We start from the raw sequence: 72,089 nt of genomic DNA on the forward strand, positions 1-72,089 counted from the left end.
TCAATGGAACATAATACTGACCCCAGCAAGGCTTACATAAGTATGGCCAACTCAAGCTTGGCAAAGGCATAAAAGCAATAAAGGCATAAAAGCAACTAAGACAGTACTTGCAAAAAATGGTGCTGGAACAATTGGACATCCATAGGTAAAAAAATGGAAGCTCAACCTAAATTTCATCTTTTACAAAAATTATCTCGGGAATAAAGAAAATCTTTAAGACAGACTACATAAACAGTTACTAGCCATGACACCAAAAAACAATCCACAAAAGAAAAAAACAATCATTAGACGTCAATAAAACCAAAAACTTACTTTGCAAAGACACTGTTAAAAGGATGGAGATAAGCTGCCAAATGAGGAGAAAAATATTTACAAACACATATTTAATAGAGGACTCCATTCAGATTACATGAAGAATTCTCATAATAGAAACAAAAGTCAGAAAATTGATAGAGATATGAATGGACATCTCACCAGATGGCAAATAAGTGCACGAAAATATATTCAACATCATTAGCCACTGGGGAAATGAAAATGAAAATCATGGTATCACCACAGAAATATGAGTTAAAATTTAGAAAATTTAAAGTGACAATGTCAAATGCTGACAGGAATGTGGAGCAACTGTCCTTTATATGTTGCTGCTGTGAATATAAAACAATACATCCACTGTTCTAGAACTTCTAACACAATGCCACATACTGGGTGGCTTAAAACTGGAAATTTCTCAGTTCTGGAGGATGGAAGTCCAAGATCAAGGAGTTGGCAGTTTTCGTTTCCTGAGGTTCCTCACCCTGGCCTGCAATTGGCCACCCTCTTGCTCTCTTGACAAGGTCATCTTTATGCTTCTGTGCTACCAATGTTTCTTCTTCTAAAGACACCAATCATATTGGATTAGGTCCCACCCTAATGACCTCATTTTAACTTGATTACATTCTCGAAGAATGTAATCTTATTTCCATATATAGTTACAACCTGAGGTATTGGGTGTCAGGACTCCAAAATTTTGTGGGATACAACTTAGTCCATAAAAGCTGCTCTGGAAAATTTTAGGAATTTCTCAGTGATACACACACATGAATTATTCCTAATGTTTCTGTTGCTCAAGAAATCTTGCTTTTGGAGGATGGGGGAGAAGTGCGGGGGAGTGATATTGGTCAAATTATATTTTTATATTGTGTGCATGTATGAATATGTAACAACAAATCCCATCATTAGGTACAACTAGGTACCAGTAAAAATTGAAGAGGAAAAAAAAAATGCTAATCTTAACTGATGGGGGACTTTTTACAGGGGTGCCTAGTCTAGGAGTCAGCACAAAAGTTGCCAGGAACCCTGTATGTGTTGGGACTTCATGAATTAAAAGATCAATGCATGAAAGGATGACACTACGGTAATAAAAGTGGTGGCGTCTAGTCTTTTATATCACATGCTTTCACTCAACATCCTTTTAAATAGGATCTCTCCTTTAGAGGGTTAGGGGGCAATGTGCTAACTAAGCTCCCTGTGTCATGGGACCAGCATGGATCTCAGTTCCATTATAGCCTCCAATCTCTATTCTGGAAATCTGGATGGTTCTGGAACTAGCTTATCAGAGAAAATAAAATGCTTTCACCAAGCATTTTAGGGAAATCACAAAGCTGATCATCATTGTTACTAACAAGATCATCTAATTTTCAGATTTGTAGCAGCACTTGTTTCTAGAGTTTACTAAACATGTATGCTATAGTACACATATTTCTCTGAAGGCAAGAGATTTTTATTTTCCCTTTCAACTGAAACCAGCTGCTAGTTCTCTGAAGCTTCGATGTCAGCTATTTGTTCAAAATTGCAAGCAGAGTATTAGCCTTTATTTATCCTAAAGTCCACTAAGAGCAAAAGAACTTTCAATAATGGCTTCTTTGAAATAAACGTAACAACTCCTATAAAACCATTATGACTGAGATCCTTGTGGCATAAAAGCAACCAGCATCATTCTTAGCACATGGTGCGTTCTCAAATAGTTTGGCAGGTGTTGTGACAAGCAAGCCTAACTTGCTGGCTTCAAAATGCCGACTACAGCTGAGGTATGACAGGCTCTAGTTCATGTCTGGCTATGCTGCCACACAGGTAGTCTGTATTTATTGATAAAGCAATTCGAATCCCTGGTTCACTACTCTAACTTACTGTAGGCCCAGGTTTACATCACCTTGTTTGTGTTTAAGAACTATACTGGTATTCAGTTCATTGTCAAAGTTTAGATTCTTTTCCCCAAACTTATCACATTCATTGTTTCATTTTCTCTAGAAACAGAATAGCTCTGACACTGAAATGGATGGAAAAGTGAGGATATTGAATTATGAAAAGTTTGCATTTGCAATTTTAAAACCTTCAATACTCAATAGATTAGCACAATTATTAAGAGCTGTATAAAGGAATATTATATAGCAAATACAAGTGATGAGAGGACTGTACACCTGCTAACAATAAAAAAAGATGTTTGGTGAGAAAACAAACACACCCCTAGTGCCAGGAAGTTGTATGGTACATTTATATTTTAAATATTCTATACTAAAATTGCTTTAAAATGAGCAGAAACAGAAATTTAGTAAGCTAGTTGGACCACACACAATTATTGTACAGAATGTTAAAAACAGATATCTAATGATTGTTTTTAGTCAGGGTAAGTACAATTTAAATGCATTCTGTCTTCCAAAACTTGTACTAGTTTGCAAACAGACACACAAAGACTCACGCACGTGAAATAGCTATGTTAAGTTGAAAAACATATTAGCTGGTTGCCTTGAGGGAACTGGAACTCAGAGGGTATACTTCTCTCACAGAATACATTTCTGTACCTTTGTGTTTTTTGCCTTGTGTGTACTACCAATTTTCAAGGAATACATCTTTTTAAACTTGGACAATAATACATGGTTCTTAAACAATATACTTCACCAGCTGCCATTTCTTAAACATGCCATTTCTGAAGCATGCTCACTCTGTCTAGAAAGTTCTTTACTCCAGACAATACAAAAAAGGCAAATTTACCAATTTAGCCCTCGGCTCAGAAGTCCATTTATAAATTGTATCATATATAGAGATCATCCCTCACTAAAATAAACATATCCTGTTATTAAGCCACTCTATTCCCCTTATCATTTTATTTTTCTTACTAGTACATATTGCCAGCTTTCCTTATTTTCTCAAAGTACTGGTCATCTTAGGCTTAACATGTACCTAAGGAGAAAAGAACCTGAAGGTATGGCAGGTCTGAGAAGTAACCACACAGCCCAACACACACTGTAGTGTTTCTCAACCTGTGGGCATTATCCCTAGGGGTCAGAAATTTGTAGTGCAGTTGAAAAGGGCTCCTACTATCTCTTCTTTGAAAGATATATACACATTGGCCCTCTATCATCAGGTTCTGTATCTGTAGTTTCAACCAACCACAGATCAAAAGTAATTTTTTTGTCATCATCTAAACAGTGTAACAGCTATTTACATACCACCCACAATGTCTTAGGTATTATAAGCAATCTACACAGGACTTAAAGAATATAGGTATCCTGGAATCAATTCTCAGTATATACCTAGAGATGACTATATACACATAGAACATAGCAGTTTGATGTTATAAGCCTCAGACTGGAAATTTAAGATGTTAAAAACATTTACTACATCATTCATCTAAAAGAAATTAACAGTGTGTCTGAAGCTGTTAACCTAAAGGCCATCAAACTGCCTCAATGAAGATTACACATGTGATTCAGAGCCAGGCATGGCACACCTGTAACTGCAGCAATTGGGAGGCTGAGGCAGGAGGCTCAAAGTTCGTGGTCAGTCTCAGCAATTTAGTGAGACCCTGTCTCAAAATAAAAAATAAAAAGGAATAGGGATATGGCTCAGTGGTTACATGCCCCTGGGTTCAATCCCTAGTACCAAAAAAAAAAAAAAAAAAAAAAGATATACAGATATATAGCACTAGATGATTCATGCCTACTACCCACACTGAACACGAACTTGCTAATTTCCAGCTGTGTATTTCAAAAGAAATCTAATTTTCTATGATCTCAAACTCATAACTAAAATTTATTAAATGGCATTAATTCACCTTATAACTGGCTTTGAATTTGCTAATATTAACCAAGTTAGATGAATGAAGTGGGGGGAGAGACAAAACATAAGCTAACATAGGAAAATATACTCAGTTACACATCTTTTCCTTTGAAGGGTAAAAATTTTATTTTTGAGGAATTAATACTGCACATTTTCAAAGAGAGTCACATAAGAAAGCAAAAATGTTATCCTCCCCTCATCCTAGAAATAAATAAGAAGGGCATAAAATTTCTTTTTAAATCATGACACTTGGAAGTTTAGCACCAGCATCCAAAATGAACAAAAAAGGGAAAAAAAGCATTTACTATATATTTCAGATTTCTTTGGTTGGGGTTCTCCCCATGTGGTATTAATATTTCTTCTTTCAATTCATATTACCAAAACAGTAAAAACCAGGAAAAAAATATAAACCTAGTGGTTGCTGAAACTGGGGAGGTTGCTCTCTCGTACTCTGTGCAGGCATTCCCGGAATGGCAGCTTGCTGGAAAAATATGCTGACATTTTCATTTTGCAGTTGTTAGTTTCTCAAAGAATAACAGTAAACATTCTAATGTCCAAATCTTGGTTAGTCTTCCACTTTATTGCTTAGATGTTTCTTTGGTGTTGGTAAGGTCGTGGGTGTGCTTTTTGCTTTACTTTTGAATGGTCATTAATTCTTTAGGTCACCTGGAAAACATTAAAAAACTTATAAAATTATAAGTGACAAAAACAACCAAGAGTTAAAGAATCAAAAGGCAAAAATGATCTACTTTTTCATGATTCTAAAAATATTTCAAAGGTTCTAAACAAGGTCTGTACACCTTATAGTTTATTAATTTGATATAAACTTACTTTTAATAAAATACTTTCCTAATAAATCAAAAAAGTTAATAGAATAGTAAAACTTTTATGGACTCACCACCATAAGGCCTTACCAAATAAATATTTTAATATCCATAACTCTTCATATCATAATATTTTAGTGGTTGCAACATACCTAGTACAGCTCTATCACCATCAATTAGCTTTTTCCCCAATGTCAAACAAATTGTATGTAAGTAGAAAGTGTTTCTGCCACATTTTGGATTATTTCTTTAGGAAAAACGCCTACAACTAATACTATTTAGTGGAAGACTATAGCCATTTAAAAAGTCAATATATAATGCTAAGTCAGTTAATTCAAGTTTGGACAGGAAATGTATGTCTATAGTAAAATTGTCCATTCTACCCAGAGAGAAAATACAAAGTTGGTAGCATAGCAAATATCCACCTAATGAAAGGCTAATGATTTAGGTCTTGTAACACTGCATGTAAAAGCAGGTGACTTTAAAAAGTAGAAATTTATAATAACCCCAGAACCATATTAATAAAATCTTAATAATGTTTTTTTAAAATAGCATGTTTTATAATCTCCCCTTTAACTAAAAACTAATGAAAAGAGCAATAAGCAAGAAATACATAAACTCCAGAGGTGATAGGTGAAAAACTCAATGAAACCTACTGTGGCATCCAAACTCTTAAGTCTAACTGTACTGTAAAGAGACTGATCTCTCTAGTTATTATTTCTACCTGTGTGAATAAAATTCCCAAGATCTTGAACAAGACTGAAAACAGTAAGAAGCAAGGACAATGGTGAAGATAAGCTGACCTACAGATGTCATTCATACCACCTTCATTCTGAGCACTTGATGGATGTTATTTCACTTAATATTGTTAAATTACTAGTCAATACAGTTAGCTCTCCACTTTACCAGCAGCAGACATCACTAAAGCAGAGGATCCATAAGTCACTCAAAGTTCAAGATCTCCTAGCAAATGAGGGCTACAAAACAGCCTATGCTAAATATGTAAACCCTTTGGATATTACACAATACACTGCACTACCTCAAAATAAATAATGGTTATCAAAGGAAAAAAGAAAAAACAGCAGTTAATTCTACAGGTAAGTCTCCAGTTACTAAAACCAGGTCCTCGTCAGGGACTTGAAAATTATCAAATTGGCCCCTAGGTGCGATGGAGTCACTTTTCTTAAGAGGTATTAATAGTTAAGAGCTGTCTGCCTAGAAAAAAAGAAGTTGCCTATCAACTCTGTCTCCATGTTTATATCCCAAAACTTATCCAAATAAGGTCAATCCCAGAGATACTGAACCACCAAAACAATTTTTCCCCAGAAGCCCCAATGGAGACAAGGGGTTGACACAGATGAACCGCAGAACTAATTTAAACTAATTTCTGCTACTACTGAGAAATCAGTGATATTTAAAAGAAAACACCAACTCAAGATTGGGCCACCCACGCTCTTACCCTGCTGGTGGTGAAGGTGCCTGGGGAGCCGGGTGTCACTCAGCACTGCTCTGCTCGGTGGCTGGAGCAGGGTTCTCAGTTGGTGCTTCACCTGCCTTGGTCTACAACACAAAACAAACAATGAACTAGAATAAATCCACACTGATGCTGTGGGAAGTTTACGACTAAAGGGCCTCAAAAGTGAATTTTCCTGCATGTATAATAAAATAACCATGCAAAACTTATTCATATATTTGTGAGTCAAAAGATTAGCACCTGGAACCCCGAGGAATGGAGCCGACCTTCTATGGACTAAGACCTCTGAAACCATGAGCCCTCAAATAAACCTTTCCTCCTCTATAATTGTGTTGGTCAGATCACTCAGTCACAACAACAAAATAGCTGACTAAAACAAGAGCCCTGAATCCATTTGGATAAATCTTTCAGATATTAATTAGCAAATTCAAATATTTGGAAAGTTATGTGCAGGGTATACCCTGTATCTATGGATCTTAAGCAAAATATTATATTTGTTAAGTGTCAGCTTACTATGTAATAAAATCTTTCTTAGAATGCTAAAGTTCGACAGAATTAATGACGTGGCAATATCACTCCGATGGGCTGGCTTTTACCTCTTTGCCATCTTGTGAAGGAGCATTTGGAGGACGGGGGCGACGCCGATAGTTATAGGGGCGCCGGTATCCACGGCGAGCAGATGGCTGGTTTGGACCACTGGCTGCTTGTTGATTCTCTTTATCTTCAGCCTCTCCAACAGCTGGGGCAGGTCGTGGGCGAGGAGGTCCCCTAGAGCAGGGAACACAAAGCAAAAGGAACAAGTGCCACAAGACAGGGATTCTCAAGAACATGGGGCTGATTGTTAAAAGGCATAAAGTCAAGTGATTAGTACTTACTGCTAGAATCATTCACAGGCCAATATTGCAAATGGAACAAAGTTGTAGTTAGGAAAAAATAAACTTATTTCTCCATCATTTTCCTCTTTCATTTGAATATATGTTTGTAGTGACAAACATATGCCGAGTATCTACTATGATCCTATCAGGTACTTTGATAGGCACTAAGGACAGGAAAATGGAAAAAGAAAAGTGATCTGATTGGTCCTGCATGCATAGTCTAATGGGAACTAAGGAGATCAAACACAGGCAGAAAACTAACATTGCTGTATGCCAAAGCCTGTGCTAGTATATTTTCATATTAAATATTTAATTTCATTGTTAATTCCGTGAGCTAGATTTATAGTGAGAAAACCAACAGGTGAAGAGATAAGTATTTGCTTGAACAATTTGGAAGTGCTGTTGCTTTTATTATAGACCAAAAAAGGCCAAACATGACTTTCCCAAGATCAGGCAGGTAGGGACATGTAGCTGGGACTCTATGAAGAGACTCTTTCAAACTCGTTAGTAATTATGATTATGCCTAAAACTGGAATTTTGTGGGGAAATAGAACATAACCTGATATAAATTCATTCTTTCCCAATACAATATACTTACTCTTCTTTCTTTGGTGGGGGGTGGGTAATGAACTCAAGGGTGCTTAACCACTGAGCCATATCCCAGCACTTTTTTTGAGTCAGGGTCTTATTATGTTGCTTATAGCCTTGCTAAGTCACTGAGGGTGGCTTCTAACCTACAGCCCTCCTCCTACCTCTCAGTCTCCAGAGTTGCTGTGATTACAAATGTAAACCAGTGTAAACCCAACACCCGACACTTACTCTTCTTTCAGTAAGTAAATCCTTATCAATAAATTTCAAGGTACAGGTTGAGCACCCCTAACCCAAAAAACAAAACTCAAACTTACCAAGTGCTGAAACAATACTCAAAACATTCACACTTTGGAGCATTTCAGATTTCAGATTAGGGATGCTCAACCTCAAGTTTCCAAATACTTCAAAATCTAAAAAAACTGTGAAATTGGAAATACTTCTAGTGCCAAGAATTCTGGATAAGGGATACTCAACCTGCAGTGTAAATGTCATTCAGGAAGTTCTATTTACCTTAGTAAAAGAATAGGCAAGTTTATAACAGAAAAAGATTCAAAAGGAAAAAAAAAAAAAAAAAAAAAGGTTCAAAAGGATCTATGAGTACAACCCAATTCACGGTCTTTAAAAGAGATAAAATATGAATAAAATAAAATACTCCTTCACTAATATTGATACTAGTAGTAATAATATCTAATATTTGTTCAGGGTACCATACTAATGATCACAGATAAAATGGTATATTTAATCTTACTGGCCACTATAAAAATTTCTTAATATGAAAATTATAGATCTGGTAGCCACAAATTAAGAGTTCAGAAACTTGCCCAAGAAAATATAACTACTAAATTGAACAATGGATGGGGGCTGGAGTCGTGGCTCAGTGGTAGGTTGCTTGCCTAGCACGTGTGAGGCACTGGATTCAATTCGCAGCACCACATATAAATAAATAACTGACAACTAAAAAAATATTTTAAAAAAACTGAATAATGGCATTTAAATTCAGGCAATATGATCCATAGCCCTAATTAATCCCACCAGGTCACCTGAGTTATTAAAGATACTCTGACAATTCTTTTTCCATTCGGAACACTACCACTGACTCGATCAGCAATTAATTATTAATTCATATCACATGATAGTTGCAGAATACAAATAATGTTTGGTACAGTGATAACTAAACATTCTAGGTTTTCAGAAGAAGAAAATGTCGTATCACCATTTGAAAACACCTACTGAAAAGTCAAAGAACTCAGGCATGTATTCAAAGCAGCCACATCTTCCAAATACGTAATTAATCCACAGAAGAAATCATAGTGCCCTCATTCATTCTACCATCACTCACAAGTGTTCCAACTGATCATCATTACTCTGTGGAAAATGTTACATACCTACGGTACCTTGGGCGATAAGTTGGATTTCTATGAACCGGTCCCGGAAGCTGTGCTCCCTCAGGGACTCCATCCTTCATCTCTCCAATCTCACCAGCCTAGAGAGGGCAATGAGAGCTGCAAATGAGTGTCATGAACAGTGAGTGTCATGCACAGAGTGTAAGAACAGAGCACACATTTGTGTATGTAAATATTTTTCGAAAGTGAAAAACAAAGTGCTTAATTGCAAAGCTGGGCACTCTTAGTGAACTATTTTTATTAGACTTTGTGAGTGATAGTTAAGGAAGATCAGTCCTACAAGAGCCTTTTGCCTTATACCAGAGCACCTAACTTTATTTTACAACACTTAACATTTTAAAATCCAGTACATTCAACTCTTGAATAAAATCTAATTTTATTAAAGGACCCTACTTGAGCAGTAAGACTTTTTTTTTCAATTGTTTCAAATGCAGATCTATGAACTCCACAAGCTGGTTTTCCCTCAATACCAGTAAGGGTTTCTATAAAGGTTCATCCAATCTTATCTATGGGCTGTAGTTATATTTCAGTGTTAGAGAGGCTGTGTAGCATGTGTAAGGCCCTGCGTTCCATGTCCCACACTACGAAACCAAACCAAATCTTAAAACCATGCTTTCCCCTCCGATTTTATTCAGTTGTTTCAATTTGTATTGTGTAGTGTAACAACTAAAAAGAAAAATACCTTTTTGTAAATTTGTTTTAATCTGGAGGAATAAAATTAACATACTATATAGCTTCTAGGAGGAAGAAAGAACTAAAAACTAACAACAAACAAAAACCCACTGACAAGCACTGAATTTTTTGGGGGGTGGGGGTGGGGGAGTGGTCCTGGAGATTGAACCCAGGGCTGCTTTATCACTGAGCCACATTCCCAGCCTTTTTGATTTTTGGAGACTGGATGTTCCTAAATTGCACAGCTGGCCTCAAACTTGTGATCCTCCGTCACAGCCTCCTGAGCCACTGGGATTACAGGCATGTACCAACATGCGCAGCAGCTCTGAGATTCTTTACAATACAGGCATACATAGAAACCTTATCCCAAAAATTACATCCTTTTTCCACCTCAGAGGCAAATACTAACCTTCGTATTTCACTAGGGAAAGAAATAATTAGAAGAAAATTTCTGCATTTTTCACTATCAAACCTACCAAACCACCTGCATGTGTATTAATTTTCTTCTTTCCTATTACATAGGATAAATGGTTCAGGCTTGTATCTAAACCCAAACCCCCTCTCTTCTCACCAGGTAGGGTATGCTAATTCTATTTATTCCCTCCTCTCTGTTCACTATATATATTTTTCCCTTCTCTACCACGTTCCCTGAAGGTATACAATGCACTGAAATACCAACCTTTTTCACTTCTTAAATTTGAAATAATCACATACAGAAAAATTGAAGTATATAATCTAATCCTCAGATTCAAGTTCTAACTACCATTTGTCCCAAATAATCTTTTTTAGAAACAAACAAACAAACAAACAAAACATTTAGAATCATGTTGAATTTATCAGTGTCTTTTTGTCTGGGACATTTTGCCAATCTTTACTTGGCTTTTATGACCTTGACATGTTTAAATATTACAGGTCAGTTATGTAAAAGATCCCACAATTTGGATTGTATGGTGTTTCATAATGATTATTTAGTTCATGCATCCAAATAGGAAGTCACAGAAGTGATACACCATTCTTCTCATTGCATCCCATTAGGTGGCACATGGCTTCAATTTGTATCATTATGACAATGTTCCTTTTGTTAAGTGGTGAAGGTGGCATCTGCCAGGATCCTGCTAAAAGTTGACACTGAAAGTTTTCCTCCCCCACGTTTTCTTTTGGACACTACGGATCGAAACCAGGGGTGCTTTACCACTGAGCCATAACCCCAGCTCTTTTTATTTTTTTATTTTGAAACAGGGTCTCACTAAGTTGTTTATTGCCTTGGTAAGTTGCTGAGGCTGACTTTGAACTGGTGATCCTGCCTGCATCTCCGAGTTACTGGGATTTTAGGTGTATACCACTTCATGGAGCCTGTTCCTTTTTGTAAGTATTTTAAAAGTATTTTTACTTTATAAAATCTTGTTACTCAAATTTTTCAATATGTTCATTTATTTATTTATATCTGTGTGGACTCAATTTTCAATTTTATTCAATGAGTTATACTCTGTTACTATCATTACTGACCAATGGGAATACCTTCAGCCTGGCTCATGTCCTCTTGACCTGTCTCCAACATTCTTTGAGGAACTTCCTAGCTTTCTGGCACAAGGTGTTCCAGGCTTGTATTTACTTTCTCTGTCCCAGTTCTGAAATCAGTCTTTGGTGATAATTAGGGGGGTGGGGGGGGGGACTTGGGGGCCAGGTATGCTCAATGCTATGAGGGTGGAAGGAAGGAAGGAAGGAATGTATACACAGTTACCTGTGTACATGTGTATGTATGTGTATATAGGTGTGTGTATAGGTGTGTGTGTGTGTGTAAAATAGGTACATCTACCTTTATCAGCCCCACTTAATGGCTTTAGAACAAAGCTACTGGTGAGGTATATGGGGTAACAGATCAGGGGAAACTTAACCATTGTAAAATATGAAATTGTAAAAAACAAAATTCTTGTCCTGATCTCATGTCCTCCTGGAGTCACTAACTCATTTATTTGAGCTCTTTTACAGATAAATATATTAAAGAGGGCTGGGGATATAGCTCAGTTGGTAGAGTGCTTGCTTTGCAAGCACAAGGCACTGGGTTCAATCCCCAGCACTGCAAAAAAAAAAAAAAAAAAAAAAATATATATATATTAAAGAAAAAAATCACCCCCCATTACTACCACTACCACCACCACAGAAACCTCTCCCAAGGAGCATATATTTTTCTTTCCATTTACTATCTCATTCCAATACAAACTTTGCTCTCACCATACCACTGACCTCCAAATTACCAAGCTTATTAATTCTCTCTAGCGATCAACAGCATCTAACACATACCCTTCCTAAAATACATGCTCCCCAAGTGCTCCTTCCAATGTCTTTTGTCAGACAAGCCCTCATCTTTAATTGTTACTATGTCCCAGAACTATATGATCATTTTCTCACCTACATTCACTGTTAATCTCATCCTGCTCTATGGCTTCAAGCATCACATTTTATGACTCCAAATTATGCCTGCAGTCCCATGTCTGCTCTTCAGGCTGCCTCTAGCTTGGCACATGCCACCTTCCTTGGTACCTGGAAGACAACCTCAAGGTTCACTTAGGTCTCTTCTCCAACATCACTTAAAGAGTTCCAAAGACTTTGTCAACCTCAATACCTAAAACTACACCTTTCTTTTCTCTAGCTACTTTCTACCCGTGACTCTGCTTTATTTGCTGCCAATGTGACATGTCTACTTGAAGGTAAATTTTAACAATAGGGAAAGATCTCCAAAAATTTTTCCCCTTTCCCCCCAAATCCAATCTTTCTTCAGCCTCCTTACGTTTGTTCATGTAAAAAACACAAAGGTATCATGTGTTTCTTATACCTCACACATTTATGCCATTTATGCCACTACATGCCGTCACAAATTAAGTTCAAAACATGTCCCAGGGCTGGGACTGTAGCTCAGTGGTAGAGCACTTGCCTAGCATGTGTGAGGCACTGGGTTCGAGCCTCAGCATCACATAAAAATAAATAAAAGCATTGTGTTTATTTACAACTAAAAAAATTTAAAAAACAAAACATGTTCCAATCCTTACCATTTACTTCCACCTTCTACTGCCAGTCTCTAACCCAACCCACTACCAACTGTGCACTGGGAAATCACAGTGGCAGGCTACTGCTGTTGTCTCCTATGGTCTAGTCTCCATACAATAGTCTGTCTGATAACTACCTGAGCATGTTTCTTTTATGTTCGGATCAATCTTCTGGCTTCTCATTACATTTAGAGTAGGACAAAAGTTCTTTACTGTGCTCTACCAAGATCTCATGTCCACCACCCACACCACCAACCTCAAGTCTGCCTTTAGTTTCCTGAAGGAGTCAAACTGCTTCTTCAAAAACTTTGACAAAGACATCTATGTGCAAAGAATGAGAATCTAGTGGAATGAGAGAAGAGGAAAGCATGGACAATTTAAATCAAACTCTACCATCTTTTGACAACACACCTTGGATAAACTTGCCTATTTAAAATAAAAAATTCAAATCTTTTCATTCCTAAGAAAACTATAAAAATGTGCAAACCACTGCCAATTTCATAAGGCTAGATGTCAATTTTCATAAGTTAGAGAAGACAGAACAAGAACCGATTCTACAAAAATGTCACTCCCTTTCCTTCAAATAATTATTTTCTTAGATAGATAATAATAGTTGGTATTAAATGAGTCTCCTTAACTTTCAAACATGTAGTTATCGTCTTTGAAATTGAAATCATTTAGTTACTGATAGATTGTACTGTTTTTTGTTCTGAATAACATAATTGCTACTGACCTGAATAGCACTGTTTCCCCTCATTGCGCCCAATAAATTTCTTAGTATTGTATACAGAAGGAAATGTTGTCTAAACTTTTCTGTTTATCTCAATAGCTTTTACCATCCTGGAGATCCACCTATACTTTTAAGATATTATACTGACAACCTTGAAATAGCAATTATATGGAACTGAGGAATTTTCATTTGTTGCTCTTGATTTGGCTTTAAAAAACTGGTAAGTCACTGAATACCCAAACCTGGTAGAAATGTAGCAGAGAGGTAAAAAGGGAAAATTGTTGAATACATCAAAAATGGCTTTTACTTCCAACATGGCATGGATAAAAAGGTCAGTCTGCATTACAAACAACCACATGCAGCTAGGTTATTGAGAACAAGCACACATGTTCAACTAGCATCTGTAAATAATGTTCTACATAGCACTAAGGAATCACTTTGCTCAAACCTTCGATTCCTAAGATTAAATATACTCTTTTTACAATGCATGGAAAATACCATGCTCTCAGAAAAATAGGGTGTGTGTGTGTGTGTGTGTGTGTGTGTGTGTATGATGGCAAACAATAATGATTGTAACACACAAAAATGGATGTTTATTATAGTCTCACAATCTCAATTTTTCCTGTCCTAATTTCCTAGAAGCCCAGAGTGCTGCCCTAAAGAAACCTACTATGTCTCATGTACCCAAGGTCTCCATATATGTAAGTCTGCTTGTTATTTTTAGCACATTTGTCAGGGGCAGCTGTTGAAGAGTAGACAGGAAAAAAACAAGAAGCAATGTAGAAAGAACACAGTCATGCATGATGGAATAGCAGTGCAAAGAACAGACAGAACATAATGTTCAGTGAAAACATTTTTGAAAGCCGAGGAGAACCCAAGGACACTAAGAAGGAAAAAGTAACTAGTGATTAAAATAAATGACGAACTACCCATGGTTGTCCTAGTTCCTGGAAAATGCAAAGCTGGTTTAAGGCTTGTTAACAATGAATTCATAACACCTTTACTAATAATATTTTATAGTTAAAGAAAAAAAAAAGAAAAATCCATCAATTTCCATTTTGTTAGTTTTCTTAAAATCAGCACCATCTCATCTGAATTTGGTATTTTGTAAATGTTTTCTGTGCTGCAGGCATGTTACACACACTTTATATTTAATAGTCATGAACCTTTGTGAAGGCAATGAATGCCTCCACTTAATAACCACCAAATCTCTGTATGACTTGGTCTCTAAAACTTAGTTTTCTTGCAACCTCACAGATCAGCAGTGGCAAGATTCAAATCCAGGTCTTGTGTACCTTTGGTGTTTGAGCTTGTACACCTACCACCTGTCTCACTACTCTTATTCTTCTATAAACTAGAAATATTACTCTACCTTCCAGAGTTCCCTCTTATAGGCATAGCTCATGTAGTTGTGCTTTTAGAGATGTTTCTAGAATCAATGCTCTAAAAAAGCCCACTAAAGGGCTTGCCTCAGCTTTTGTAGCATCAGGAAGCCACAAGCAAGGTATTATTTCCGGCAGTTGGTGTTGGAGGAGGAGGAGGAGGAAGAGGCAAAGAAGGATGGAAGGGTGAGGATTGCTGAGAAGTTCCAGGTGCAATTTTACCTGCATTCTGTTGGGATGGGGAAAGACCCGTGAGCGACGGTCAAAGGTCTGTCCCACGTGGTAAGGCGGGAACCGCCGCTGCCGGTACTGAGGGCGATACTGGGGGCGGCGCAGCTGACTCCGGGCCCCAGAGAACTGCCCGTCAGTGGCAGGGGGGTCAAATCCTTCACTGCTGCCGCTCCCTTCCTCCTCCTCCTCCCCAGCGTACTAGCGAAGCAAAGAAACAGAGATTCAGAAGAAGTTTCAGCAAGGGAAGGACCAAAGAACACCACACTTAGGATGATTAACACCAAAAGCAGAAGGGAAAAAAAATCCCCAAAGCAATACAATAACCCCTTTCAATATACAGATAAAATGCATTTAGCCCAAGTTATCATGGGATTCCTGGGATAAATAACATTAAGGTTAAAGTAGATCTATGCAGATGAAACACAAGAAGCAGAAAAGCAAGAGCAATCAATCTATAACAAATTTCATAGTTCTCCAATTAGAATGGTTGACCAGCTGATCAACCACCCAAAGGACATCTACACAATTTATAATATTTAGCTCCTTTAAATGTGTCTCTTATAACATTTACCATCCATTGGGACAAAGTCAGGGTAATACCAAGAAAACTACATTTTATAATGAGAATACTTCTTTTTTTCAGTACTGGGTATTGAATACAGGGGAATTCTTAATACTTGGCTACATTCCCAGGGCACCCCCCAAAACTTTTTAAGCTTGAGACAGGGTTTCCTTAGATCACTAAGGGTGGACCTAAACTTGCAATCCTGCCTCAATATCCCAAGTTACAGGGATTACAGGCATGTGCACTGCTCCCAGCATGAGCCTGTTTCACCTAAGAGGTATATATTCCTATGGTGCTTCTCAAACTGTGGTGGAATCTCTGAAATCTTCTAGAGTCAGCAAAGTCAAAATATTCTTATACTACTACTACGATGCTATTTGTCTTTTTCCACTCTTCTTTCCTAAGTGGCTGGGTTTCACAGGTTACAATGACATGAAGTCTACAGGCAGACAAATACAGAAACAGATGAAAATTCACCCATCTTTTAAACCATACATCAAAGAAATATATGTGTAAAGCAAAACCACTCTTCTCACCCAACTTAGTTTTTTTTTTTGTTTTGTTTTTACAAAAATGTTATTTATATTAACATGTAATGAGTTATTTTTAATTTAATTTCTAAAACATTTTTTGGGGGATTACTGGGGATTGAACCCAGGGGTGCTTTACTATTAGCTATATACATCCCCGGCCCTTTTTATTTTTCATTTTGAGAAAGGGTCTTATTAAGTTGCTTAGGGCCTAAGTTGCTGAAGCTGATCTTGAACTTGCAATCCTCTTGCCTCAGCCTCCCAAGTTGCTGCCACTGCAGGCCATGCACCACCCCACCCCACTACAAGTATTAATAGATATAAACACCCATAAACTCTAGGATCCTCAAAAATATCTAAGCATATAAACAGATCCAAAAAAAAATATATATATATATATAAGAACCAAGACCTCTTTGTGGTTTAGAAATAAAGTCTTAATTGTATTTTAACAAATGGTTAAGTCCTATTACTAACCATTTCTAAATAAAGACCCTATTAAGAAAGGGAACCTTTGACTCATTTTACTTTTTTTGTTTATATTTTAAATTACTATATCACATGACCATAAAAAAAAAAAAAAAAAAAAAAAAAGAACTTTACAATAATGAAACCACAAGTGCTGACCACACTCTGGAAAGACAATGAACAAGTTGTCAGTATTTAGATATTACAACAGAAAACTTCCATTTATATATACTTGAAGAGTTTTGAAAATTTTATTTTTAAGTATTTTTCCTAGCTCATGGGAGAAAAAGTCTTCAAAGAGAATTTTTCATTTGACAATTTTTCTAGCACTTTTACTTTTGAATCGACTTAAGAGTCAAATTAATCACAACTAGAGTTCTATGAATGGAACAAGATGCAATATAAATTGCTACCACAGCTCAATCCTACCACCACCCCTCATGGTTAATTATTAAAAACCAAATACAGTTAGCAAAACAAAGGTAAGAAAATATATGAACAGGTCAAACATCCTAACAAATATGACAAAATCAATTTGGGCAGGAAGTGAATATGACAGAATAAGAAACAAAAGTAATTAAATAGAAAGACATAAATCTCCAAAATAGAGGTATGTCAATTCTCAATCTGTAGATTTTATTCTGCTGAGATTTTTCTCAAGTTTTTCTTTGCAAGATATAGGAAGCCACCATCCTGTGCTCACATCCTGAGTTTTATTCTATGGTGCTGATCTTTGGCTCTAACTTTAATGTAAAAATCTACATAATAATCTGATTACCTTATGTTTTCAATTCATAATGAATTCATATCTAACAGGGTCTTCACAACCTTAATAGAGTTCCTTATGGGGGCCTTGAGAGGAGTCCTTTAAATTGAGCCTCCCCTGAACAGGGGCCAATCTAAAGAACCAGAAACCTAGAGAATTACTCATTGCTTCTTTACTTTGAAACAGTAGCAAAATGATACACTAAAATAAATAGCTTAATTGAGAAAAATTACATTTTGTGGCCAGCACTTTAATTCTCAAGCTATTCCCCATTTTTCCTTGCTAACCAAATACTGATTTTCTTTGAGGTCAACAGTGTCAGTGTCAAGGAAAGGAACAACAGGTTTAAGCTAGAGATGGCAATCCTAACCCCCATGCCAGCAAATGCCACATGACTAGGTTCTGGCCAGAGGAAAGAACCAAATGAAGACAAAAGCCTTTACAATCTTGGCACTGCCTACCTTAAATCTCTATTACAAAATTAAATGTCTGTTACTTGCAGCCAAATACATCCTGATACAACTTCTGACTGGCAAGTTTCCAAGGTGAGGAAAAAAAAATCACCTGGCCTGCTTCCAGAAGAAGATAAGGCATTTGTCTGTATTTCATTAAATGGTTTTGTTTTCCTTGTTTATTTTGTGGTACAGAGGATGAAACCCAGGATAACTCAACTACTGAGCTATATCCCCAGTCCTTTTTATTTTATTTTTGAAACAAGGTCCCTCTAAGTTGTCCAGGCTGGCCTGGAATTCGGAATCCTCCTGCCTCAGCAGCCTCCCCCAATCACTGGGATTATAGGGGTGTACCACCACAACCCACTGGAAAAATGTACAAACACTAATGAGAAACAGGCTCAACATACATTACGGGGAGGTCCACGGCGTCTGCCATAGTAGCCACGTCTATAACGGCGCCGATCAGCAGCATAACGACTCCCTTCCACAGGGACTCCATCTGGGCCAGTCACATTGGCTGCTTCAGCACCCTGAGGAAAATAAACAGATGACCTTCAAACGAACATTCCTCAAAAGTAGAGAACTGAGGTAATATAATCTTCCTAAAATATGCTTTAACTTGTTACCCTAAGAAGTACCAAGAGAATCTCTACTCATGTTATTCCAAGAGAGTGTCTTACTAAGTTGTCCAGACTGGCCTTGAACTTGATCCTCTGCCTCAGTCCCTCAAGTGGCTGGAATTACAGTTGTGTGACACACTAAGTCAGCACTAAGTTACTGAAAGTAAAACCTTCTCCACCTTGGCACCAACAGGAAAAAGGGTCCTTGATTAAGTAAAACAGTTTCCATATAAGTAGTTATTCTTTATACCTTCCTATTGTGCTTGAAACAGACTGAGAATTCTTATCTCAGAGGGGCAAATGTATAAAATAATGCTTCAAAAATAGAAAAGTAAATTGTGACAAAGGACATTAAAAACAGCCTATCAGACTTTACGATTTGTAAAACTTCCAAGTTCTAAACACATGCAAAAGCAAAAATAACCTGTCAAACAAAATGAAATTTTAAAAAGTTGGAAGGGCTACCAGAGATCATTATAGGCCAGTTTTTTGGTAAATGATGTGAAACTTTAAGAGATTTGTAGGACAGACCCTGGGGATTCACACCAAAGAAGATAACCACCTACATTTTTATATCAAAAGAAATAAGATGTTTTTATTTTAAAAATAGAAAAGTTTGAGAAGTGTTGAGAAGACAGACTATGAATGGTGTGTTATGTATGTGGAAAGGGCAGGTGCATGGGAGTTAGTCACTCACTCAGTTTTTCATTTGGCTGCTATGATTCCCTGCCACAGCAAATTACCATGAGACTACTGATTGAAATCAAAACATAAGGAAGGTTAATAGTATTGTAATTAAACAAATAACGGCATAAAAAATTCTGTTGAAATTCTTCAAGATGATCCATCTGCTTTCAGGGTTGACTGACTCTGAATAAAACTTATAAGTCTATCAAAATGCCTTCAGTTTTCTCAGAGCCCTAAAAGAATATAGTGATTATATTCAATGTGAGTGTTCTTTCACTGAGAATAAAATGTGGTTTATATGCAGTGCTTACAAATCAGCCCGAAAAATTTAGTCTTATAAATATCGTGCCCTAAAGCAATTTTTATCTTTTTTTGTTTGTTTGTTTTTGTTATCAGGGATTGAACCAAGGGGTGCTTAACCACTGAGCCACATCCCCAGTCATTTTTTTTTTTTTAGAGAAGGGGCTCTAAGTTGCTGAGGCTGGCTTTGAATTTGTGATCCTCCTGCCTTAGCCTCCTGAGCCATTTGGATTATAGGTGTGCGCGACCACACCCAGCAATGTTTATTTTCAAAGCCATGAGACAGGTAAGTTGTAATATTTGGTTCCAAAAGAAACGGGCCTTTTTAAATTGGGGGGAATTAGCTTTTCTTCCACAATCCAGTGTTCATCATTTATTAAATAAAATTTAAAATGTCTTATTTAATGTTCTGAAGAATGTTAGCCAGGTGAAGTGACACACAGCTGTAATTCCAGTAACTTGGGAGACTGAGGCAGGAAGCTCACAAGTTCAAGGCTGGCCTCACAACTTAATGAGATGCTGTCTCAAAAAAAAAAAAAAAGGCTGAGGATATAGCTCAGAGGTAAAGCATCCCTGGGTTAAATCCCTCGAACTACAAAACAACAACAAAAGAATGTTCATTAATGTCATTCAATAATCAAAAATATTTCTACTTAAGCCAGGCCTATAGGTACTCCCAGGTACAGGGGAGGCTGAGGCAGGATAATCACAAATTCAAGCTCAGCCTGAGTAACTCAACAAGACCATCTCAAAAACAAAAAATAAAAAGAGCTGAAAACGTAGCTCAATGATAGAGCACCCCCTAAGTTCCATCCCCAGTATTCCCCCCCAAAAATTTTAATTAAAAAATAAAAATTTACTACTTTTATTTCTTTTTTATTTTTTTCATATCAGGGATTGAACTCAGAGTGCTTAACCACTGAGCAACATCCCCATCCCTTTTTATTTATTTATTTTGATACAGGGTCTCACTAAGTTGCTTAGAGCCTCAGTAAATTGCTCAGGCTGGCTTTGAACTTACCATCCTCCTGCCTCAGCTTCCCGAGTTGCTGGGATTACAGGCATGAGACACCATGCCCAGCTGCTACAAATATTTCTGCTTAAAAGTCACTTGTTCTTCTCATTCAAAAAATCCGAAATATTCAGAGGAAGCTAAAAAGTCATTTTTTATGCTACAACGCTATGTGCCAGTAAAGTTTGTTACACAACCACAATTTCTCACCTTTTCGCCTTCAACCACATCAAACTCTACAGTTTCTCCATCTCCTACACTACGCAGATATTTCCGTGGGTTATTCTTCTTGATGGCAGTCTATAAAGAAAACATTCTATTTGAGGTATATTTCAATATTCAAGCAATTTCATTACAATCAAATTTATAGAATGAACTTGACTGAAGCAACTGTTATCCTATGATTATTTATAAAAACTATCATTCTTCTACTAACCAGGATCTCCAAAACAACAAAAAAACCCTACAAAACTATAGCCCCCTTTACTTTCTTGGTTTGTGTTGTTCTTCAAAATTCATCTAGGTAAGTGGATTAAAGACAAATATATAGGTACTACAAACTTGTTTTGCTCTGATCACAATCATGATATTGGATAGATCAGTTACGTCAAACCACTAAGCTTCAGAGATTGAGTGCAGCTTCATGGGACCTTACAGACACACAAGCACATATTTCAGGTAGACACACTGCAGACTAGACCGTTAACATTAAGAGTGTATACAATGTGAACATGTGGTGGGTGATGAAGAGAAAAAAGGAATAAAAAGAAATACCAAGGGGATAAATATTTCTTTATCTTTTTGGGGGTGCAGGTACTGGAGTTTGAACTTGGGATGCTTTTACCATTAAGCTACAATACGAGGGCCAAAGTTGCTGAGGCTAGCCTCAAACTAGCGATCCTCCTGTCTCAGCCTTCCCATGTTGCTGAGATTACAGGCATCCACCACCACACCATCTGGGGAAAAATATTTCTGATAAACACAATTACTTCAGAAATCAAAACATTAGTGACAATCTGCCTTCTCCCCTGCCATCTCATCTTGTGGATGAGGAAACATGGGGCTGACAGTTAAATGATTTATCTGAGGCCACAAAGGCCTCAATGGGGGGAGGTAAGTAGAGAAAATACACATCCCTGTACTGTATCTGTATGAAATTCATTTAATATTTTTCCTCTCACTTCATTCACATGCTAATTATTCCCTATAGGTTTCCTGAACTCATTAAAAGCTTAATGAAGATGCTATTCTGCCTAAATATTTGTTTATGAAAAGATCCCTTTATCTTTTCAATCAATAAAAGGGAGAGACTATTCTTGCAACAAATTTCTATTTCTTTGGCTGGTATCTCTAAATAGTTAAAGGGGTTCTGAGTTTGCATGGAACTAGGTCAACCTTATTTTATAAAGCGATTAGGCATGTGTAATCCAGCCCTTCCCTTACTCTGAGTAGGAGGCTGGGGGGGAGGGGGAGATTGAGCCAATAGGGCAGAGACCTCACCCACAGAGGAAAAAAGGCAGCTCAGGACAGGATATATGCGCACGCAGCTCCAACATTCAGCCATTCCAAAAACAGCCCCTCCCTACCGGCTCGTTCCCTTTTTCCTGTTAAACTGGGCAGGCCTCAACACAGAGGTGACTCACCACACAACCTCATGGGGCTGGAATCAGGTCATACACTCACAGGCAAATAAGCCGGCCACCAGCACAGAAACTCCTTTACGCTATGGAGCTCTTACCCCAGAAGGCCTATTAACCTCCAGGTATTAAAAGTAACACTTTATTTTCAGTATGCTAGGATTTAAAAGTCACTGTATCTCAACAAAAAAAATCTACTCAAATTATCTATATGTACAATAGAAATAATAGATCCAGTCAAGCAGAAATATAAAGGATGGAAAAACCACAATCAGAGAGCTTTCAGACACTGCTGTCTCTACCCCAACACACACACAAACCTAAACAGGACACAAAAATACAGAAAATCAGATGCCTGAGAGATCTACAGGTAAATGCGCTGACATCTGTACCTGCTACCATCCTTTCCTTGTCCCTCTCTTCATGAAAAACACACTTTATTTCAGCCAACTCACTGAAGCCTAAATATACAAAAAGAACAGCAAGGATAGGTACAACTTCTCTGTATTTTAAAGCAAGCTTTCTAGGACACAATAGGATAAACAATATTCTAAGGCTAATAAAGAGAGACAAACAGCTATAGCAGATGCCCATCTTTTATAGATCTTAGACACTTTCTGTATTTCCTTCACATAGGGAATGTGGGTCTTCTGACCTGGACATGTGCTGGGCATGCACATATTAATAAGAGGGAGAACTACGCTGGGAACTGGAAGTCTTCTCACGTCTTAAGATACACGTGCCTCAACCATCTGCTTCATTGTGCTGTTTACCTCAAGTTATAGGAGTTTTAACCAAAGCAAAAGTCAGATTGGTTGCAGTCAAACACTAAGGAAAACTCACACTGCCAGAATAGGATGCTAATACAGAAACAGAAGGATTTTTGCTAAGGATGCAGGCTTTAGAAAACTGGTTCTATTAAATAGTAATCCATTCAGCTACAAAATTAAAACTGAAAAACAGTTAATATGATGGGATAGGAGAGTTCATCTGCATTCTTAAAAATGTGCCAAAATAAACCACAGAAAGAGTTTGAAGTACAATAATTTGTAGGACTCACTTCAGAGAAACAAACAACAGCAGTTTATAAACACCCCTCCTCATACAGCATACAGAGCATTTATAATTACTCTTACCTGATGTACAAATACATCTTCTTTGGTGTCATTTCTGTTGGAAGACAAAAACTCACAATTAGAGGTACTAAATATGTGGAGAAAACTAAAGAACAATGTGTTATATGACTTCAGATCTTAAGACCTTAAACAACATAAATTTTTGTGTACACTTTAAATTTTGACACCTAGAATCCATCCCCATTAAAAACTAACTCTGCAAGATACCCATCCTACCCTTCCACAGTACCACAGTGCTAGGGTCAAGCATAGGACTCAACATACAGAAACATCCCTTTCCTCTCATCTCTTTCTAGATCACATGGTATGTAACCAGAGCCCCAGATTTTCCTCCAAGCAAAAGCAAAGCAAGACAGTTAAAAGGACAGGGCACAGCTGTGAACTAGGCTCTCCTTACACTGAAACTTAAAACAGCCTTCCCACCACCCCACCCACTCCACCCCACCCCTACCCCACCAAAACAGATGAGGAAGAAACTGGAGAAATTTGTTTAAAGAGGGAGGGAATCAAAGAAAATGATCATGTCCTATAAAAATATCTTAATTCAAGAGCTTGCAGTATCCTCATTCTTATATGGTTATGAGTTACAATACTTTAAAGAAAACACTAGTTTCCTCCCAGGAGTTGGACCAGACTCGGGTACAGATCCAGCTCAATTACTCACTAATGTGTGACCTTAGGAAAAGTTGCTTAACCAGTATCAGACTCCATTTCTCCATCTGTGAAATTATGGACATGGACTGACTTATTCTAACGTTCTTCCCATTTCTGATGTTTTTCTACTAATGATTAGACATTTATAAAATCAGTTACATATTAGCATTCTGGACATGTATTTTAATTAAAATTAAATGGCCAGTTGCTTAAAAATGAGAATACAGTGCTTAAAAAGATCTTAAAATGTATACAACCCATTAAAATTATGGTAAGGGATATATAACTGCTGGTGTCACGGTATAAATTTAAAACATGTAGATGTGCACATACATACCGATTTATAAATCCATATCCATTTCTGACGTTGAACCATTTGACAGTGCCAAGGACTTTGGTGGCTAAAATGGAATTAAGCAGATAAATTATAACTGACCTATAAAGAAATAAAGCTTAGATCACTAAGATCTTGAATAACATTATACAAACCTAAACATACCTGAGTAAACCATTACCAGCTTAATTCCAAAATAAATTAGGAAAAGAAAATGGAGTAAGTAAAGATATCATAAGGAGATACTTCTCAGAAAACTAAACCTTTCTTCTTTGTTCAACTTTTCATTAAAATTGTAAGCCAAGGAGTAGTCACAAGTCTATACAATTCTGCAATAGCTGGGAGAAAAAAGTGCTGGTTAAGATTCACATTCCTAGTATCAATCCAGAAAAATTTAGTAAGTGTGAAAGAGGGGCGACCTTGTGGGGGAATGCAGATAGATGAATGACTTTGCACAACACTTTCACACTTGAAATATTAGGCAAACTTCAACAAGGAACCCCCTAGTATACTGGTTAATAGGCAGTCTACAAAAACAAAGTCATCTTCTAGTCAAATGGAGGCCAACTAGGAATCAAAGAGCAATGAAAGAACTGATGCTGTCTCAATCCAGTTCTGTATTTAGCACCCTGAGACATGATATAACAGACTTTTCAAACCACAATGATGAATTCTGGCCATTTCATTGTTTACCCTACTCTCTTCAGTAGGTGGGAATCACACTTGACATTTTCTATAAAACCCCCTCTTTAAGCCGAATACTGACTCTACCTTCTGTCATGAGCAGGACCATTTCTCTAGAATGCCAAATTTTAGTAGAACTCTTTCAGAGAAAAAGATCTAAACAAATTGTTAATTTCATGTAACTGTATTTTGTAGATATTTATCTTAACTATTTCAAATATGATTCTTGGAATCAGTTGTGAATGTCAAATTTAATGCCTCTAAAGAAATACGTGTGTCTAAATTCAGGTAATGCACAAAAGAATTATCTAGACTCAATGAAACAGAACCTGACATATTTCACATTTTTTTTTTTTTTTTTTTGGTGGTGCTGGGACTCGAACCGCAGGCCTTGTGCATGCTAGGCAAGCACTCTATCAACTGAGCTATAGCCCCAACCATATACATTTAAAAAAAAAAAAAAGTAGGGAATGGTAATCTAAGCTGTCTCACCATAAAATAGCTTATATAATTCTAAGGATAACCAATTAGGTTTTAGTTTTTTTAAAATTCAAAACTAAAACAGTAATTAGAACTTGCTATGTTGTGGGCAGGGTTAGTTTTGAGTTGTTGGACTATAAGCTTGGGGAAATATTTTAGCTTTTTTTTTTTCTTGCTGGGCGGGGGGCTGGATAGGTTTCCAAAGTCATTCAGCCCACACTGACTAAGCATTCTCTAGTGCGAATTCCAAGATCTCTCCAATGGAGATCAAAACACTTGTCTTTAATTTGAGGCCATTCTAATTAGAGCAGCAGAAAGAAAAAACTGATTTTTCAGATGCAAATGTACACATAGATGAGGCAAGTTTTTGATAAATTACAGTATAAGCACGTCATACATGATTTCAGACAACTGTTTTTTGTGCTTTTCATTTGCTCAAAAATTAACCTACAAAATATAAAGAACTGTGTTTAATTTCTAGTACTGTGGAAAAAAAAAATCTTAATTAGAAAGGCAACACTAATGAAGGGGAAAGACAAGAAATAATTCTCAAGCCTAACTGCAGACCAGCCTAAAAGATTATTTTTATTCCAGTGTTTTTTAACATTCTTAATTTAGCCAGCAGTAGTGACACATACCTATAATCTCAGCAATGTGGGAGGCTGAGGCAGGAGGAACACAAGTTCTATGCCAGCCTCAGCAACTTAGCAAGATTCTGTCTCAAAAAGGCCTGGGGATGTAGCTCATTGGTAGAATCTCTGGATTCAATCCCCAGCAACCCCACTCACAAAAATTCTAATTCTATCAATATTTCCAAGAACTTTAAACAGTCAAACAAAAGCATTCACACTTTCTTAAAACCATAATCATAAACATACTTCACACATGCAAGGGGAAGAGTGGTACAAAGAAGACCATAAGGCTTCCATAATGTTATGTTCATCAGAAAGCTTTATTTCAGTCTGGCATGGTAGCCCATCCCTATAATTCTAGGCATTGGGAGGCTGAGGCAGGAGGATTGCAAGTTTGCTGATAGCCTCAGCCATTAAGAGAGGGCCTTGCCAGAAGCAGAGGCACATGCTGGTAATTCCAGCAGCACAGGAGGATGAGGCAGGAGGATCACAAGTTCTATGCCAGCCTCGGCAATTTAGCAAGACCTGTCTCTAAATAAAGTATTTAAAAAGGATTGGAGATGTGGCTCAGTGGTTAAATGCTTAGTATACACACCCACACACACACACACACACATACACAAAGGGAGAGAGACACCCCAAGCAATTTAATGAGACTCTAACAAAATTAAAAAATAAAAAGGGCTGGGAATGTGGCTAAGTGGTAAAGTGCCTGTGATTTCAATCCCAAGTACCTCCCCCCAAAAAGGGAATTTTATTCCAGTCATTATTTTCCCAGGACTGTATGCTATGAACTGAAGCTTAGGCCAATGTGCAAAAACTAGAATGAGAGAATCCAAGAACAGATATTCATTTCAGTCAGCACTGTGTCTAGCACATTTTGGGCATCCATGTGTTTGCTTGGCAAAGGATAGGAGATGGCAGAACACACTGGACAGAGACAAACAGTGTTGAACTGTCATGTGGAAGGCTGTCCTTCATTCTGAGACAGTTTGGACCTAACTTGGAAAGATAAAAGACCTTAGAGTCCTCACCAGGGATCAGGTAGGAACAGAACAGCAATTGGTAATTGATAGGTTTCCTTCATCTTTAAGGAAATATCTGCTTTCGTCTAAGAAAGGTAAAGGATTAAGTGAAAAAAAAAAAAAAAAAAAAAAAGTTCTTGTTGACAGATATTGTATTATTAAGAACATAACATTGCTTTGGATAACATTTGTCTCGCCCAGAAATTTTGCATGGAGGTTTTTGGAAACAATATCACAATACAATATTAACTAGATTTAAGGTTTTTTTTGTTTTGTTTTGTTTTTGTTTTTTTAAACTCCAGCAAAAAAGAAGGTTATTTAGTTTCTTAACTGACACAGGTTATCCTTAGCATGTTGTTTGGTAGAAGCTGCAAAAGAGTTCTGGAAAAGAAAAGTAGTCCCCAAGGTGGGGATCATTAAATCCTGTTATTATTATTATTATTATTTTTTTTTGCATTATTCCCTCTACTCTTTTGCTAATGGGGAGGCAAGGCTCAAAGAAATCACACAAACATGCCCCACCCAAAACAAGGAAAGATTTTTCTGAAGCATCCTACGCCATCTGTTAACTTTCCTGTTTCAAACAGTGAATGCTATGCGCACACACCCTTCAGGGAGCTTATTCACCACCCACCTGCTTTGCAAGCCTGTTTAAGGCCTTACACTGGGAGTTAGTTACTCAAGACGAGAACACCGAAATATGTGACAAAAATCAACAACCACCACAAAAACCCTTTTTAAGTCTCTGCCCCCCGAATCTGAACTTCTCATCTTCCTGTTTCCCTTCCTAAGTTACAAGTCCCAAGGTAACCGTGTTTTGAACAGACGTCATACCCCACTTCCGAAGAAGTTTTTTCAGCTGCTACACCACGTGCGTTCCCACAGTCCAGGAAGAGGGAGACGTGCAGCGATTGGTGGACACTGAACGGCTCTTTGCATCAGTGGGCACACAGGGGGAGGAGGACTCAAGACCAGGACCCAAGTTTCCCAGAGAGGATTGCAACACCTCTTTGCCGGCATGTGGCCGATTGAAGCATGGCGTCTTTCCCAAGCCCATGTGGGAAGGGCGTCTGGGACAGACACCTGAGCCACCCCGGCAAAATCTTTCCACTTTCCTCTCCGTGTCTCGTTCTGCGCCTTCTTCTTCCCCAAAGGAAATGCTGTCCTTTCCAGATCCTACGCAAGAACTTCAGAAGTCCCGGACCCACGTGTCTGTCGCATCCCTACATCCACATCGATCCCTACCCCTGGTCCCTTTCCCCACATCGACTCCCCTTTTCTCTTCGGATACAGGCAATCTCCACTATAAGAATGAGCGACATGCCCGCCTGTGTGTCAGAAGTAATGACCCTAACTCGCTGGTTCGGACCCAGGAGGGAGGTGCACAGGGTCGCGTGGAGCGCAGGGCGCAGCGCGCTCTCCTGGGAGCGCCTGCGGCGTGGAGCCAGCGGCGACAGGCGCTGGGGCGAGGGGACCGGAGTCCCCCGGGACTCAGTGCTGTCAGCCTCTCCTGCCGGGTGGGAACTTGGTGGGAACTTCCCACTCCTGCTCGGGGCCGGCCGCCGCCCGCCCCACTTGGAGCAGCCTCTACCCTCTGAGCTGACTCACCGAGAACTTTTTTCTCCGCGTCTTCGCTGCCGGCGGTGGCTGAAGAGGCGGGGGCCGCGGTGCCGGTGGCTGCCGGGGCCGCGTCCCCACCGGGGTTTCCTGCGACGAGGGCTGCGGGCGCGGGCGCCACGGCCTGGGGCGCGCCGCTGCCCACAGGGCTCTTGGGCGCGGGGTCCTGGGGCGCCGCGGCGGCCGCCTCCGCCGGAGCCTGCGGGAGGGTGGTGGTGGTGGTGCTGGTGGCCTCGCCCGCCTCGCTCATGCCGCCTCCTCTGCTCTCACTCGGGCACCTCGGTGGCGGTTGGTCGGCGGTTGGTGCGGCTGGTGGTCGCGACGGCCGGGCTCGCTCTCAGGGAGGCCGGTGCGGATCTCGCGGCGCAGGCGGCGGCGGCCGAGGGGGCGTCTCGCGGCGGAGGCGGCTCGAGCTGTCGGGTTGCGCGCTCGCGCTTGGGCTCCTCGCTGGATCTTACTGCCCCAAAAATGGCCCCGCACAAGTTTTTCTAGGCGGCGCACCGGCCAGCGAGGGAAGGGAGGGCGAGGGAAGAGGGTGGGGAAACTTGGCTCCAGAGTTGGGCATCGCTTCTCATTAGCATTTAAAGGCGCCTGATGCACTTTCCAACTCACCAATCCGTCCGGAGCTGGAGCCCGGTGGCCGGGTTGGAGAGTAAAGAAAAGCAAGGGTGAATGTGAAGTTTGGATTGTCATTTGGCGTTTCCAGCGGAACCCGCGCTGCTGTCCCTTTGTCGGAGCAGGGCAAAGAGGCTGTCCTCCCTCAAGACATTCTACACCTGAAACTGACCTTTAGGAGAAGTAAAATAGGGCGTGCGAATTAAGCTGCGCTTCACTCAACACTCGTCTTTTCAACCCTTTCTGTGTATTCATTCAACATTTACCAAACTCCAGAAATTGTTTTTGCTACAGCAGTTAAGAACTGGAACAATAAAATCCTAAGTATTTGGCACTTAGGTCTTGGAAAGTAATTTGCAGATAATTTAATACATCGCCCACAGGTGATAAAATTGAGGTCCAGACCTCAGAATTAATGCAGATTCTTCAGTGTTTATACTAATTCAAAGGCAACAGATAAGAGGGTTGCTAATATATACTTAATAATGTATTTGAAAAAAATTAATAAATCCATTTCCTACTTCTCCAATTACCTCTGAGCTTTCTTAGCCTGTAGGATGAGAGGTACAAAGAAAGGGATCACCCAGTAAACATTATTCCCAGATTGAAGAGTCCACGTGGCCTCTAAAGAATGAGCTGAATGATGCTGAACACATGGCCAAAGAGACTGTGACCTGGACCCATTTACTATCCGGAATGCAAGACTATTTGGCCTCTAGGGTTCAGGGAGAACCCCCCATCAGTTCTGGCTCAGCTCTTTATTAAATTGCCAGGTATTCAATATCCCATGGCCAGCTTCCTCCTTTATGAGAGGCTCTTAAAGGGTTATGACAAGTAGATGAGATTATCATATGTGACTCCAGTGTCTGGTCCAACAAAAGCTCCTCTTCTAAATTCCCTGTTCCCTCTAATGATTTCCTTTTTTTTTTTTTTTTTTTTTTTTTTCCTGGAATTCGTTAGTTATGTGGCTGTCTGCCCCACATCAGGAGGGTAGGCAAGTATAGTTTATATTTGTGTCTCCACTGATTAACACAATACTTAGTATATAACTTAAATATAGTTAATGTTTACAAAATGAAAACAAGCAATGAACCGGAGATGTAGCTTATAACTCAGTAAAGAACTTGTCTAGCATTTGCAAGACCCTGAATTCAACTCCATGTTGTGGGGGAGAGGAACCAATTCTTCTAAGCTTATTTGTCTTCATGTTCATTATCAATATGAAACTATCCTGCATTCTTACTTTGTTATTCCAACCATGACAAGTATATATTAAAGAAAATAAGTTCTTAGAAAAAATAGCAAAATACAGAACTTGGGCTTTTCTAGGCAGCTCATCTACATTTTAAAAATTACAGGATTGAGGCCAGCAACTTAGTGAGGCCCTAAGCAACTTTGTGAGATCTGATAACAAAATAAAAAATAAAAAGGCTGGGAATGTGGCTCAGCGGTTAAGTACCTCTGAGTTCAATCTTCCAGTACAAAAAAAATTATAACCTCCTAAATGTAGATTCATATTTGCATTTGATTTCAATATGAAGTATACAGAAATATTACATAAACATGAATACCTAAAAAATGCTGATCTAACTCTAAGCATGATTAAATTCTCAATTTTTTAAAAAAGATTATGGACAGCCAGGCAGGGTGGCACACACCTATAATCCCAGCAACACAGGAGGCTGAGGCAGGAAGATTGCAAGATCAAGGCCAGTCTCAGCAATTTAGTGAAGCTCTAAGCAACTTAGTGGAAATCCTGTCACAAAATGAAAAGAAGGGCTAGGAATATAGCTCAGTGGTAAATTTCCCCTGGGTTCAGTTCCCCAAAACCAGAAATAAAGAAAAGATTATGGTCGTAAATTATAAGCATGATTTATTCTGGACAGTACAGGTCATTGACCTTTTATCAAAAAATAAAAAAAAAAGATTTTCATTGCTTTATGTCATTCAGAATTGAATTACGAGGAGAAAAAAAATGAGAGCCGAGTGTGGTGGCACACTTCTGTAAATCCCAGCACTCAGGAGTCTGAGGCAGGAAGATAGCAAGTTCGAGGCCAGCTTCAGCAACTCAGCAAGATCCTGTATCGAAATAAAAAATTAAAAGGCTGGGGATTAGTTCAGTGGTAAGTGCCCCTAGGTTCAATTCTTATTACCAAACTAAAGGGAAGAGCTGAACTCTTCAAAGTAATCAAATCATCAAATTTATTTTTTAAAATATATTCACCCTTAGAAAATAATTAATAACTAACAGGTGTGGTCTCTAACCTCTGGAAGACCCTGAAGTAATTACAGTTGCACTCTGGGATTTCCTAGAATTTGCACTGGAATGGCTCCCAAAACTAGTCATCATTTTCATCCAAAAAAAGCAGCTGGGAGTTCTTGGTACTGTGCTAAATAAATCTAGAGAGAATTAATGAGAACACACAAGATCTATGTTGTTTTAATAATCATAACTAGGAAGCAACCTGGGCACAGATGCACATAATTACATCCACTCCTTCCCTTACTTCTTAACTCATGCACTCACTCCTGTATTTATAGTAGTACACCCCGAGTGCCCAAGTACTATGTTGTGAGGATCCAATGTTGATCAAGATGGAGCTTGCTCAAAAAAATATGAGCTTGCTCATATTTTTCTGTTTTGATGTGATATTGGATTTTTGTCACTATCACTTGTATTATAAGAAAACATAAATATTTCTTAAATTTCAGATTAAGTGGAACAAAAGAAGAAGAAGAAGAAGAAGAAGAAGAATCATAATTTAATTGATTACAGCAATCATTTTTAAGCAATGACTAATTTGGTCATGAAAACAAAAGCCCCTCTATTCCTAGTATGAAGGAGGTGAATGCTATACAGAATTCGGAAGGGCAGAGGGAGGAAAAGTCAGAGAGGTTTCACTAAAGATCTCAGACTCCAGTCTCAGTGGTGTTCAGAATTTTTTCTGCAGTCACTAGAATCATAAGGTCTCAATCATTCAGGGTTAGATCCAGGTTTTATGACACTTTAAGTAAATGCAATTTGGAGATTCCTCTTAAAAAATAAAGATAATAAGGTAAATTATAAGTACAAAATTGCTAGGGATACTCTCAGAGTCTCAGAAAGGGTTCATGCAAGACAGAAGCCCTGAAGCTCATTGCCTTCATGGTGAGTCCACAACTGCACCCTCTCAGTTGGTAACACAGATGTAGGAGCTTCTCAAGAAGTTCATCAGGAAGCAGCTTTGAACCTCCATCTGCCCATGTATCCTCCTGAAACTCACTCTGGAAAAGAATGATGTCCTCCTCTTCTGCCTTCTAAATCTTTTTTGGTACCAGAATTGAACCCGGAGTGCTTAACCACAGAGCCACATCCCCAGCTTTTTATTTTATTTTATATTTTATCTTATGGATAGGAGCCCACTCAGTTGCTTAGGACCTTGCTAAATTGATGAGGCTGGCCTCAAACTTGCAATCCTCCTGCCTTAGCCTTCCCAGCTGCTGGAATTACAAGCATGCACCACCATGCCCAGCTCTGCCTTCTAAATCTTGAACCAGTGCATCTTATTGACATATTCCAACCTGGAATTATACAAGAAAGGAGATTCTGGGAAATGCAATTTCTGCCTTTGAAGAGGCTAAGTATGATGCCAAGTTGACAAGAGACTGTCCTACAGAAGAAAATGTAGTTTTTAAAAATTATTTATTTATTTATTTGTTTGTTTGTTTATTTTAGGTTGGTACTGGGGATTGAATCCAGGGGGCACTTTGCCACTTAGCTACATCCACAGACCTTTTTATTTTTTGAGATGATCTCACTGAGTTGCTCAGGGCCTCACTAAATTGCTAAGGATGGTCTCAAACTTGAAATCCTACTGCCTGAGCCTCCCGGGTGGCTGGAATTATAGGTATGCATCACTACCATGCCTGGAAAGAAAATGCTGTTAACTGACTAAGGAGATTAAGGAGTCTTTAAGTCATTCGAGGTACTAGAGCTTGAAGTGAGGACTCATTGATATATCATCATATCTGAAACTGAAAAACAGTGAAATATTGACCTAAACCAAATTGAAGCAAAACTAAAACAGAATGGAAATAGCTTGGAATTAAAAACAACAACAACAAAAATAAAATAAAATAAAATAAAATAAAATAAAATAAAATAAAATAAAATAAAATAAAATAAAAAACAGTACAAGAAACCAGTGTGGCAAACGCTTGTAATCCCAGCAACTTGGAGGCTAAGGCAGAAGGATAGCAAATTTCAGGCAAGTATCATCAATTTAGTGAGGCCCTGGGCAATTTAAGGAGGACCTAAGCAATCTAGTGGAACTCTACCTCAAAAAAAGCGGGGCACGCATGTGGTTCATTGGCAAAGTATCCCTGGATTCTATACCCTGTGCCAAAAAAAAAAAAAAAAAAAAAAAAAAAAAGTAGAATAAGAAAGCAAAAGCTTTTCAAAAAGTTTCAGCAAGGTTCAAGGAAAAGAACACCCTAATTATTATGCTTTGTTTGGATATTCACTAATTATAGCATTTAGTGCAATTATTGATTATTCCCTTTAGGTATTAGGACATTATGTAGAACAAGACAGGAATGCTAGTCTTGGTAGTCCACGCCTATAACCCCAGCCACTCTAGAGGCTCAGGAAGATTGAAAGTTGAAAGTTCAAGGTCAGTCTCAGCAATTTGGCAAAGTCCTAAGCAATTTAGGGAGACCCTGTGTCAAAATAAAAAGGAATAGGGATGTAGCTAAGGGGTAAAGTGCCTCAGGGTTAAATCCTCAGTACCAAAAACAAACAAACAAACAAACAAACAAACAAACAAAAAAAGACTGGAACAAAATGACTCTTATAGTCAAGGAGTTTATGGTCTGGTCCACCACTATCCCAATTGAAATATAATTCAAGTCCCAAATACTAACCATAGTGGGGTGTGGTAACACACCTCTGTAACCCCAGGAGCTGGGGAGGTTGAGAGGCACCAGGACTACAAGTTTGAGACCAGACTCAGCAATATGGCAAGGCCCTAAGCAACTAAGTCTCAAAATAAAACGGGCTGAGAATATAGCTTCATGATAAAGCATCCCCAGGGTTCAATCCCCAGTGTTAAGAAAAAAAAAATCCAAATATTAACTATACGTAATTTAAAAATTTATTTAAAAAATATTTTGCAGCTGTAGATAGGCACGATATCTTTATTTCATTTATTTTTATGTGGTGTTGAGGATGGAACCCAGGTCCTCACACATGCCAGGCAAGCACTCTACCACTGAGCCATAACTCCAGCCCTAATTAAAAAATTTCTAGCAGTCCCAATAAAAAGTAAAAAGAACTGGGCGTGGTGGTGCACACCTGTAATCCCAGTGACTTGGGAGGCTGAGGCAGAAAGATCACAAATCCAAGGCCAGACTCAACAATTTAGTGAGATTAGCAACACCCTGTCTCAAAATAAAAAATAAAAAGGACTGGGAATGTAATTCAGTGGTAAAGCTCCCCTGGGTTTACTTCCCAGTACAAAAAACAAAAAGCAAAGATTAACGACGATTTTATAGAATTTTTTGGTAATATCTTCTCTGGTGTGTATCTATAGCACATCTCAATTTGGAATTACCACATTGGAAGTGTCCATCCATCATGGCAAGTGCCTACCATGTTGAGTAGCACAAGTCTTCAAGGCAACTAGAAGTTTAACCTGATTAAAAGCTCGTTGTGGTAAGGTCTAGAATCATTTTTTTTTTTTTTTTTTTTTTTTTTTTTTTTTTGGTACTGGGGACTTGGGCTTTAACCCAGAGGTGCTTTTCCACTGAGCCATATCCTCATCCCTTTTATTTTTTACTTTGGCACAGCATCTCACCAAATTGCTTAGAGACTCACTGGGGTGTTGAGGCTGGGTTTGAACTTCTGTCCTCCTGCCTCAGATTTCTTGGGCCTCCAGGATTATAGGTATGCCCCACAACACCCAGCTAGACAAGTTCTTACTAGAATATTAGTACAATTTTGGTGGAAGAACGTGTATCTAATAAATAATAACTGAAAATAAACCCTGTAAAGTATCCACTTCAATCCCATGCATTTGGAGAAGCTATCAAGGTCACTTCCTAATTGCTGTATTTACTAACAAAGCCAGAAACAAAACCTGAGCCTACTTACACCCAATCCAGTATATGTTCCGCAAAATTCAGATGGGAAAATTTCCATGCTCTGACATTGGGTATGGTGCTGTTTTAACTTTTTTCCTCTTTGACCAAGTACATAGGAATTGGAATCTGGTAAAATGTTAAAACCATACAGAGAATCTGTAAACACTCCGAACTCACTTCAGAAATAGATCAAAACTTTCTGGCCACTAAAGATGTTCAGATCTTTCCAATTAGGACCTCTGGAGAGAAAACAAAACAGCTGTGCACAATTTACTTTCAGAGAATTTTGGAACTTTCCGAAACAATGAATAAAATATATCCTCTTCCTGAAAAAGCTTGCTTCTGCCTCTTTCTGTCCAAATTATTTCTTTTCCCCATCCCATTTTGGTCTGCTTTCTTTGTTTAATTTTCTGCATTACTTACCTTATATCTTACTTGTTTATGAATTATATCTCATGTAATATCTAATCTAAATTCTTTTTTTTAATATTTTTTTAGTTGTCCATAGACCTTTATTATTATTTTTTTTTAATTTATATGCTGTGCTGAGAATCAAACCAGTGCCTCACATGCTAGGCAAGCGCTCTACCACTGAACCACAACCCCAGCCCCTGACCTAGATTCTTGTCTAGAAGATATAAAGTCTACTTTTTTTTTTTTTTTTTTTTTTTTTTGGCAAATAGGAAAATTCTTGGAAATGCACTTACCCTCCCCTTCACAAAAAAAGAGAGAGAAAGAGAAAGAAAAATACAATGAATTTCTTCGTCAGTTCTTTTTTTTTTTTTTGTACCAGGGATTGAACTCAGGAGTACTCAACCACTGAGCCACATCCCCAGCCCTATTTTGTATTTTATTTCAAGACAGGGTCTCACCAAGTTGCTTAGCGCCTCGCTTTTGCTGAGGCTGGCTTGAATTCGCCATTCTCCTGCCTTAGCCTCCTGAGCTGCTGGGATTACAGGCATTCACCCAGCCCTTTTTCTTCTCTTTAAATTGAACTCTTCCTCTTAGTCAGACTTTCTCTGGCTCTCCACTACCTTAACTGTTCACACAATTATCTTTTTAGTACTCGTATTTGGAGATGTCTGTTTAATTGGATTTGTGTGTGTATGTCTGTGTGACCCTGGGAATTGAGACCAGGGGTGCTCTACTGCTAAGCTACATTCCCAGCCCCAGTCCTTTTTAATTCTTATTTTAAGACTAGTTCTGACTAATATACCCAGGTTGGCCTTGAATTTGCAATTCTCCTGCCTCAACTTTCTGATTACAGATGCACATCACTGTACCCAGCCTGTTGAAGTGGATTTTGATGTTCCCACAACATGGGAGTTGAAATTGAGAAAATGTGTGAAGGTAACTGGCTCCTAATAAAATTGCAAGAGAGAAAGATTACTCAAGATACCATCAGAGTTTTGATTTCTATAGATAGTCATAATGTAGAAGGATAGAAAGACTATGTATAAATGCACATAACAAAAAATGACCACAAAATAACCTGGCACGGTGGTGCACACCTGTAATTCCAGCAGCCCAGGAAGCTGAGGCAGGAGGATCACAAGTTCCAGGCCAGCCTCAAATTTAGAGAGGCCCTAAGCAACTTAGTGAGACCCCATTTCAAAAGAAAAGCCAGAGAGTGGGGGCCAAGGGGGTTGGCTGTCTATGTGGCTTTGGTTTTGATAAAAAAGAAAATTATCACAAAATAGCAGTATTTGCTAATGTAGTTCTAAATATATATTTATTTTTATATTATGGACCAAACATGAATGAGGAGAGTACTTTTCACTTCTTGCTAGTGCTTAGAACTCCAGAAATCTTACGGTAAGCAAACTCTAGTTTTATTCTGACTTTGCCTAAATCCCTTGTACGCATCACTATTGATCTTTTAAGGAAGGATGGTGGAGAGCAGAGTTTGAGCAAAAATAAACAGCCTGATATCTTAGTCTTACTGTCTTACTTTGTTCGGGCTGCGATAATAAACTGTCCTAGATGAGGCAATGTTTAAGCATGAGAATTGTATTGCACACAGTTCTGGTGGCTGGGAAGTCCAAGATCAAGGTGGCAGCAGATGGTACCTTTTGTCTGTCCTCACAAGGTAGAAAGGCAAAAGACTCACAAACTCCCTTTAACCTCTTTTATAAGGATACTAAACCTATTTACCCTGATGATTAGGTGTCAAATGTAAATTTTGTGAGTACACATTTAAACCTTAGCACCTAAGTCCATACTAAATTGTATATGATAATTTACTGTTTAAGATGAGCTTTTTGCAAATTTCCAGAAATACATTGATCTAATGCTGTTTTACTTTGAGACATAAAATATATTTTCAAAAATAATTTAGTAAAATAATTTTTTACTTTATTGGTATTACTGTTTGGACAGGTTACAGAGGTTGGCAATGTTTTGACTCTCAAGGGAGTTTTGCCTTCTCTTTGACTTTCTGTGCCATTTAAGATGAAAAGTAGTAGTAATAAAAAGAGTGTTTTCAGCCCAGTACAGTGACTCATGTCTATAATCCCAGTGGCTCAGGAGGCTGAGGCAGGAACATCAAAATTTCAAAGACAGCTCCAGCAATTTAGCAAGGACCTAATCAACTTAGCAAGACTGTCTCAAAATAAAACATAAAGAGAGTTGGTTATGTGGTTCAATGATTAAGTGCCCTTGGGTTCAATCCTCAGAAACACACACACACATACACACACATACACACACACACACACACACACATTCATATTCTGACTCTGGCACAGTGGTGTCTACCTATAATCCCAGCTACTAAGGAGGTTGAGGCAGGAGGATCACAAATTTAAGACCAGCCCAGAAAATTTAATGATGCCCTGGCCACAAAATAAAAACTTAAAAAGGGGGATGTAGATCAGTGATAGAGTACCCTGGATTCAATTTCCAGTACTGAAAAAAAATCATATTCCTATAACTGCTGTGAAATTAAATACTTCCTTAATGCTAAAATATGGAAACTGGCATTTAGCAGGAGTCATTAGGCTTATGGGGTGGGAGTGACTAAGAACATAAAAATATAAAAGAATGCCATTTTATTTGAATTGAAAAATGTATACTAGTGCTCATAAGCTATTTCTTTATAGCTAATAAGAGTAAAACAGAAGAACACAAGTTAAATTGTATGAGACCATTCTCAGTTTAGTAGCATCTACTTGTGGGAGGGAGAGGAACTCAACCATGAGACAAATGACTTTCAGGTGTCCCTTTAAGGTAGCCACAGGCTTTGTGGGCAGGAAATTGGTTGTTGATTAGGTATAGATTTGACTTCCTGTGAAATGCCCATAGGATGTGCTTCATTGCTGTTTTGTTACCCAAATTTAACAGAAGGAGTCTGCCGACTCCACCACTTGACTTTGCTTCGTAACTTAATAAATAAGATTCACCAAGACAGCTCGACAGGTACAACTGGGCACACCTTCGTCTCAGTTTCTGCTCTCAATGTATTCTGGTCCCTTGAGATTACTTGGCATTCTCCTGACCTCTATTATGGCTGAAACTCTTAAGCAAGTTGTACCTACCTACAGAAATAGGCCACTGTGCTGAGTGTGATAGACATCTGTCAAGAAAATGCTGGATTGAAATTCTTAAAGCCTCTAGCTCCAGGCGGAGACCACGCTCACAATGAGAGTAGTTTCTGAAATCAGAGGATCCTCCCATCCTCCCCCCAAACCTGTAAAGAACAGACAGACATATCTCCTGTATATACACTTACTTGTCAGTTGATCCTGTTATTTCATTTGTTGTTGTTAGACTAAATCAATTTTTAATCCATCAAATTTTCAGTCCTATTTCTCATGTGCTGCTTTCGGTGGTAGTGAAGACAGACCAATTCCTTGATTATTAATAGGAGGCATCATTTATTTAATATCACCTATGGCAGTGGAGGTACTAAATGGGGGCCTTATGTTTATCGTTTCTAATACTTACGCCAGCTCTGCAAGATTAGTATTATTATCCTAAATTTACCAATGAGAAAACCAAACTCAGAAGAGTTATGTGACTTGCCTAACATAAAACTAGTAGATCATGGAATAGGGATTCAAATTCTGGGCTGTCAAGGCTTAAAGCCAGGACAATGTCTTCAACTCTGTACTGATACTTTCTCAGCATGTTAGTATCTGTATAGATTATTTGAACCTCCCAACTCCAGAAAGTACAGTAATCAAGCATTCATTCAGAGGCAGATTTGTCTGAAAATTATGGATGAAGTTATATCACTATATGGTTACCTTCATCTTTCCACCTCCTCTCCATTTCTGTCAACCTCCTAGGCTCAGACACATGGAAGTGAAGAGGAGGGTAAAGGACATATGTGGAGTGAGATAAATGGCAAAGCTGTAGCTGTTTTAGTATCTTTTTTATACACTGATTTTCTTTTTTCATATACGTTTTTTCTTGTTTCTATCTTACATGGCAGAATCAATCTCAATTTCTCATTTTGCTATGCTATTCCAATTCCATTTAAATTTCCAATTTGATTTATGTAAATTAAATTGCATGTTATCTATGCTGCAATAGAAGAACTGGAGAAAATTCTGACTGAGTTTGTTTCTGTGATTTTTTTTCCCCTTCTTCCAAAAAGGAAGCCAAGATTTTGACAGTTAGTAGTTTGCAGGGCTGAAAGCAGAAGCCGTTTTAAGAAGACTTCTCTTTATGTTGTGAAAAATCCAAACCACCAAAAAAACTATGTTAGTGTGTTTAGAATGGAGAGGAAGAAGCATTAGTATCTTTTGAGATGAGATGTGTGAAAGCTAAATGCAAGGCAAGGAGGTTCTGAGGCCTAGAAAAGGAACAACAGGTTACTATAGGTAACTTGGTCTGTGACCTGCTCCTTTTGCGCCCCTGAAAGGATTTTAAAGTGTGGTCAGTATCTTCATGGTGAACACATTTGGGCAGCATCTTGACCATTGTAAAGATTCTTATGAATATTGTGTAGAGCCATGGAACCAGTGGACTTGGGCACACCTACAAGCTGGACCCTGCTCATCTCTGTGGTACATGTGAATACAGTCAGAACAGTTTGTTCTAAGTAAGAGTCTTAGATACGATGGATATGGATGGAAAGGAGAGACAGGGTGGCATTAATGACTGCTTGACTATCTTACCACCTTTGTAGAATGGATTCCAAAATAAGATTAATTGGAAGTTAAAGAAAATAATGTTGGCAGATTGACTTGTGTGTGTGCGTGTGTGTGTGTGTGTGTCTGTGTGTGTGTATATGTGTGTGTATCACTTAGATCCATTCTCTATCTTTCTCCTGTGCTCCAGGGGTCTAACCATTTTGCCTTCTAGCTTCTAGTTGGGTCCAACCATTGGGAGGCACTGGCAGGAAATAAGAGAAGGAGAGCAGAGTGAATTGGGATATTTATTTCCAAGGATCCCTCCCTAGGAATTAACTGGGTCACTTTACAGAAGATAGCAGATCCTGTCTGGTGGCTTTCCCTTATAGTTTCTCTCTTTGGGCTGGGTTCTGGTAACCATCCCTTCTTTCCCTCCCAAGCCTAGGATCTTTAGAAGCTTCCCTGTTATTGTTAGCCCTGGAAGGGCTGCACCATTCCTGGTTGATTTCACTTCACTTCTACTTATGCCTTTGAAATAGCTTCAGAGTTAGATTCTTCTCAATTAATTGCCTTTAATCATGCCATTTTCCCCCTTTTATCTTCTTTTATTTTTTGGTCAGGGCCGTAACTGATACATTTTGTGACTCTTCTACACCTGAATATGTTGCTATGATTGATATCCTTTAAATGTGCCATCTTTTCCCTGAATTACCAAAAATACTTGTGCAGTTTATATTAGAGGCCTGTGTAGATTATAACTCCCATCACTGAACCAAAATCAATTTGCGAGCCAGGGCTTTAATTTCAGCGATCTGGCTGGGAAGCTGTGTCAGGAGGATCACAAGTTTGAGGCCAGTCTCAGCAACTTAGTGAGACCCTGTCTCTAAATAAAATGTTTTTAAAAAGGCTGAGGATGTGGTTTAGTGGCCAAGCACCCCTGGGTTCAATCCCCAGTACAGAAAAAAAAAAAAAAAAAATTAAACTTCTGGCTGAGATTAGTGGTAGAGTGCCTGCGTAGCATGCATTGATCCCCAGCACCACAAACAGACAAAAAAATAATTAAACCTGTTTCAATGTGGAGGAGCACACTGGTGGCAGGTTAACACAGACCAAAGATGTTTGTGTCTTTCCACAATGTCAGAATTTATTCAAAAGCAATAAATTCACGACTATATCAACTATATTACTTTTATCAGTGACTGTTCTCTGAATACTTGTGGGTCACCTTTAGTCATAAACTAGAAAAACACAAATTCTTTTACTCCAATCTTGACTTCTAAGATCTATAACACTCATAGTTACAGAAAGGCTAAGAAAGGGTTAAGGAAGTCACAGGGTAAACTGAAAGCAAAGTCAGAGAGCAGATATGAATGAAAAGTCACTGTAGGTGATCAGACAAGATTAGGAACCAGTGAAGAATTCCTTCAGGGTGCAGAGCTGTCTAAGCTCAGGAATTTACTCTAGGCCAAGATCCAGATGGATGACGGTTTCAGAGTGTCAGCTTGAAATGTCACTTTGTAGTGGACCTTGTGTGGTCATCATGGTCGGGGAAAACCATGCTCTTCTGAAGCCTGATATTTGGAGGCTCTGGGTCAGAGTTGTGATAAGTGACCAGGTGATGGTCTGGGTGCTGCTGTATCCAATCTCAGGGTGCTTCTCATTTTTATGGGCCTTGAGTGAGGGGGTTGTTTCATTTGGTGGTCTGTGTGTGGAATCTGTTCATGGATCTGGTTTTTCCAGTATGAGTTTGATATACACTCATGCATCCATGTGCTTCTGATTATTTCAATAAATTTACAGATGGTTCTTTTTATTAGCATGATTAATTTGCCAGTTTGTTCCTTATTGTTGTACTAGGCACGTTGTGGTTGTTTACTTGTACAAATAAGGTATAGGGTCATTACACATTGGCACTTGTACTCAGAATGGAGTAGCTTATGACAAACTACTGCTTTACAAATGGAGTAATTCAGGTTTAGGCAAAGGCTGAAAACTGTTGTTCCATACAATGTGGAGTAACTGAGTAGGGCACAGCTTGCTTTCTACACTGGGTAGCAGAGATACCCTGTTTCAAAAAGAAAGATAAACTAGACATGGTAGTCCTCCCCCATAATCCCAGAGACTCAGGAAGATGAGGCAGGAGGATTGCAAATTCAAGGCCCATCTCAGCAATTTAGTGAAACCCTATCTCAAAATAAAAAGTAGAACAAAACAAAACAAAAACCTCAATGATAGAATGCCCCTAGGTTTGGTACTTAGTACCTAAAGAAAAAAAATCCCTTGGGCTCAGTTTTTATATTCAGCTCTTAAGGAATTTAGGGGAAATAGCAACTTTATGTGCAGTTACTAATTCTTCTCAGATAATTCCTATCTCTGAAACACCTCTGGGTAAACAGGGTTTATTTATTTATTTTTTATGAAACCTGAGAAGAGGTCAGCAGAATAGGAACACATTTTCTTTATGGAGATGTAACTGTTACGCAGTGCACAAGAATTACAGACCACCACACTTATTGAGCCAGATTGAAGGGAAAAAAGTCCTTTAATGAGCATGCCAGGCGAGTGACTGGGAGTAGGCTAATGCCTCAAAGAACTCCCAGCACTTGAATTTTGAAAATACAGAGTTTATAAAGGCAAAAACCACAAAAACCACAAGGATGTAGGTCAGAAAAGACCTTGTTGAATCAGATATTTGATGACATGAGAGAATTGTTTTGATTACACATTTGAGAGTCATTTTTGTTATACATCAGGGCCTTAGTCAGGGACACGGGAAGGTCCTTCTTACTGTTGACATTTACAGCTGTCAGGAGGCTAAAAAGAAAACATTTTAAGCAAGCATAGATGGAGTCAGGTCAGAACAAAATGGTGTTACTTCAGTTCTTTTCCATTTTGTAACGATTAATAGTGAGAATGAGGCAGAACAGTGTTGAATTATAATATAAAATTATTAAATCTTTTTGCTAGTCTGGTTGGATGACAGATTGGATTCGATGTCTCCTAACAGTTAATTTAGTTACTACTAGGTTTTAAGCTCCACACTGTAGATCTAATTCTCACTCATTGATTTGAATACTTGACAGTTGATCACAAGATTTTAAGATTTTGAGTAATCAGTTTAACTCCCCAAACATTTATGTTCACATATTAAATAAGAAACAGAATATTAGAAAGGCCCTCTGTCTCCAGACCATGCTCTTATTACTTCCTGCTGATTCTTGAGTGCTCCAGGGAACTTTCCTTCCTCAACTTTATTTTTTCATTTGGTTTAAAACCAAAAAAAGTAGACCTGATGGTACACGCCCTAATCCCAGTAAGATTCTGGAGGGCAAGGCAGGGGGAGTGCAAGTTTGAAGCCAACCTGGGCCACTTAGTGAGATCCTGTCTCAAAATAAAAAATAAAAAGGTCTGGGGGCTGGGCAAGGTTGCATAGTCCTATAATCCCAGCAGTTTGGGAAGCTGAGGCAGGAAGATCATGTGTTCAAAGCCAGCCTCAGCAATTTAGTGAGGTCCTAAAGCAACTCAGTGAGATCTGTCTCTAAATAAAATACAAAGAAGGGCTGGAGATGTTGCTCAGTGGTTAAGTATGACTGGGTTAATCCACAGGCAGGACCAAAAAAAAAAAAAAAAAAAACCAAAGAGGCTGATGATATAACTCAGGGGTAGTGTCCCCAGTGCTGTAACAGTGAGTGGTACAGTGGTCCACTTTATGCTTTGAACATAGCCCTTGCTGCTTTTCTACTACAACTTGTTTTTAAAATGGATGTGTTTCTTTCTCTTCCTCTTGCCCTGCTTTTCCCTAATCTCTCCCCCTCCCTAATCTCAGGGGAAACAGGATTACCTTTCTTTCTCATCCTTGACAGGGTTCTCTGTCCCTGAGTACATACCCATCATAGGAACAAAGTAATTCAGACTTTGGGGATGGTATCAGAAGTTCTCAGAAATGACTATCTCCCAAATGATCAAGAGATTTACAACTCTAGACAGAGAATATGTGGAATGTAGTCTTTGAATCACCTCTTTAAAAGTCCCCTGTTCCTGCAGATAGGAGAATCACAGCCTTCAGGACATGAGTCCCCTGTGTTTCTCCTTTGCTAACAAAGCAGTAAACCTTTTTTTTTTTTTTTCTTTTTCTTTTTTCTCAAAACAGTGTCCTTATTGGCAATATTGGGGGCAAGGACTGAGCTTTTGACAACAAACCCAGAAGTGCTTTGCCACTGAGCCACATCCCCAGCCTGTTTTTATTTTTATTTTGAGACAGGGTCTCAATAAGTTGTGAGGGTCTTGCTAAGTTGCTGAGGCTGGCCTCTAACTTGTGAACCTCATGCCTCAGTCTTCTGAGTCATTAGGATTTACAGGGTGTGTCACCACACCTCGCTCAAATTTACTTTTTTAAAAGGTATTACTCTACCAATTTCTACAATAAAATAAAACGACACAACTAGGCACTGAGCAAGGAGTTGGAGTGGCTCTTAGTGAACCAAGAAGCATAAGGCCTAGAAGCAGAAAGTAGGCCAACTGTGATTATGAGGCTTGTGATCACCTGGCTGGGTGGGAAACAAACATAAGGGAGAAGAGCATAAAGCAAATATCTTTCCAGTCTAAACACAAATTGAAATATAAAACATATTAAATATATGTAAGAAATATGGGCCACTACACATTTGGCATATTTTCTCACTTAGTCATCTTAATATATCTCAGATCTGTATCTGTTAGAGTCTAAAATATTCTGGATGCTTAATGAACTTCCAAGGTAACTAAGAAAATAGTATTATTTTATTAAGTTCCCTTGGTCAATACAATGCTTATGATCAAAAGACAAAAGAGACTTTAGTTAGAAATGCTATTTATTGTCAGCCCTACAGAAATTAACATGCTAAACTGAAACTTCTGTTTTACTATCTTTAAAAGACCATAATAATGTTAAAAGTCTCTCAGCAAGCTCCAAAGAGTAGTCTGTAAGAAACAGTTAATGACTTTAATAACTTCGGAGTGCCTTACAAAACTCAGTGTTTACAATGGCCAGCCTTATGGACTAAATGTTTATGACCTCACCATTCATATGTTAAAGTCCTAAGTGCCAATGTGGTGGTATTTGGAGCTGGGGCCTTTGGAAATTAATTAGTTCAAAATGAGATCCTTAGAGTAGGGACCATAAAGGATTAGGATCTTTATAAAAAAGACCTGAAATTCTTTCTGCCTTGTGAGGACTCAGTGAGAAGGTAGTCATTTGCAAGCAGTAAGAGAACTTTCACAAGGAAAGCAAATTCTCTGACACCTTGATTGTGGGTTTCCAGCCTTCAGAACTATGAGAAATAAATTCCTGTTATTTAAGGCACTCAGTTATGGCATTTTGTTATGACTGCATAAACTAACTAATACAATATGGTATCTCTGTACCATATAACACTGTTGTTTCAGGTTGTAAAGGGTGGAGCATGGGACGTGCATACGACTGGCTGGAGAGAGTAAAGAACTTCATGCTCTGGGCTCATTTTTACTATTTCATTTATCTGGGTACCTTTATGGTTTCCCCTCTGCACATCTGAGAGCTTTCAACATCCCTTCAAGTCCGTGTACCAGGGCTGGGGATATAGGGCAGCGGCCAAGTGCTTGCCTAGTGACAAGACAAAAACAAAAACAAAAACAAAAAAACAAAACTACAACTTTCCCTTCTCTGTGAAGCGTTACCTACTACCCTGAGTTTCAGTGCTTCCTCTGACATCTCTGGACCTTCTTCAACACAATCAGTGCAGCACCAGCAGAGTGCCTGATGCAAAGAAAATACCAAAAGAACCAGGAGCAACTGTTCACTCAGGAAAAAAATGACAATCTGGTGAGAGAAAGGAAAACAAGTAGCACTTACTATGCAAGGTTAAGTATGGAAAGGACAGATTGGTGACTGGAAAGAAAGAAAAATCTAAGGATAGGGCAAAGGATCTGAAGGACATACCACTGTTCTTTGGTTTATGGAATTATTCAAAGAGCAGTGAGTGTTGAAAGAAAAAAAAAAAAAAAAAAGGAAACAAGATGCTGGAAGGACAAAGGAAAAGAGAGATAAAAGGAATAATCTAAGTCAAAATATAGTATTTTTCAAAGAAGGATATCATGGAAAAAAAGGTAGTGAAAAATTAGATTAAGACAGTTTGGAATTGATGGCAGAAAAAAATTACAACTGGTAAAGCGATCAGGTTTATTATGTACTTGACACATTCTCTCCAATGCTAGAACCAAAATGATTTGTGATCACAAATTTGTATTAGGTGATAGATCCATCACAGCATTAGATTAATGCCTCAAATTTTCTGTGATTCAGAATAACCTAAATGTAGTTCCTATTGATAAAATAGCTTCTGTTTCAGGAAAGAAACAGTATATGAACTTAAAATTGCATACTTTTTATATGTAAAAAAATTAAAAATACTTGTATCCACTGCATTTGGTGGGGGACTGGAGTTTGAACCCATGGGCACTTCACCACTGAGCTATATCCCCAGACTTTTTTTTTAGTGTCTTGAGACAGGATCTCACTAAGTTGTTGAGGGTCTCCCTAACTTGACTAAGCTGGATTGGAATTTGTGATGCTCCTGCCTCAGCCTTCCAAGTTGCTGGGAATACAGGTGTAAGTCACCATGCCTAACTCCCTGTGCATACATTTTGAAAAATTCAATCTATTTCTAACAAAACAGATTAGACTGCAGGTATGCTAGGGTCCTTCTGTGCTGTCAGTGATGCAGATGGCTGACATGAGAGTATGGCAAGTTTGAGGCTGCTTTGGTGACTTAGTGAGAACCTGTCTTGAAGAACCTTTAAAAAAAATTGGAAATGGCTATGTATGATGGTACCTGTAATCCCGCTGACTCAGGAGGCTAAGGAAGAAGGATTGCAAGTTCAAGGCCAGCTTCAGCAATTTAGTGAGACCCTGTCTCAAAATAAAAAATAAAAGAGGGCTGGGGCTGGGCTCAGTGGTTAAGCACTCCTGGGTTCAATCACCCCTGGTACCAAAACAAAAACAAAGCAAACAAACAAACAAACAAAAATGGGGCAGGTGCTCTGGTTTTTATTCACCATGGTAAAAAAGTAAAAATAAATAAGCAAAGGCAAGAAAGGCAAGTAAGGTATAGATATAAGTACAAATCTGCAATTTTCTAATTTTTGGCTTAACAAAATGTTTTGAAAAATTGTCAAAATCTGCATCCCACATTATGGTTTTCTAGGAAATAAATCTTTTACTTTTTATTTTTATTTTATTTATTTATTTTTATACCTTTGCTTTTATTTACTTATGTGGTACTGAGCATCAAACCCAGTGCTTCACATGTGCTAGGCAAGTGCTCTACCACTGAGGCACAACCCCAGCCCTTATTTATTTTTTTGAGACAGGTTCTCATTAAGTTATTTAGGGCCTAAGTTATGGAGGCTGGTCTTGAACTTGCAATCCTCCTGCCTCAGCATTCAGAGTTGCTGGGATTACAGGTGTGCACCACAAGGCCAGGAACTTTTTAATTTCTGAGAATACTATTTATCCAGTCATTTCATGGCTTATCTGTATGTCTGTGTACTTTGTTTTTTGATATCATCACTCTTGTTTTCACTTAGTTATTCTATAGTTGTAGCCAGGTTAGGTTGAAATCTCTCACAGATTAGTAAAAGGGACTCAAAGATATGGGTTAGTCTTTTCTAGTTACTAGAACTGACGATGTACCAATTTAGAAGCTGTGGGATCTAAAAAGTAAGAGAAAGTCGGTCACTAGAAAGGGGCAGTAGTCCAGGCATGCCAAGAAGATCAGAGTAGAGAACACAGGTTCAGGTTGAGTTACTGTTATCAAAAATGCTTGGGCAGGACGAGGCAGGGCATGCCTGTCATCCCAGAGGTTTGGAAGGCTGAGGAAGGAGGACTGCAAATTCAAGGCCAGCCCCAGCAAATAATCGAGGGCCTAAGCAACTCTTCTCAAAATAAAAAATAAAAAGGGGGCTGGGGATGTAGCTCAGTGGTTAAGTCCCCCTAGGTTCAATCCCTGGTACCAAAAAAAAAAAAAAAAAAAAAAAGAGGAAGAAGGAAATGATTGGGCCAGGAATATTTTGGATTTTGGATTTGGGATTTTTTTTTTTTTTTTTAGATTTTAGAATATGTGTACATATAATAATAGAATCAGTGGGGAAGGGAGCCAAGTCAAAACATTAAACTCATTTCTGTTTCTCATTTCTGTTTCATATATACCTTATTCTTATAGCCTGGAGGTAATTTTATATAAGATTTGAACTGCACCTGTTTTGTCTGTGACTCATATGAAATCAGGTGTGAAATTTTCCACTTGTGTTAGGTTGACACTCAAAAACTTTTGAATTTTGGAGCATTTCTAATTTCAGATTTTTGCATTAAGGATGCTCAACCTGCATGAATTGTAATTCCTGATAGTTTTCTGGTTCTTGATTTTAATCTTCTGCATCACTTAAAGAAGGCGCTTGTGTTGGTTCTTTGAAATGTCTCATAATTACATTGAAAAGCCATCTTCTTTTCCCCCTTTAACTCAATTTGAATGAAATTCTGTTATTCGTAACTCAAAGTGCCTTGATTAAAATTGCAGCTAGTGAAAAAATGTTGTTTCTTCCTTTCTTTCCTTATTGATTTATTTATTATGCTGGGGATTGAGTGTAGGGCTTCATGCATCCTAGGCAAATGCTCTACTACTGAATTCCATCCCCAGCTTCTTTCTGCTATTTAAGCCAGGAAAGAAATGGGAACAACCCTGGTGTATACCTGAAACACTGAAATTGCTGCAGCTATCAAATTATTATTTAGTATTGACAGATTGACAAGAAAAGTCATTCACATTGTTCTGTGCAAAAAGTTAATCAAATCTTTTTTCATTTTTGTACCAGTAATTAAAATGAAGGGTGCTTTATCAGGGTGTTACATACACCTAGTCTTCTTTTCTCCTCCTTCTCCTCCTTCTTTTAATTTTGAGACAGAATCTCACTAAGTTGCTGGGGCTGTCTTTGAACTTGTGATCCTCCTACTTCGTCTTCCAAGTCACTGGAATTACAGGTGTGCACCACCATGACTGACTGAATCAAAATTTTAAGCTTCTTTTCAGGTATAAAGAAAATAGCAAGTCTTATTCCTGCATTGAGGAAGAGGGTGCTAGGAAGAAGGACATCTAAGGTAGGCCAAATGGGTTTTCTTCAGAGCTGTTTGCTTGCTGTGGGGAAAGAACCTTGAATACTGACCCGACTGAGGCTTGAATTTTGGCTAGATCATTTACTACCTCTGTGCCTTAGATTTCTTACTTGATTTCTCTCTTCTCAGATTTTTTTTTCTTCTGTAAATGTTGCATGAGAATGGTGAAGCCTATTTTGCATTTCCGTGAGAACTACAAAGTGTCTACATTATATTTGGTTCTTCTGGGGAGTCATCATCTTCAGGATCATGCTTGGTGTGTGGCCTTTGTTCCACCAGCTTCCGTGGCCTTGGTGATTTCATAAAAACAGGGAAAGGAAAATTTATAAACAGTAGCCATGGAGAATACTTGTTTCCTAGAACTTCAACTCTGAATCTGCTTTAAGTTCAGTGTTATTGCCATCCTGTGGATTTCTTGGGAAATGAAACTCAGACTGAGAGGTTAAAAGAGAATTAACTCCTACCGAAGTGAATCTCGATTATCATTGTGTTCGCCCTCTTCTGACAGCTTGAGGAACCAACAGTCAGTCATTGCCTTCCAGTTTGCAAAGATGAACGTGGAGCTTTGTGTGTGTGGGAGAACCTTCACTAATTCGCCCTTCTCCCCAGTTTAAAAAAATAAAAACAGATGCACAAATAATCTGGATGACAAGTATTAAATCCAGGAAGAGAATTTAAGATCTTCTGACTTCCAAACATATTTCCTATTTACATGATTGGATAATAGATGCTTGCTTTTATAATTAGCTGATGGTTATTTTTCCCACTATTTACTTATTTTTATAAGTAATAGTTAATCGTGGAGCTAGCTAACTCAGCACTACATTTACTTGTGATCCTGTCACTTTCTAGTCTATTTCCTGGGTGTTGTCAATTTTCTTCCTTTCCACTTTCTGTCATTCTTATTTGTGGCAGGACTGTATTAGATGACAGTTAAAGGGCCTGTCCCTATACTCTGAAGACTTCATGAGAATTTCCACCTTTGTGTATATCTCCTATTTCCTGAAATATCTGCCTATTTCAAAGAAGTTGTTCAAACCTCTTTCTTCTGGGTTCAGTTTAAGTCCTGCCTGCTTCTGAGACTTTTAGTGGCTCTTGATTCTCTTTTGGGGGCTCACCTCATCAGTTTATGCAAGTTATTTAAACCTGTTTATTGTTTTCTTTAGTTAGACTATGATCGCTTTGAAATAGAGCTATGTCTTAATTACATTACTAAGAACACTTGAATTCTCAACGTAAACAAGGTTAATCCCTATTTATTGATCCATTGCAGGCATCTCTGCTTTCTTTTCCCCTTCTGTCATGTTTCCATCTCTCGAAGCAAGCACAAGCAACATCAACAGCTGCAATGGTGATGGTCTATTTTATGTGGTAGCAGATCTTTGCGTTTTGGTTCTGACTTTCACTTGTGGCAACATGCTTTATCATTCTGTGCAAGCATGTGTGTGTTGAGTGTATGTCTTGTGTTTGATTCCCCATCACTTTCTGTTGTGGAAAATTTATGCATATTCTTTGGGATCTGTGTTGAAATTGCTTTTCTCTGCAGAAGATTTTCTTTTTGCTTCTTACAGACAAATGAAAGTGCCTATTTATTTTTAATGTGAAATGCTTTATGAATTTGTGTGTCATCCTTGCGCAGGGACCATGCTAATCTCAGTATCATTCCAATTTTAGTGTAGTGCTGACTGAAGGCATAACTTTAGGTTGTTTTGTATCAGGGATTGAACCCAGGGGCTCTTAAACACTGAGGCATATCCCCAACCCTTCTTTATTTTAAATTTTGATACAGGGTCTCCCTAAGTTGCTTAAGGTCTCACCAATTTGCTGAGGCTAGTTTTGTGCCAGTGATCTTCTTATCTTGACCTTCCAAGCCACTGGGATTACAGGCGTTCATCACTGTTCCAGCTGAAGGCATCACTTTAAAACAAATTTCTGGGTTAAGGTTTTGGGAACTAAACGTTGCAAACATATCTAAAGGTGGTTTTGTGGTTATAAATTTTCACTGGAAATGATTTTCCTTCTCCTCATTTGCAACGTTGAAAGCTAAAATAAATTTGTCGTTCCCTAATCTGGGGAGAAGTGTGTTTAGTTTGGTTGTAATTCACCCTTACAGTAAGGGTGTACTTTCATGTATTCTGGGTTTATTTGTACTGGAGCCATTTCCATTAATTAGGGTCCAGTTCCACTAATGCTTTTATATGAGTCCAACTTGAGTGGGTACTTGGCTCCTGTCTGTCCTTTGTCCTCATCGGCTATACAGATGGGCGTTCAAGATTATTCTGGATTGGCAGAAACCCCCAGGGCAGAGCCCAATCTCAGACTTTACTTTCCTCTCTGGATCTTAATTTAGTTTAATATGTTAAATCTCTGTGCATTTCCTTTGATTTTTACCAATGCAGCATGCACTTAACACTATTTTTTTTTTTTTTTTTTTACATGTTTTACCTAGAATCCTCAGTTCTTTAAATTGGGATGGTTGTTCTTAATGGATACAATGATCACCCACTTTAACCTGAAATTAAACTTTCAGGTTAATTTTAGGATCTGTTTGTAAATTTTATGGAAAAAATTCTGTGAGGATGATTTTTAATTAGAATTCAAGGAGAATTAATATCTTTGTAATATTTATTTTTCTCAGTTTTAAACATGACTTATACATCCTCATTAAGTTCTTCAGTAATTTTTATGATTTTTTTCTTTTAAAGTTCTTACACTGAGGTTTTGTGAACAGGGTTTTAACCTTCCATTTTATTGGTTACTGCTGCTTAAATAGCTAACACTTGCATAGTATTTACTATGTACCAAGCATTATTTTAAATCCTTCAGTAATCTTTTTTCTGGTGAATTTGTTTATTAATTTAAATTGACTATCATTTGGTTTCTCTTGAATTTTATTATGCAGTTCTATCACTTATAATTATTGATTCTTTTCTCCTTTTTAATTTTGGTGCTTTTTGTATATTCAGGTTTTTTTTTTTTTTTCTCATTACTCATCTATTTGGATCCAATCTTTAATTAATTTTATTTAGAGACAGGGTCTCCCTGAGTTGCTCAGCACTTCACTTTTGCTGAGGCTGGCTTTGAACTCACCATTCCTTCTGCCTCAGGCTCTGGAGCTGCTGGCATTAGAAGCGTTTGCAAACACTCTCGGCTATGACTTTGGATTACAGTTTCTGTCTGTATTTGAGAATTCTTCTCTCCCTGCCTCCAGTGTTGGAGAGGAGATGACTGGAATCTACTCATTCAGAAACTTCTGTCTCAGCAGTAAAAGCTAGGACCTGGAATACTGCACTGCTTCTGTGAGCCAGTTGTCTATACTAACTTCTCTGACTGGAAGCAGTTGCAGCACTGTTGTTGTCTGTTTATGTATGTGCATGTTTCTGTTTGCATCGGGGAGTGGAAACAGGGTCAGCCTGCCTGGCTCCTTGGCATTTCATCTGTCAGCAGTCACCTGATGATCGCGCTTGGCTCTCTACTCCTCTTAATTTTCCTTAATTATGAGTTAGAAGAGTCTTAAGAACGACTCTCACCCATATCAGTATATCTGGTTTCTGTCTTTGTTCTAAGATGTCTTTCCACAGTCCAATCTTGCCAGATTTTTATTGTGTGGTCGTATATAAACTTTTTTTTGCATTCTAATAACTTCCCTAACTTTCTACCAATATAGTTAAGATGTTATACTGTTTTTCCTCCAATGCTGAGAATGGAACTCAGGACTTCACACATGCCAGGCTAACACCACTAAGCTACACCTTCACCCAGAGAATTAGATTTTTTATTTTAAATTCATCTTTAAAAGATCTGGGTGAGATCCCCCCCCCCCCCGCCATGGGGCTGGGGATTAGAACCCAGGGCTTTGTGCATGCAAGGCAAGAACTCTACCAACCGAGCTATGTCTCCAGCCCTAGGTGAGATTTCTTATGATTACTATTATACAAAATTTTCAAATACATACTGATTGTCTACCATGTCCTAAGAACTCTTCTAGGCACTTGGGGTATATTAATGAGCAAAATAGATAAAGATGTCTGATAAAGAAGCAATCTAGCTGCTTCTCTCCAGTTGATCAAACTGCATGAAGTTCATTTTTCTTTTTCCACATCTTTTATTTCTTATGTAGGCAGACAGCCAGATCCAACCAGCTGGGATCCAGGCAAGGTCTCTGGGGTAGGCTGTTGGTAACATGACCTCAAGGTACCTTCAAATAAATCAGTAGAAAATACCCACTATTCTTCACTTGCCCTGTTTTTCTAGAGAGAGATCTGGAACAGGTCCCTGCTTCTGATGATTGAACTGAGGGACGACTAAAGATAACTGAACTTCAGTCAAGGAAATGGAGAGCTGAGATGTTTCTCTTGGTTGTCCCAAGGATGTGTGCTGACTTGAGGTACTTCACAGCCTACCCCTCAACAAGCAACTATACTTGTAGGCTTATTTGAAATCGGGTCTATTGTTGCAGCAGTCACCAGCGATTCGATGCATCCAGTCATCTGTTTCCTGACAAGAATATTAAGGGTGTGAGAGAGGATGGGTGACCTTTCTAGAGTATTCTTAATGGAGTAAAATGGAGTTGAAGCCAGGTTACAGTGGAAGGGGAGCAAAAGACTTTTAAGGAAATATTCTTAGAAAACAGAGTGAGATTTGGTGGCTTTAGATGTCATTAAAATAGTCATTTAGGCATGCCTATAATCCCAGTGGCTTCAGAGTCTGAGGCAGGAGAATTGCAAATTCAAAGCCAGCCTTAGCAATTTAGAGAAGCCCTAAGACCCTGTCTCAAATTAAAACAAAAAACCAAAAAACAAAACAGTCTAGGGATGTGGCTCAGTAGCTAAGCGCCACTGGGTTCAATTCCTGGTATTAAAAAAAAAAAAAAAAAAAAAAAAAAAGAAAAAAAGAAAAGAAAAAAAGTCATCCAGGATCCTGCCACTCTGACTGTTGCCTATGGTTCCTGTTTGAAGAGTTTAGATGAAAAGAACAGTACACAAGAGAAAAGTGCACTTCAGAGCCTGGTGCAGGCATGCCTATACTCCCAGCTACTAGAGAGGCTAAGGCAGGAGGGCAGGAGGATCACTCGTTGCTGAAGTCTGAGGCCAGGTTGGGCAACATAGTGAAATCTTATCTCAAAGAAGAGGAAAAAAGGAAACTTCAGTGGAGTTGCCTTTGAACTTAAAACCAAAGTCAGGCTGGGATGTGGCTCAGTGGTCAAAAACTTTCTTAGCATATGTAAAGCCCTGGTTTCAATCCCCAGCGTTTAAACAAACAAAACAAAAAATTGACGAACCAAACTCAGAACAGGAGGTGAAAACCACATGTTGATATGTTACCTGCGATGATCCCACCATCGCCCCAGGCTCATGTACTTGGCACCTTTTTCTGATTTTATTTTTTTCCATTATTATTTTTATTATTACTACTGGAAATTGAACCCAGGGGGCACTTTACCACTGAACTATATGGCCAGACCTTTTTATTTTTTTATTTTGAGGCAGGATCTCACTAAATTGCTGAAGCTATCCTTGAACTTGTGATCCACCTGTCTCCGCCTCCTGAGTTGCTGAGATTACATGCATGTGCCACCTTGCCTGGCTATTTGTTTATGGTACTGGGGATTGAACCCAGGGGTTTTAAAAGGGTTGAGATACACCCTCAACCCTTTCTAATTTTATTTTGAGACTGGAATCACTAAGCTGTTTAGGGACTTGTTAAGTTGCTGAGACTGGCCTTGAACTGGTGATTCTCCTTCCTCTGCCTCTGGAGTTGCTGGAATTACAGGCATCAATCAGCTAATCCAGCTAGTCACTGTTTTTTGTGATCTTACTTAAGTATTTAATTTCTCTCTCAAGAATATTGACAAATCCATCATTGCTCACATGTCTGGTCCCATAAGTCATACATCTCTTTTCTCCTTCTCTCCTTTCCTTTCCCTCTCTCTCTCCTTCTGACTCTATCTCAAAAATTTATTTACTCAGTGCACTATTTCCTTAAGTTTTCCAATATTTATTGACTCTTCAATTTATACTTAGTATAAGTGACAATCAATGTACCTACAACATTTTAATAAGTTAAATGTGTTTATGGAAAACTTCCATTGTAACATTTGAAATTATCTGTGTAAGCACTGGGTAATGCAGTACTATATGAACAAAATTGCAATAAAGTGAAGATTCCAAGTCTATTTCTGTCTCCTGAGGGCTGAACACAAGGAGATAATTGCTTGTAAACGCACGTGTATTTTGTGGTGCAGGAGGTTGAGCCCAGGAGTGCTCTACCACTGAACTACATCCCCAGCCCTTTTCATTTATTTATTTATTTATTTATTTATTTATTTATTTATTTATTTATTTATTTATTTATTTATTTATTTATTTTTGAGACAGGATCTTGCTAAATTGCCCAGGCTGGCCTCAGATTTGTGGCCCTTTTGATTCAGGATCCCTAGTTGCTGTGATTACATGTGTGAGCCACTGTGCCTGGCTTTGCCTATTTCTTGATCTAGTATGCATGCCTGTAATTCCAGCGACTCAGTATTGCAATGACTTCTATTCTGTGGGAGGATAGAAGGGTTGCAAGATCAAGGCCAGCCTCAGCAATTTAGTGAGACCCTGTTTCATAAAATAAAAAGGACTGGGGTTTCATAAAATAAAAAATTTGGGGGTAGAGCTCCCCTGGGTTCAATTTACAGTACTACCCAGCCTGTCCTCCCTTCCCCCCAACACAAAAGAGAATAAGAGAATAGTCAGTCTGCTTCAAGGAAGCAAACCCAGCTAGATTATTTTTTTAGGAAGTAGATAACAAGAGAGTGTATTGTGCATGGATTCAGAAAGAGCAAACATATCCCTTCCGTATGTTCTAGTTAATATCCTAAAACCCCTGGTTCTGAGCAGGCAGATTAGCTAAGACTCCTTTCCTGAGAAACAGCAGAAGATGAGGCGGACAGAGGACCGGAAACATGGAATGAAGGACAAAATTATATGAAGAAGGATATACACACCTTTCTCCTCATTAGTTATCCATTGCAAACCCATTGTTCTTCAATTACAAAACAAACTTAAAATTTACAATAAAAAGTAAAACCAAAGGAAAATTCCTTCGATAATTTTTTAAAAAGTTCTTGTACTTAAAAGTTAAAATTCTAAAAAACAATAAATTTCAAAATTTTTTTCTCTCCAGTGTCATCTTCTGCTCATCTTATTCAGGCAATTCAGATACCCAGTTTGACTGAATTTTTCTTTTGTTGTAGCTAAATTTGAGTCATTTTTATTTGAGTATTTTAAGTCCTTGAATCTCCAAAGTTGAAAAAATTCCCTTGCTTTCCACTCATAGTTTCTCACATGTCCCACTTTCTGAAGAATGAAGAGGAAAATTATAATAAAAGAGAATTATTTCAAAGATACCCCTGTATTTAAGTTTAGAAAACTTGCCTGAAGGGGGTTGGGTAGGGAAGAATGAAGGAATTTTCACATCATTACAGAGGGGAGTGAGGGGAAGGGTGGGGTGGTGGGGTTGGAAAGGACAGTAGAATGAAACAGACATTATTACCCTATATATATATATGAACATTTTTTTAATTTATTTTTTTGTGGGGAGGTACCAGGGATTGAACTCAGGGACCCTTGGCCACTTAGTCACATTCCCAACCCTATTTTGTATTTTATTTAGAGAAAGGATCTCACTGAGTTGCTTAGCACCTCACTTTCGCTGAGGCTTTGATCTGATGATCTTCCTGCCTCAGTCTCCCAAGCCACTGGAATTATAGGCATGGGCCACCATGCCCAGCTTCTAAAAAATTTAATTAAAAGAAAAAAAAAACTTGCTTGGAGCAATGAAAAAAGAAATAGTCCTTCATTACTATTGCCAGTCAAAGAAGTAGGAAAATGGAGAGAAAAACAAAACAAAAAAAAAAAAAAAAAAAAAAAAAAGAAAAAATAGAAAAAAAAATTGTTTTCATCTTAGTCTATCAGTTAATTTCTACCAGGTGGTCCATAGTCTATAAGTTGTAAACTAAACTCAATATACTCTATATACTTTTTCAGAGAGTATAATGTAACACTATGTTTAAAATTTTGTAAATTTGGTTTAATTAAGAATATTTCTTCCCATGTGAGAGACTTCAGAATTTCCATTTTATTTTTGAACCTCATTTTCCTCGCATGGTCAAAGGAAGTGGAATATGAGTTCTCCACAGTATTTTTTGAGCAGGGGACACTCTTATTTATAAATGGTAGGCCTTAGGTTTTTTTCAAAGTCTCATGCTCTCCTTTCTGTATGTCTTTAACTCCAGCAGAAGTTGAATATTACAGGTTTGTCACTGGCATCTCCTATAGGGAACTTTCCCCACCCATAGTTTTATTGACGTATAATTGGCAAATAAAAATTGTATAAAATATAACTAAGCACAGTTGCCACGTCGTACAATAGAGCTATAAAACTTATTCCTGTAACTGAAATGTTGTACTCTCTGATCAATGTCTATCTCGGAACTCCCCCATCCCAACTCCAGCCCCAGGCAAATGCCATTCTACCTGCTTCTCAGGTCCACATTTTTAGATGCTACACGCAAGTGAGGTGGTGTAATATTTATCTTTCCATGTCTTACTTATTTTGCCTCCTATAATGTTCCAGATTCACCCATGTAGTCACAAATGACGGGATTCCTTTTTTTTCAAATTAAAATTTTATTTTATTTTCATTTTGAGTCAGGGCTTTATGAAGTCACTGAGGCTGCCTTGAACCTGCAATCTTCTTGCCTCAGCCTCCTGAGTTCCAGAAGTGTGCTGCCATGCCCAGGACTTTGTTTTTTAATGACTGAGCAATATTTAATACCTATGCATATGCTTGTGCCTGCTCAGACCAACCATTTTCTTTATTGATTCATCCATTGTTCACACTTTGCTTAATTTCTTAAATGGCCATTATGAATAATGCTGGATGAACATGAAAGTGCAGATGTCTCTTTAAGATACTGATTTCATTTCTTTGGATATATACCCACAAGAGGGGATTGTTGGATCATATGGTAGTTCCATTTTTAGTGTTTTGAGGAATTTCTATACTGTTTTATTGCTAAATTGCCGAGACTGGCTTTCAACTTGTGAGCTTCCTGCCTCAGTCTCCTGAACTGCTGGAATTACAGGCATGTGTAACAGTGCCTGACTGGCACAAATCTATTTTTGCTTTTGTTGCCTATGATTTTGTGGCTATATTCCCCAAATAATTCGCCAGATTAATCTCAAAAAACATTTTCTTTTAAACTGGGGATTGAACCCAAGGGTGCTTTACCACTGAGAGATATCTCCAGTATTTTTTAGTTTTTATTTTGAGATAATCTTACAAATTGCTGAGGCTGCACTCAAACTTGTGATCCTCCTTCTTCAGTCTCCAAAGTTGCGGGATTCCTGGTGTGCACCACTGTACCCAACTTTCCCATGTTTTCATCTAGTAGTTTTACAATTTCAGGTCTTCTGTTGAAGACTTAAACCCATCTGAAATTTTTTCATACATGGTGTGAGATGAGGATCCAAATTCATAATTCTACATATGGATATTCAGTTTTCCCAATGTTCTTTATTGAAGAGTCTATTCTTTTCCTATTGTGTGTTCTTAGAACCTTTTTGAAAATCATGTGATTTTAAACACATGGATTTGTTTCTTTAATCTGTTCTGTTGGTTTATGTGTATGTTTTAATGCCAGTACTATGCTGTTTGGACTACTATAGCTTTGTACTACATTTTGAAATTTGGTAGTGTGATACATTCATTTTTGTTCTTTTTGCTCAGGGGTTCTTTGTCCATTTGTGATCTTTTGTAGGTCTACAGGAATTTCAGGATTGATTTCCAACTTCTGTGAAAAATGTCATTTCATTGAATTTGTAGATTGCTCCAGATATCACAGACATCTTAACAATATCATTCCTCTAAAGGAAGTTTTCTCTTTTTTTTTTTTTCTCTGCAGCAAGGTCAAAATCTTAATGTCTAAGGAGAACAAGTTGCTTGTTTTGTCTTCTCCCCAGTTAGATAGTTCTTGGTGTGTCTGAATGACTATAACTTCAGTGAAGCTTCTCAGTGAATCTCACTGCTTTGATCTCATGGCTCCAGCAGTAGAACACAAGGTCTGGAGAATCAAGACCTTGATTTACTCATAGCCTGAAAAATCCAGAAGCTAAAAAACATGAACGCAGACCTATTTTCCTGGAGAATCACCTGGAACTTCTTACTGCCTCAAATCAGAAGTGGCACATGCCATTTCTGTTCATGGTCATGGCCTAGAACTAGTCAGAAGGCTCTAGGCAACTACAGAGGTTGCTGGAAGTAGTTTTCCTTATTCCAGGAGGAAAGAGCACAGAAACCATTTAGTGAACTTGGAGCATTATCTCTGCCATAACAGGCATGTCTTTTCTATTTTATTTCTTAGTTAATGTAAGAGGATATGTTTTTAAAAAAAAATTCTTTGAGCAAACCTGATTCTTAGAGCCAAGTGTTCCAGATAAAAGCCTTCTTAAATTTTCTTGTTGCCCTTAGTTTTTCATTACTCTATCGAGTGCTCAGTTCTTCAGTCAACACCAGTTTCTATTGCTTCCTCAACATGTATAAAGGCCCTTTGTTAATAGGTCAGACAAGCTAATTCAGCTGTCACAGTAAAGGAAGAACAAACAAGAAAAGGTGAAACGAAAATTTCTGAGCCATAAAAATAAGTAGAAGCCATCAAATAAAAATCATGTTCTATCCAAAGTATAATAGGTGGACACTGTGTGTACTTTTTGAAATTAAACCTTATCATGGTATTATGAAAAATTAATGATAAAAGAAAGAATCTGAGTAGTGTGTCATAAAGAAAGTTGCACTTTCTAAAACAGAAAATATTGAAGAATATATGCACTCAGATGCTGTGAAGAAGTGATAAATATATCTGAGTTAACATTTTAAGCCAGGAAAACAGACTGCAAAATAGATGTTATTCCATATTCTTTCATGCCTTTGAACCTAAGTTTCTTCATTCAAAGGCAGAATGTAATTTCCTGGGGATAAGTCTAGGATTTTAGATCAAGTATTTTTTTAAAAAGGGAAGATGTACCAGGAAGCTCAATATACCTAATTTAAACAAGTATTGACCTGAAGGAAGACACTCTATTTCTTTTCAAAATTCTACTCCTTTTAAGCAACAAATTTTGTTAATAAGCAAAAATAATCATAGTCCTTTTATTATTATTATTTTTTATTGTAAACAAATGGGATACATGTTGTTTCTCTGTTTGTATATGGAGTAAAGGCATACCATTTAGGTAATCATAAATTTACTTAGGGTAATGTTGTTTGATTCATTCTGTTATTTTTTTCCTTCCCCCCACCCCTCCCACCCCTTTTTTCCCTCTATACAGTCCTTCCTTCCTCCACTGTTGCCACCCTCCTTAACCCTAACTCTAAACCTAACCCTAACCCTAATCCTAACGCTAACCCCTCCCACTCCCCATTATATGTCATTATCCACTCATCAGCGAGATCATTCGTCCTTTGGTTTTCTGAGATTGGCTTATCTCACTTAGCATGATTTCCTACAATTTCATCCATTTGCCTGCAAATGCCATAATTTTATCATTCTTTATGGTGGAGTAATATTCCATTGTATATATATACCACAGTTTCTTTAACCATTCATCAACTGAAGGGCATCTAGGTTGGTTTCACAATCTGGCTATGGTGAATTGAGCAGCTATGAACATTGATGTGGCTGTATCTCTGTAGTATGCTGATTTTAAGTCCTTTGAGTATAGGCCAAGGAGTGGGATAGCTGGGTCAAATGGTGGTTCCATTCCAAGCTTTCTGAGGAATCTCCATACTGCTTTCCAGAGTGGCTGCACTAATTTGCAGCCCCACCAGCAATGTATGAGTGTATCTTTTTCCCCACATCCTCGCCAACACCTTTTGTTGCTTGTGTTCTTGATAATCGCCATTCTAATTGGGGCGAGATGGAATCTTAGGGTGGTTTTGATTTGCATTTCTCTTATTACTAGAGATGCTGAACATTTTTTCATATATCTGTTGATTGCTTGTAGATCTTCTTCTCTGAAGTGTCTGTTCATTTCCTTAGCACATTTGTTGATTGGATTATTTGTATTCTTGGTGTAGAGTTTTTTGAGTTCTTTATAGATTCTGGAAATTAGCGCTCTATCTGATGTATGAGTGGCAAAGATTTTCTCCCACTCTGTAGGCTCTCTCTTCACATTTCTGATAGTTTCCTTTACTGAGAGAAAGCTTTTTAGTTTGACTCTATCCCAGTGGTTGATTCTTGTTTTTATTTCTTGTGCTATGGGAGTCCTGTTAAGGAAGTTTGATCCTAAGCCAACAAGTTGAAGGTTTGGACCTACTTTTTCTTCTATAAGATGCAGGATCTCTGGTCTGATTCCGAGGTCCTTGATCCATTTTGAGTTGAGTTTTGTGCAGGGTGAGAGATAGGGGTTTAGTTTCATTCTGTTGCATATGGATTTCCAGTTTTCCCAGCACCATTTGTTGAAGAGGCTATCTTTTCTCCATTGCATATTTTTGGCACCTTTGTCTAGTATGAGAAAATTGTAATTATTTGTGTTTGTGTCCGTGTCCTCTATTCTGTACCATTGATCTACCTTTCTATTTTGGTACCAATACCATGCCGTTTTTGTTACTATTGCTTTGTAGTAGAGTTGAAGATCTGGTATTGCAATACCCCCTGTTTCACTCTTCCTGCTAAGGATTGCTTTAGCTATTCTGGGTTTCTTATTCTTCCAGATGAATTTCATGATTGCTTGCTCTATTTCTGTAAGGTACACCATTGGGATTTTAATTGGAATTGCATTAAATCTGTATAGCACTTTAGGTAGTATGGCCATTTTGACAATATTAATTCTGCCTATCCAAGAACATGGGAGATCTTTCCATCTTCTAAGGTTTTCTTCAATTTCTTTCTTTAGTGTTATGTAGTTCTCATTGTAGAGGTCTTTCACCTCTTTTGTGAGATTGATTCCCAAGTATTTTAATTTTTTCAAGGCTATTGTGAATGGGTAGTTTTCCTAATTTCTCTTTCTGAAGATTCATCACTTATGTATAAAAATGCATTGGATTTATGAGCCTTGATCTTGTAACCTGCTACTTTACTGAATTCACTTCTGAATTCTAAAAGTTTTCTGGTGGAATTTCCAGGTTCCTCTAAATATATAATCATGTCATCAGCGAACAGGGATAGTTTGAGTTCCTCTTTTCCAATTCGTATCCCTTTAATTTCTTTGGTTTGTCTAATTGCTCTGACTAGAGTTTCAAATTTCCAATACCTGGAGATTAAGTAATATGCTATTACATGATGAATGGATAACAGAAGACATCAGGAGGGAAATAAAAAAATTCTTAGAAGTAAATGAGAACAAAGACACATCATATCAAAATCTCTGGGACACTATGAAAGCAGTACTTAAAGGAAGATTTATTTCATGGGGCACATTCAACAAAAGAAGTAGAAATCAACAAATAACCGACTACAGCTCAAAGTCCTAGAAAAAGAAGAGCAGACCAACACCAAAAGTAGTAGAAGACAGGAAATAGTTAAAATCAGAGCCGAAATCAATGAAATTGAAACAAAAGAAACAATCAGAAAAATTAACAAAATTAATAGTTGGTTCTTTGAAAAAATAAACAAAATTGATAAACCCTTAGCCACATTAACAGAGAAAGAGGGAGAAAACTCAAATTACTAAAATTTGGAATGAACAAGGAAATATCACAATAGACACAACTGAAATACAAAACATAATTAGAAGGTATTTTGAAAATCTGTATTCCAACAAAACAGAAAACCTCGAAGACATCAACAAGTTTCTAGAGACATATGAATTGCCTAAACTGAACGAGGAGGATATACACAACTTAAATAAATTAATTTCAAGCTAAGAAATAGAAGAGGTCATCAAAAGCCTACCAACAAAGAGAAATCCAGGACCAGATGGGTTCTCAGCCAAGTTCTACAAAACCTTTAAAGAAGAGCTCATTCCAATACTCCTCAAAAATTGAAGAGGAGGGAACCCTCCCAAACTCATTCTATGAAGCCAATATCACCCTGATACCTAAACCAGACAGAGACACATCCAGGAAAGAAAATTTCAGACCAATATCCTTAATGAACATTAATGCAAAAATTCTCAACAAAATTTTAGCAAAACACGTATAAAAATATATTAAAAAGATAGTGCACCACGATCAAGTGGGTTTTATCCCAGGGATGCAAGGTTGGTTCAACATCCGGAAATCAATAAATGTCATTCACCATATCAACAGACTTAAAGTTAAGAATCACAGGATTATTTTGATAGATGCAGAAAAAGCATTCGATAAAATAGAGCATCCCTTCATGCTCAAAACACTAGAAAAAATAGGGATAGTGAGAACATTTCTTAACATTGTAAAGGCCTTCTACACTAAGCCCATGACCAATATTATTCTAAATGGTGAAAAACTGAAAACATCCCCCCTAAAAACTGGAACAAGGCAGGGATGCCCTCTTTCACCACTTCTATTCAACATAGTCCTTTTAAATTCTATCTTCTTGTTGGAGGAATATGGCAGTTGGTACTGAAGAAACTCTCAGAAGCTCTTTGTGGCATAAGTATAAAGAGAAGAAAATGCAAAATTAACTTGAATAGTTGACCCTTTTCTATAGGGACAGAGCTTAACACAGATCAACAACAACATCATTAAGGTTTTAAATGATATGGCCTTTCGGAAAATTTCTCTCCTAGTTAGGAATATCAGACAGGTTTTAGTTGTTATTAGTGTTTCATTTGCTCTTCTACCTAGTGTTATAGGCTTTTGGACTTGAACCTTTCTTTAAATATCTAGCTCTCTTACAATCTTAACAACTTGGAAATCTGAATGAAGATTTTTCTCTAAATCATGTGATAGAAAGCTTTCATGATGAGGAGACATTATAAGTCATTGAGAATGAGCCTTCCAATAATGAGTAATCCATGACAGTAAATAAGAATGACAGTGTTATGTCTTTATCTTCCTGTTCTTCTGTTTGGAATCCTGGTAGGGCTCAATTTATTGTTGAGGGATGGGTAACATTTCACTGATTTTTCCTGTATATCCATTAATTTGCAAAGGACTAAATTGGATCCATCACTTTTAAATGGAAGATGAGAAAAGTTAACAAGCATTTATATTCAAGAAAGCACTAAGGAAAGGTCAGCCTTTTCTTGCTATGACAAAAAACTTGAGAAAAACAATTTAGAGGAAAGATTTATTTTTAGGTCATGATTTCCATCCACGTTCACTTGATTCTATTTTTTTCTGGGTCTGTGGTGAGGCAGAACATCATTTCATGGAGGGTGTGCCAGAGCAAAGCTGTTCACTAAATGGTGACCAGGAAGGAAGGAGCAAGGGAGTATAGGCACAAGAGGCCAAAGACAAAATATACCCTCAGAGGCATGCCTCCAGTGACCTACCTTCTCCCATGAGGCCCCTCCTAACTTTCTGCCACTTCCTAATAGCTCTCCTTGCTGGGGACCAAGATTTTGGGGGGACAGTCCAGGTCCAAATTGTAACAGAAAGCAAAAGTCTTGTAGAATCATCTAAGGTGACATCTATTTCAAATTGTAACATAGAAATAAACGTAGAAATAAACATAACATAGAAATAAAGTAATCTTCGGAGTCGAAACTTAAATCTTACTTCTCATTCTTCTCCCATAAATAATATAAACTTGAAGCAGCCTCTGAGACAAGGGCAAGGCAGCCAGAGACCTCTCCAGGCAGACCTGCCCCCTGGGCACCCCCTCCACCACAGGCTTTTTCCATGGTACGATCCAAGATGGCGGACTAGAGGGTGACTGCATCTCCAGTCTCTCCAGAACCCAGGATTCAAGGAGGGGAGGCATTGAGAGACTCGGACTAAAATACAGCCTCGAGGTGAGTCTCCCCCACCCGGTGAAGCGCTGCACAGGCGGCAGGGCCGGATTCGGGTGGCTTATTAGAGTAGGGCAGGGCAGCTAGAGTCTTCCCCAGACGGCCCTGTGCACTCTGGCGGTGGGCTTCTCCCATAGGGCCAGATTCTCCAGCATCTGGAGCAGGCCCCCCAGTGAGAGCCTTTCTGCACAGAACCAAGCTTCAAGTCCCTGAACAATGGTGGCGATTTCCTGCCTACAGGTTGCTTCAAGAACGAGGACAGGGCAGCCAGGGACTTCCCAAAGCAGCCTGTAGCCCAGCACCCTCCGGTGGGAAGTGCCTTTCCAGGCTATCTTCTCGGAGCAGACCCCCCAGTGAGAGCCTTTCCACACAGAGCCAGCTCCAAGTCCTGGAACCAGTAGAGGACTAGGGGCAGCTTTCCTTGGAAGCACTGCATTATCAAATTACTCCAAGACTTCAGGCTACTGAAGGCAGGAAGGTGATACACTGGAAAACTACAGGGACAATATAAGCCAATAGAAGAATTCTGCAATATCACAAAGTCCCACTGACATCTGACCAATATGAGAAAACAAGAAAAGAAAATGTCCCCAAAAAACCTAGATACTATATCAATAAAACCCAATGACAGCACAGCAGAAGAAATGTCAGAAAGGGAGTTCAGAATGTACATAAAACAATCAGGGAAGCAAACAAGGAGACGAAAGAGCAAATGCAGGCATTGAAGGAGGAGATGAAAGAGCAAATGCAGGCATTAAATGATTGCACCAATCAACAGTTAAAGGAGCAAATACGGGAAACAAGAGATCGTTTCAATAAAGAGTTAGAGATATTGAAAAAAAACAAGCAAACAGAAATCCTTGAAATGAAGGAAACAATAAACCAAGTTAAAAACTCCACAGAAAGCATAACCAATAGGATAGAACACCTGGAAGACAGAACCTCAGATATTGAAGACAAAATATTTAATCTTGAAAACAAAGTTGACCAAACAGAGAAGATGGTAAGAAATCATGAACAGAATCTTCAAGAATTATGGGATATCATGAAAAGGCCAAATTTAGGAATTATTGGGATTGAGGAAGGCTTAGAGAAACAAACCAAAGGAATGAACAATCTATTCAATGAAATAATATCAGAAAATTTCCCAAATCTGAAGAATGAAATGGAAAACTAAGTACAAGAGGCTTATAGGACTCCAAATATACAAAACTACAACAGACCCACACCAAGGCACATTATTATGAAAATACCTAACATACAAAATAAAGACAGAATTTTAAAGGCCGCGAGAGAAAAGAATCAAATAACATTCAGGGGGAAACCAATATGGATATCAGCAGATTTTTCAATCCAGACCCTAAAAGCTAGAAGGGCCTGGAACAACATTTACCAAGCCCTGAAAGAAAATGGATGCCAACCAAGAATCTTATACCCAGCAAAACTTACTTTCAGATTTGACGTTGAAATAAGATCCTTCCATGATAAACAAAAGCTAAAGGAGTTTACAAAAAGAAAGCCAGCATTGCAGAACATTCTCAGCAAAATATTCCATGAAGAAGAGATGAAAAACAACAATGCAAATCAGCAATGGGAGGAACTAGCCTAAAGGAATAGCCAAATAAAGGGGAAACCAAATCATGTCAAAAAATAAAAATGAGTCAAATGACTGTGAATACAAACCATATCACAATAATAACCCTGAATGTTAATGGCCTGAACTCATCAATCAAAAGACATAGACTGGCAGAATGGATTAAAAAGAAAAATCCAACAATTTGCTGCCTGCAAGAGACTCATCTCATAGAAAGAGATACCCATAGACTAAAGGTGAAAGGATGGGAAAAAAAAAAAACCATGCACACGGACACAGCAAAAAAGCTAGAGTATCCATACTCATTTCAGATAATGTGGACTTCAAGCCAAAACTAGTCAGAAGGGATAAAGAAGGACATTACATACTGCTTAAGGGAAGCATAAATCAGCAAGACGTAACAATCATAAACATCTATGCCCCGAACATTGGCTCATCCATGTACATCAAACAAATCTTTCTCAATTCCAGAAATCAAATACACCACAAAACAATAATACTAGGCAATTTTAACACACCTCTCTCACCGCTGGATAGATCGTCCAAACAAAAATTGAATAAAGAAACCATAGATCTCAATAACACAATCAAAAATTTAGACTTAACCGACTTATATAGAATATACCATCCAACAAAGAATGAATACACTTTCTTCTCAGCAGCACATGGATCCTTCTCTAAAATAGACCATGTCTTATGCCACAAAGCTACTGTTAGCAAATACAAGAAGATAGAGATACTACCTTGTACTCTATCAGATCATAACGGATTGAAATTAGAAATAAATGACAGAATAAAAAACAGAAACTTCTCCAATAGCTGGAGATTAAATAATACACTATTATATGATGAATGGATAACAGAAGACATCAGGAGGGAAATAAAAAATTTTTAGAAGTAAACAAGAACATAGACCAGGGATGCAAGGTTGGTTCAACATCAGGAAATCAATAAACGTAATTCACCATATTAGTAGACTTAAAGTCAAGAATCACATGATTATTTCAATAGATGCAGAAAAAGCATTTGATAAAATACAGCACCCCTTCATGCTCAAAACACTAGAAAAAATAGGGATAGTGGGAACATTCCTTAACATTGTAAAGGCCATTTATGCTAAGCCCATGGTTAATATCATTCTAAATGGTGAAAAACTGAAAGCATTCCCCCTAAAAACTGGAACAAGGCAGGGATGCCCTCTTTCACCACTTCTATTCAACATCGTTCTTGAGACTCTGGCCAGAGCAATTAGACAAACCAAAGAAATTAAAGGGATACGAATTGGAAAAGAAGAACTCAAACTATCCCTGTTTGCTGATGACATGATTATATATTTAGAGGAACCTGGAAATTCCACCAGAAAACTCTTAGAACTCATAAGTGAATTCAGTAAAGTAGCAGGTTACAAGATCAATGCCCATAAATCCAATGCATTTTTATACATAAGTGATGAATCTTCAGAAAGAGAAATTAGGAAAACTACCCCATTCACAATAGCCTCGAAAAAAATAAAATACTTGGGAATCAATCTCACAAAAGAGGTGAAAGACCTCTACAATGAGAACTATACAACACTAAAGAAAGAAATTAAAGAACACCTTAGAAGATGGAAAGATCTTCCATGTTCTTGGATAGGAAGAATTAATATTGTCAAAATGGCCATACTACCTAAAGTGCTATACAAATTCAATGCAATTCCAATTAAAATCCCAATGACGTACCTTACAGAAATAGAGCAAGCAATTATGAAATTCATCTGGAAGAATAAGAAACCCAGAAGAGCTAAAGCAATCCTTAGCAGGAAGAGTAAAACAGGGGGTATTGCAATACCAGATCTTCAACTCTACTACAAAGCAATAGTAACAAAAACGGCATGGTATTGGTACCAAAAGAGACAGGTAGATCAATGGTACAGAATAGAGGACACGGACACAAACCCAAATAAATACAATTTTCTCATACTAGACAAAGGTGCCAAAAATATGCAATGGAGAAAAGATAGCCTCTTCAACAAATGGTGCTGGGAGAATTGGAAATCCATATGCAACAGAATGAAACTAAACCCATATCTCTCACCATGCACGAAACTAAACTCAAAATGGATTAAGGACCTTGGAATCAGACCAGAGACCCTGCAGGTTATAGAAGAAAAAGTAGGTCCAAATCTTCACCTTGTTGGTCTAGGATCAGACTTCCTTAACAGGACTCCCATAGCACAAGAAATAAAAGCAAGAATCAACAACTGGGATAGATTCAAACTAAAAAGCTTTCTCTCAGCAAAGGAAACTATCAGCAATGCGAAGAAAGAGCCTACAGAGTGGGAGAATATCTTTGCCAATCATACTTCAGATAGAGCACTAATCTCCAGAATCTATAAAGAACTCAAAAAACTCTACTCCAAGAATTCAAATAATCTAGTCGACAAATGGGCTAAGGAAATGAATAGACACTTCACTGAAGAAGATCTACAAGCAATCAACAAACATATGGAAAAATGTTCAACATCTCTAGTAATAAGAGAAATGCAAATCAAAACCACCCTAAGATTCCATCTCACCCCAATTAGAATGGCGATTATCAAGAATACGAGCAACAACAGGTGTTGGCGAGGATGTGGGGAGAAAGGTACACTCATACATTGCTGGTGGGGCTGCAATTTAGTGCAGCCACTCTGGAAAGCAGTGTGGAGATTCCTTAGAAAACTTGGAATGGACCCTCCATTTGACCCAGCTATTCCACTCCTTGGCCTATACCCAAAGGACTTAAAATCAGCATACTACAGAGATACAGCCACATCAATGTTCATAGCTGCTGAATTCACAATAGCCAGACTGTGGAACCAACCTAGATGCCCTTCAATTGATGAGTGGATAAAGAAGCTGTGGTATATATATACAATGGAATATTACTCAGCCATAAAGAATGATAAAATTATGGCATTTGCAGGCAAATGGATGAAATTGGAGAATATCATGCTAAGTGAGATAAGCCAATCTCAAAAAGCCAAAGGACGAATGATATCGCTAGTGGAGGATGACACATAATGGGGGGGAGGGAATGGTTAGTGTTAGGGTTAGAGTTAGGGTTAGGGAGGGGGGCAAGTATGGAGGAAGGAAGTACTGTATAGAGGGTAAAGAGGGGTGGGAGGGGTGGGGGGAAGGGAAAAAATAACAGAATGAATCAAACAACATTACTCTATGTAAATTTATGATTACACAAATGGTATGCCTTTATGCCATGTACAAACAGAGAAACAACATGTATCCCATTTGTTTACAATAAAAAAATAATAAAAACAAACAAACAAACAAAAAAAGAACATAGACACATCATATCAAAATCTCTGGGACACTATGAAAGCAATACTTAGAGGAAGATTTATTTCATGGGGCGCATTCAACAAAAGAAGTAGAAATCAACAAATAAATGACTTAACACTACAGCTCAAAGCCCTAGAAAAAGAAGAGCAGACCAACACCAAAAGTAGTAGAAGACAGGAAATATTTAAAATCAGAGCCGAAATCAATGAAATTGAAACAAAAGAAACAATCGGAAAAATTAACAAAATAAATAGTTGATTCTTTGAAAAAATAAACAAAATTGATAAACCCTTAGCCACACTAACAAAGAGAAAGAGGGAGAAAACTCAAATTACTAAAATTCAGAATGAACAAGGAAATATCACAACAGACACTATTGAAATACAAAACATAATTAGAAGCTATTTTGAAATCTGTATTCCAAGAAAACAGAAAACCTCGAAGACATCAACAAATTTCTAGAGACATATGAATTGCCTAAAGTGAACGAGGAGGATATACACAATTTAAATAAATTAATTTCAAGCAATGAAATAGAAGAGGTCATCAAAAGCCTACCAACAAAGAATAGTCCGGGACCAGATGCGTTCTCAGCTGAGTTCTACAAAACCTTTAAAGAAGAGCTCATTCCAATACTTCTCAAAGTATTCCATGAAATAGAAGAGGAGGGAACCCTCCCAAACTCATTCTATGAAGCCAATATCACCCTGATACCTAAATCAGACAGAGACACATCAAGGAAAGAAAATTTCAGACCAATATCCTTAATGAACTTCGATGCAAAAATTCTCAACAAAATTTTAGCAAATCGCATACAAAATATATTAAAAAGATAGTGCACCACGATCAAGTGGGTTTTATCCCAGGGATGCAAGGTTGGTTCAACGTCTGGAAATCAATAAATGTTACTCACCATATCAACAGACTTAAAGTTAAGAATCACATGATTATTCAATAGATGCAGAAAAAGCATTTGATAAAATACAGCATCCCTTCATGCTAAAAACACTAGAGAAAATTGGGGTAGTGGGAACATTCCTTAATATTGTAAAGGCCATCTACACTAAGCCCATGGCCAATATAATTCTAAATGGTGAAAAACTGAAAGCATTCCCCCTAAAAACTGGAACAAGGCAGGGATGCCCTCTTTCACCACTTCTATTCAATATCGTTCTTGAGACTCTAGCCAGAGCAATTAGACAAACCAAAGAAATTAAAGGGATTGGAATTGGAAAAGAGGAACTCAAACTATCCCTGTTTGCTGATGATATGATTATATATTTAGAGGAACCTGGAAATTCCACCAGAAAACTTTTAGAATTCAGAAGTGAA

At 38.1% G+C, this 72,089-nt stretch overlaps 1 protein-coding gene across 2 annotated transcripts; it reads right to left on the reverse strand.

Moving 5' to 3' along the window:
* Nucleotides 1-4,196: 4,196 nt before the first annotated feature.
* YBX3 (Y-box binding protein 3) lies at nucleotides 4,197-29,407 on the reverse strand. Of its 2 annotated transcripts, XM_079143012.1 has the most exons (10): nucleotides 28,915-29,407; nucleotides 24,489-24,552; nucleotides 23,498-23,531; nucleotides 20,935-21,024; nucleotides 18,513-18,635; nucleotides 15,313-15,519; nucleotides 9,245-9,342; nucleotides 6,990-7,161; nucleotides 6,379-6,479; nucleotides 4,197-4,761 (listed from the first exon to the last, which is right to left on the reverse strand). In XM_079143012.1, the coding sequence occupies exons 1-9, from the start codon at nucleotides 29,171-29,173 to the stop codon at nucleotides 6,414-6,416; spliced, it is 1,113 nt and encodes a 370-aa protein (XP_078999138.1). In that variant the 5' UTR covers nucleotides 29,174-29,407; the 3' UTR covers nucleotides 4,197-4,761; nucleotides 6,379-6,413. The 2 variants fall into 2 exon arrangements, with proteins under 2 accessions (XP_078999138.1, XP_078999139.1); XM_079143013.1 differs by lacking the exon at nucleotides 15,313-15,519 and having other exon boundaries at nucleotides 28,915-29,406.
* Nucleotides 29,408-72,089: the final 42,682 nt, after the last annotated feature.

This window comes from Sciurus vulgaris (assembly GCF_902686455.1).
Source record: "Sciurus vulgaris genome assembly, chromosome: 5".
NCBI lineage: Eukaryota > Metazoa > Chordata > Mammalia > Rodentia > Sciuridae > Sciurus > Sciurus vulgaris.

Excerpts from the sequence above, each read along its gene's own strand:
- YBX3 (XM_079143012.1), bottom strand. The coding sequence starts at position 29,173 with ATGAGCGAGGCGGGCGAGGCCACCAGCACCACCACCACCACCCTCCCG. Across the intron at positions 24,553-28,914 it reads CGCGGAGAAAAAAGTTCTCG|CCACCAAAGTCCTTGGCACT; the intron begins GTGAGTCAGCTC and ends ATTCCATTTTAG. Across the intron at positions 9,343-15,312 it reads CCCATCCCAACAGAATGCAG|GCTGGTGAGATTGGAGAGAT; the intron begins GTAAAATTGCAC and ends TGCCCTCTCTAG.